A 72,089-nucleotide genomic window follows, 5' to 3' on the forward strand; every position below is an offset into this window, starting at 1 on the left:
CATTTTATATTCTTTACCACTTATGCTCACCGCTCCACCAGTGGAAAGAGCCACTGACCTCGCGAATGGAAACAGCGGTCCGTATTTTTCATTCAGGGGCTAATTACCATGTTTAAATGAATTAGCTACGCACCATCTGGCTCTATACGAGCCTCAAAATCGGGAGAGGAGTTGTAGTTGTTGTACAGGCATTTATTGAAGCCGGTAAATAAAATGAAATAAAATAAAACAAGGCAAGGCAAGACAAGACAAGACAAGACAAGGCAAGACAAGACAAGACAAGACAAGACAAGACCAATAAAATACAATAAAAAATAGAAATAAAATAGAAATATGTGAATTACATTCTGAGTCTATAAAGCCACGGGCGAACGCTGCTGCTCTGGCCCAGGAGATCAGGCGTTCCTGAGTCTCCAGCTGAGAGCCGGTCAGCCCTATCGCACTGCTCCAAGGCAGGGGACGGGAGGGAATTCAGATGGTCAGCGCACGCCCCTACGAGATGGCAGGCTGCATTGGAAGTATGACATTGATTGATTGCAGGGTTTAATGCGCCGACGCAATGCAGGCGAGGAGGCGCGCCGTAGTGGAGGGCTCCGGATTAATTTTGACCAGCTGGGGATCTTTAACGTGCGCCGAAATCTCGAACACACGGGCGTTTTTACTTTTCGTCTCCATCGGAAAAGCGGCCGCCGCGGCCGGGAATCGAACCCGCGTCCTCGTGCTCAGCCGCGCAACGCCTTAGTCGCTGAGCCACAGCGGCGGGTTGGGAGTATGGCAGGTTGGGCAGTTGTAAGGGTACAGAGTGGGAGAAATGTGGCGAAGGCTAGCGGTGTTGAGCCCGGAGTCTGCGCCATAGTCCAGCGTCGCGTACATTGCGGGAGGGGTGAAGGGCTGGGTAATGCCGCTGGCTCTGACGGTAATATCGAGTGGGAATGAGGAGGTTCCAGGCCGCTCGACGGGAATGCGCGGATTACGAATGTGGCTGGTCAGCAGAGTGACCAGCCTCATTCCATTCTTCATTTGGGGAAAGACGAGAAACATCTCGAAGTCTATACAAGAAGAAGAAGGTGAACGAAGCAGGAATTCTGGCACAATTAAAAGCCAACGCACATCAAACAGTCTATGTGAATATGAAAACGCGAGCACGGTAGAAAAAAATGACCGCATTGCTAAAGGTCGGTGCCAGGCAACAAAGGACGCGACCCACGTCGAACAGATCAAAGGGACTTATGATAGGGTGCTCAAGACCTCAAAGGAAATTCAGCACTACTGGAAAGAGTGTGCCTGCGCGGACGTTCGAATATGAAGAACAAGCGAAGCAGACTGGCGATCGATTGCAGCATGAGCGGGGAAGTCCAACAGAAGGTCACAAGAAGCAGATTTGCAGTTACAAAACGAAAAAAAAAAGTGTAACGCAGGAAATCGAATTAAGTTAAAGGCAATCCCATCTTCGAGTCGAACCCCTCAAGACGAGTAGGACCATGTAAAGAGCGAAGTGGAGGGCTCTCGTCCGAAACAGAAACTTATATAAGAAACGAGATAAATTTGCCCGGTAAAGAACAATGACTATATTCATTTTATACTGAACAACAGCATGAGTTCTAGGTAACGTGGGATCTTGGGCAAAAAAGTGTCAACGAAGCAAATAAAAATAAAAAGACAAAATGTGGCCACGTTTATAAATACGGCGCAATTTCCATTTCCACATCAAGGAAATTTTCTTGGCTCCATTGTCAATAATGGAGTTTGGGGGGGCCATGCCCCTCAAATCGGGGCGAGAAGGCGCTAGCGGCGTCCTCCTCCTTGGTGGGGCGAGGGCGATCCTCGCGCGCCTCCCTCCTCTCCCTACGAGGTGACGGGGGAGGCGCGCAGGAGACTCCCGGGGAGACCGCCCTTGGGACGCGCAGAGATCGCACGGTACGTAAATGCCCTTCGGCCACTTCTGGCCGTTTCTTGCACTGGCCGTTGTTTCCCACTTCCGTGGGTCACGGCACCCACCGTGTCGATTAGCGCATGCCTCGATTTGCGTCAGTGCGTTTATCTAGGATGCCCGGCGAGTCTCCGCGGGCATATTCCACTCATTGGTGGGTTGCCCCCGCGTCCGCGATGTGACGGCTTGCGCCGTCTGAGGTCAGCGGACGAGCGCCGATGCCGCCCGATCGAGTCCAGCGGCTTGAAATGTGTAGCGGCCACAGAGAGCCCCCTTCCCCTACGTCAGCGAGCGTTGCGGCTGGCCAACGCCGGCGGACGCTAACTGCTGCCCGACTACGGGCTGGGCACACGCTGACGGCTGTATATGCCCCAGGGGCTAGGTGCGTAGTGCAGTGTAGCGTTTGTATCGTGGTTTCCCGCGTAATAAACCCCTGTACTATGAAATGTATCGCTTCCATGTGAAGTGACTGACGACGTACACTCGCGGCGAGAGTCGTGGCTCGCTCTCGAACCCGTTGTGGGCAGAGTCTCTTGGCAGGGCAGTTCGGTGCTGCGCGAGAGCAGTGAGAATAACGACGGCGCTTTATTCTATTACTGTTATTCTATTCCTTAATGGAAAGGATTAAGGATGGGATAAGATGATGCCCACAAGTTACAAATTGAAGGAAATAATGAAATGAGTGAAGAGTGGTGAATCACGTTTGACTCGTGGGGAACCAGACATGAGGCAACTCCGCTGCTTGCACATTGTTACACTTAAAGCGAAACCCGTGGTGTTTTTCTTAGCGCTGAACATCTCAACAAACCCGCCGCGGTGGCTCAGTGACTCAGTGGCTAAGGCGTTGTGCTGGTGAGCCCAGAAACGCGGGTTCGACTCTCGGCCGCGGTGGTCGCTTTCTGATGGAGGCGAAAAGCAAAAACGCCCGTGTTTTCGAGATTTCGGCGCACGCTAAAGATCCCCAAGTGGTCAAAATTAATCCGGAGCCCTCCAATACGGTGCGCCTCATAACTTGTGTAGTTTTGGCGCGTTAAGCCCCATAATCAATCAACATCTGAACAATGGCACTTCTGTGAACCATAAATACAATAAACATAAATTCCTGCACTGTAGAAAGTAAGGAAAATCCTGGGAGACGTTCTTGATCCCTCATTCAGTGAAATTAGGGTGCCTCGATGCGCGCCCGCTCCGCTGAGCGGGCGCGCATCGAGGCACCCTAAGTGAAATGACTTCTTTACGAGTAAGATTTGGAGAAGCTGCACAACACAGAGGCAACCGACAAAGGTACTTACAGTGAGAAGAATTCGGAGAACGATGGGTTGGGTGAGAGAGCTTGCACGTATATATAATACTGTCGCTGGCTGACAATCGGAGTTAATTTCCGAGGCCTTCTATCCCGTGTACGACACCAGAAGCAGTAGAATGAAACTTGCAAGCGGTCTTGAGCAACATAACACCAGTAAAACGACCCCCCCCCCCCTTTTCTTTTTGTCGAAGAGTTGGAGCCGTGGTCACAGCGCGGGACATGGGTGGGCCTTACCTCTGCTCGGGTCCGCAACTTATGTGATGGTCTCATATCATCTATATTGGCCACCGAGACCTACCAACTAATAATCAGTACAAAATGTATCTTTCTCGCAAAGCATAATGAAAACAGCGGTAATTTTTAATTTTGATAATAACGAATAATTGCGTGAATGTAATCAGTTCCGCACCGCCGCGGGGAATAAAAAGTGTAGCTATAGTGATCCTAGTTACGTAATTACGTTTCGCACAAATAAATTTAGATACTTTACAGCTGCAAATATTTCCCCCCGCGTTGCCTTTTTTAAAAGAGTATACGGCTGGGAAAGCTGTGGGCGAAAAAAAAAAAAAAAAAGGACGATGGAGGAGGGGTCAAGTTTACCACCACCATCATTCCGTGCACACAAAGGATGTCTGTAACAAGGCTTGATGCCTCTCCCTGTGACTTAAACCGTGGCTAACGGCGATTGTAGAATCCGTTATAGAAAACTCTTCTCTAGTGGCCCGTAATGTAGCAGGTGCTGCTTGGAATCTGCCCCGGGCCCCCTGCTAAGCCCTGAAACCTCCAAAGTGCCCACAGAATTGTCTACAAGTATCGTGATAACAACATGTTACCTCTTATAGAATAGAAAACAAAAATTACTCGGTTAAAATGTCTGTTTTTGGGCATGGGAGACACTTAGGGATGACATGTTTGAGCGCAAATTGGGTGATAGTTTGTGTGTACACTTTGCAAAAATAACAGCGCACACGCACACCAACAAAATACAAAAAAATGGGGTGCACAGACACAGCGGTGCACTCATAACTAGGGGTAGAGGATTAATCGATTGATGCATTGTTCGCGATTAAACTGTTTACCAAGTTAATTGATGAAACTCACGTGGGGCCAGCAAACCATATATAAAGCACCCCAGAACTGCGTAAGCATATGTGGGGGCATCGACTTAGATAGCAACGACCCTCTATTGTAATACCATGGTTAGAAGCGCAATCTAATGTAGTGGTAACGAAGACGAGAGGCGCCGGAATCGCTCTTTCGAGAAATAGCGCCAGTTAAACATACGTTCGTACCACGTATGTACAACGAGAGGTTCTGTTTATCCAACCCGGACCGGCCACCTGTAAACACCCACACACACACTATATTTCCTTAAAATGTGAGAATGTACAATATAATTTTGACTCCTCCAAACAGAAATAAAAACAAAAAACTTGAAACTATAAATCGGGCCTTATTTTTTTATTCCTTATTCGAACACCAACCGTTTGACCGATTAATTATTCGATTAAGGCTTACTGATTAATTGCAACAAAATTTTTATTCGACGCCCAGCCCTACTCATAACTGAAGGCTTTATAAGCAAACATGAAAGTTATGCACACATAACCATGCATGCCAACTTGTCAGGGAAACAACGCTTCTGAGCCTCGTAACCAGAAAGCAAAAAAAAAAAAAAAACTGTAAGAAATTGTTCGTATCCACATTCAAGGCGCGCGCTTTTCAATAAAGCGCGGGGGTCGTTTACGCGCATGTGTTGTTCGTGCTTATGTGCAACGCCATGTCTGTCCTCCACCTTGTTAGCCGGAGCAGTTTTCCTGCTTGATACGCCACACGCAATTCACCGAGGTTCAAAGCGTAGGTCCTAAGGCGCCTCCTCGCTGCTATTGCTTTCTCTTCCAGTGAATGGCAGGGGAAAAAAGGAGGACAGGCACAGACAGGGACATGGTATTGATGATAAATATTTTGGAGGATGATAAATCAGGTGGTCTAAATGAAAAAAAAAAAAAAATCCCGGGCCATCTCCCCTAACGTGAAACCTGGAGAAGGGCGAAGCATGCAGTGGTATAAGTGTATTCTTGGCGCCTTTGCGTTTCTACTCACGGAGATGAAACCGTTGGGGGGTAGACGTATACAGCTTTGCTTGAAGCACGAAGTGTTCTAGCGCGAGGCGTTGGAAAATGAGTGTACCGGTGCGTTCCCTTAGTACGCGTTACGTTCTAGCGCGAGGCGTCCACGAGTGTTTCGGTGTTTTAGTATCGTAACTACATGAGACGACGACACGAGACGACGAGATGAGACTACGACATGAGACGCCGACAGCCCGAGCCCCTAAAGGACTTCGCCCTTAAAATATGAGCGCTAGCCAGATGTGTGCGAATTTAAAATGACAACCGGCCAAAGTAATTAAAATTGCGATAGCCTTCGCCTCCAGTGGAGCGATTCATGGAGCCTGTCTTCATGGCCCGTACCCGTCGCGGTGGCTCAGTGGCTGAGACGTTGCGCTGCTGAGCACGAGGACGCGGGTTCGAATCGATACCCGGCCGCGGTGGCCGCTTTTCTGATGGAGGCGAAAAGCAAAAATGCCCGTGTGTACGAGATTTCGGCGCACGTTAAAGATCACCAGGTGGTCAAAATAATTCCGGAAACCTCCACTACGGCGCGCCTCATCACCTGCGTCGGTGCGTTAAACCCTACAACCAATCAATCTTCATGGCCTTCATTCTCTTGCTCATCGGGAAGGGGGGGGGGGGGGGGTGTAAGTCATTCTCTCGCGAGTTACTTTCCTCCTTCAAATCAGCCAGCGCTGCGAGCCATAGATCAGCTATCGCGCTGAAAGTGAATGAAGTTAATAAGTGCATGTTCATTTAAATGACGTACCGTAGTGGGTTCGCCCAGTAGAGATGATCAACGTATGTACATTTGCCGCGGAATTGTGGGGCCTTCAGTTCTTCTAACCTCTGGCGAATCGAATCAGTTCGCAAGGTACCCCGTCGGGCTCGTCTTATTTTAACGAAGCAGCGGCGACAAATGTCATACACCCCTCCGGGGAACTCGACTCGGGGAGCGCGCGGCCAGCAGCACGGAGCCCCGCTATGCGCGTGCACGTCATTTGGCAGTCGACGCGATGCCCCTCATTGGATTGGAGGAAGAGTGCTAGGTGCACAATGGCACCATTACGGATTCTCCCGCTTTGCCGCGGGGAGAATTGTACAAATGTAGCAAGCAGTCGTCACCACTTCGTCGACGCGAGTCGGTCCTGGGCGAACACCGCAACATCTGCCGCGCTGCTTTCCACGCCCATTTCTCTGGTTTCAGATTCGTTGTTCCAGAGTCGGAATGAGGAAACCTTGCGTGCTTTTGTTTGCCGCTGCATGCCGAATCGAGTGGGGTGCAACAAATTCGATAACGCTGTCAATCTTCATCGTTGTTAACTCGAGCTGCGCGCTTTCTCCCCCACTAGGGGGTCTACTGTTGCTGCATTCGAAGAGTGCCGCTGGTTCCAGCAAACGAATGTGTCCCTCTCCCTGTCACCCCCCCCTTTCTCTCCGCGCGCCTGGCATCTCGGCAGCTAAAATCAGAGAACATTGGGTTGCTAAAAGGCAAGCTCGGAATTTCGACCAATCGCATTTCATTTCGTTTCTTCGGGTTGCTTACAGCCTGGTGTAACTGTAGTTGCCGCGTCTGGTTGTCAAGCGTGCTTCAATCCGAATTTATTTCAGGCTGCCCGTGATTACTCCCTCGTCTTTACGGACATAAAACTCCCTAAACTTCTGAAGAAAAAAAAAAAAACGTCAGTTTTTAACACGAAAGTGTTTTATTCCCGGATACCCAAATATTTGACTGACGTCATATCCGTCACGGAAGTAACGTCAGTACAACGAAGCAAGCGGCCTGTAAAGGGTGCACCCCTGCACACCGGGTCTTCTTGCGGGGAAGCAACCTTTAGTTCTAATGAGTACGTTATACATAGGGTTGTTTGTTTTCGGGTTTTATATTTTAACGCGAAATTGTTTTGTGCCGCGATACACCAAGGTTTCACTGACGTCATATCCGCCATGGAAATTACGCTAGTACACCTTTGCCGAAGCGACCCGCCAGCAGGACGTCGCCCACCAAGCACACCCACAAGACAGCCGCTGGCCCGCAAATCATGCTCAGCTGCAGGTTTCGTTGCACATTTCACTTTCGTGTTTTACCGATTCGTATATGACAGAGAAATCAACCAAAGTTTTTTTTGTTTCATTTATCTAAAGAAACTTTTGGAGAATAAATTTCCGGTGGTAGCGTTTCTCAGATATAGCCACTTTACGACAAATGTGGTTTACTGGGCACAGATGTTTACTAACGCAATTTTCGTATTCCACGTACGTTTAAAGCCCCTCATTCAGCTGTCCGGTGCCAGGGAGATATAAAAAGTATACGCATATTACAGGTGCGAAGACTGCCATAAGCACACGAGGAGTGCCACATGTACCATGCTACATTTCATACATGATACCCATGCAGCGGTGAAGATGCGAAGCCTGCGCTTAGAGACCTTCTTTCTTATTTATACAAAACGGGACGACCAAGCTTCGATAGCTGAACTTGTATCCATGCAAGCAGCTCTGGCTCTTAACAACTACATTAAATTAACCCCGTGAGCACGATTCGTATTTGGAATGTGCCTTGTCTCGGTCCGCTGCGGTATACGTTTAATCGCCAAAGTAATGCTTCGCAGCGTCAAGCTTTACAGAGCTTAAATCCCGTTCTTACCAATAAAGCCTGTATTTTTGTTATATGGTTACCACATCGGTGCTAATTTTCTTGCAGTCACTTTAAAGCATCACACATACTGAGTGAGCGAGGGCTCGTGTCACTCACGAAGTGACTGAAGTGCGTGGTATGCGTCCAGTCAAACCCTCCAAGTTTTTGGGTGGCTAAGACTTTTAATTACTTGCTAATCAGCAAGTATTTTCAAGTGTGCCTCATTTTCGGGGTGTGTAAAGAGGTCACGAGATCCATTGTAGGGGTGTAGTTAAGGTCGTCTGAAAGCGGTACGCTAAAGAAATAGAACAATTTACCTAAAACTCAAGCTTCCAAGCTTGTGAGCTCAGGAATAAGAATGCCGTGTTGATGTTTTGTTCTGGGCGTGCGGTAAAACTGGGGTGCAGCAGGGAAGCTGTCGTGAACAGAGTGTTACGTTTGTACCCGGGGTGCTTTACTTTAAGATACGAGAAAAAACTGAAAGAAAAAGGCTCTGGAATATTAAGTAAAACCAGAACACGGAAGTTTGGAACGTGTATCTGCGCACACGTATGGGTGCAGGCAGCGTGGTTCCCCCTTGTTTACTAAACTGCATTAGAAGACGCCATTAGAAAATTTTCGGTGTTGCATAATTTCTGTAGAAAGATTCGTTTATTTTCCTGGGCAACTGAAATAAACAAATGGGTGGATAGAAGCTAAGGCGAATATGATGGGGCGGAAATAGGTCACCGATATTGTGCCGTATAAATAAAGATTGAAAAATGACGAAGATTGCACATTCTGTTCCGTTTAAAATACCTTCCGTTACGAATTCTCGCGCCAGTGCTTGGAACTAGCAAATTTATTTGAGTGAGATTATCTTATTTTGATAAGATTGCCTGAAACAGATATCTGAACAGCTTCATTTCTTTTTTTGAGACAGGGACGTGGTATCAACACAGCATCAACGCTTTCTGTGATGCCAGTTTTGTTGCTTAAGTCAAAAGCGCCGGCTGTATTGTTAAGCATAATATAGACCCATACCTTCCTTCCTCCTCCTTTTCTCGCGATGACTTTTGCTTGTGATAAGTTGCTGTGTATATTGTCTTAAAGTCAACTAAAAATGTCATTCAACCCGCTTTATTGATGGTTTCCTAGCAGTATATGTGTTTATGCGGCAAAGCACCCTTTACAGGCAACCGACTGCTTTGGTAGGTGGCTGCGGGGTAGTGTAAGCCTTTGTGGCAGGGGCATGCTTTACGTACACATTTTAAAGACGATAGTCTTTCTTGGGCTACTTAAACGCAGAAATTTTGTTCTGTCTGTCTGTCTGTCTGTCTGTCTGTCTGCCTGCTTGTCTGTCCGTGACTCTATTCAACCACCTGGCCAAAGTGAAACAAAAGCTGGGCAGTAGTCTTATATACCCACAGCCAAATCTAAACGTCGAAGTCCGGTGTCGATGTTCATACTTGTTAACATTGTTGAACAAGGACAAGACATTACGCAAATATGAGGCAGAAAATAAATACATAAGTGATATTTGCAGTGTTCCTTTATTTAAAAAAATGGTGGGTGCTTGTTTTTTTAAGATGCTCGTATGAACGTCTTTTGAAAGGAGAATTCAGTGGTGACATGCGCACGTATCGACGACGCTATCACGCAGTTCGGTTGGGAGGAATTCGAAATCTTTAGGTCAACACAACAGCTCCAACGATCATCTCAATGAATGAACGCCCGCATTTGCCAATGCTTCGAAACTACGCAATGGTGATTTATTTCAGTCTTATACGGACGGCAAAGAGCCCAAAAATGGCAAGTAGAATATTTTTATACACTTCTTTCTGTGCCAGCACACTAATCAATGCCCTGCACTTATCAGCGCCCACTAATCAACGTTCTGCCGGAACCGGGTACGTGGTAGAAAAAAACAAAACAAAAACAACTTCGTTCAGTTTCTTCGTATGACGGGATAATAAAAGAACTCTTAAGCACAAGAGATGCCCCCTGGGTATACTTTCACATGTTAAATGTTCGGTTCTTTACCGGCTGAAATAAAATTTGAAATCCTCTCGTTTAACTTCTCTGGTTGTACCACCTGAGGCAGAAGAGGCATTATTGCTTTGTGACATTTTCAAGCTCAGAGGGCAAAATACCCGAAATCATACGAATAAAGAATTTCTCTTTTTTGTGTGGGTGTCAGGATTCTATTAGGTAGGTTGATAATGTAAATATATGATCTATCGAGGAACTAGTTCTTTTTGACATCCTTGTGCACACATTGTCATTTTTTAGAAGGGGAAATCGTTCCTGCTGTTTTTTTATGACATGTATATTGCTTAGCCTTAATGGTTACTCCTGCGGCACCAGTATGCCCACATGGCGTCACCACAGCGCTACACCGACGTCATTCTCGTCGTTTCGACACAGACTCCGTGCATTATTAGCGTCGCCAAGATTCAATTCCTCGCGAGGTTCAATGAATAACCAAACCGACATTTTGTTGACTAGAGCACATGGCACGCGGTTCATCAAAGCGCTGAACGCCAAACGCGTCCCCAAAGCCTCACAAGACAAAAAAAAAAATCCATGTTAACCTCAGCAGCGCAAAGCGAAACGCCGGCTTCCCGAACCCGATAGCGTATATTGTTCCTACGGGGGCCAGCTTGGAAGCTGGAGGGGAGAAAAAAGTGAGCTGACTCGCGCGTCATGCGCGGTGGCGGGAGCGACCGGTAGGCGAAAAGCGGGAGCATATTGAGCCTGCGGATACACGCTCGCTAAACCCAATAATAAAGTAATAACAGCGTCACAAATAGGCGCGATTACGGGCCCAACGCCGGGAACTCAATTTCCGACCCTATTAAGGGGGAAAGCGCTCGGGGACTCGCGCGCCGGTGCTGCCTGCGCGCAAACGCCGCAGACGAGAAGCCGCGCCCGGGGCGAGATCTCGCGAGACTCGGCCGCCGCCGGTGGACGCGAAAGAGGGGCAGGTGATTGGCCGGGAGCTACTCAAGGAACATCGAATAAAGAGGCGCTTACTTGGCCTAACCCGCTTTCGTGCTGCCTCGATATACGGCTTGGGAAAGCGCGGTGGCCGATGAGCTCGCCTGTTTACGTGCTACATGCGTGCTCCCGCTGTCCATGTTGCGGGAATTGCGGCGGGAAAATCTAATCGAGACGCGGCAGGGATGCTCGGGGCAGATTCCATGGTCGCATATCAAGGGCTGCTGCTGTTTGGCGTCCACCCCCCGTGAGCAGGAATGTGCAAGCGGAGCGGAGCGCTCAGGGCGTGACTCGGCAGATTGCAATTAAGACGCACCTAATGAGGAGCAAACGAAGTTTTAAGCGTTCTTCCACAGACACTAATGTCGCGAAAGGGTGACTCGAGGAGAATAGAGTGGAGTGCACGCTGATTCGAACATCTGGGGCGGTATTCTCGTGTTTTGTCCGTTTTGTGGCCGTTTCAAAAGTGTCCGTTTTGAACAAGCCCTCATTTGCTAAAGGCGATCACCCGGATGTGACGTCATGCAAGTACGCGGAGCTATGAGCCGCGGCTTCTCGGAGCAGACGATTTTTCGTCGCCTTGTTGTTGATTCGCTGATGGAACAATAAACACATAAAAGATAGTTTAAAATAGGTTTAGTCGTTTAAAATGTGTTTACAAGAACAGTTGCACAAAAGTAAACCCAAAGCCCGCTTACAACTGGAAGTACGTCACAATAAAACGGACGCAAAACGGACGTTTTCAAAACGGACAAACCCGAGAATACCGCCCCAGGACCACTTTATTCAAAAAAAAAAAAAAAATGGGAACGATGAGGGGAATGTGACAGTCAAACTTGGTTCAATAAGTAAAGCGCACCAAACATCCGTGACCGAATTACAATTTGAACAGAACGATAGGGAAAATAATCTCGATAAGGAACGTTGAGAGCTACGGACAGAAAGATGGGGGACGGAAATAAAATAAAAAAAGAAAACAGCATACAGGAGGCCGCCCCGGCAAACGTCCAATCTGCTAACGAACGTCGACTGCAGTAATGCTGCAAACCGGCGACAAACGGGGAGGTTACCTCTCATTTGGCGCTGCCTTCAAGAGGCGCGCCCCGAGTTCCACTTTTGTCGTTCCCGCCTCGACCACGTTGGTATTTGCTTCACCTCGCGAGGAGCTGCGCACAGCCAGATTGATAGTGCCCGACGAGAGCACAAAAGGAACCGTACAGCTAGCAGGGCGCGGTTGCTCGACTTGCACTTCTCTGGCGCAGCTATCACGAAGCAATTCGCTGGTTCCGCCTTTTCCGTACTGACATCTTCACTTGCCGTCTCAACCATAACGAACGTTTCCATTACGCGTCTTCCTTTAACAACACTGGTAGTCCCACAGCCTGTACTTAGCTTCGAGGTGACGCCCGTGCTTTGCTCTGCGCTGTTCGCGGCCTTTCTCTGAAGGGGCTCGTCGGGACGAATACAAGCGGGCATAAAGGGAGGGCCCGCTTAGTTGAAGAGCTGAACTACGGGGCTGAGACGGGAAGAACGATGACGCACGACGACAGGGCGCGGAAACGCGATAAGGGAACGAAAGGATGCGGATGAAAAGGAGGCGCATGAGAAAAATGGGAAAAAGCGGAGTAATGAACGAGACAGAAGCGTCGCGTTTCAGAGTTCTTGCTCTGATTTGAAGCTCATTCCGGCTAAAACTGCCGGTGAGAGAAAGCGTTTTTTTAGAATGACAAGAAGATACGGCCGTCCTGTCTGAATCTGAATGCGTGATTGGAGCTGTTTAGAATGGTTTGACGAAGAGAAGGGGGAGCGGAGGCCGGAGCATCGAAGAGTGGGAGGGGAGCAGGCACGGAACACTCGGACGAACAAGCTGATGAAGTTTTTGTCTGGGCGTAATGCCCGCGTTGAAAGAATTTGGTGACAAGGGGAACGACGCCGGAGCATTTTGATTCTCCCAAGTGAATGCTGCACGTCGCCTGTTCAGGCGAGCTGGGGGAGTCCTTCAAAACTTCGTGCCATGTCGAAGTTCGTTTTAATAAAAGCGCCGTTATTATAATGTTCCCTTGGTTTGAATAGCCTTTTGCAGATGGATACACAGTGAGATAACATTTTTCAGCGCTTGCTAACATAGTACTGTGTTCTCTTAATCACGTGGGAGCGCGTCTGGCTGTTTGTTCAACGTAAATAAGACAGCAAGAACGCGGAATGTGATGGACAACCCACGCCATCAGCTGGATAGAAGAAAAGAAGAAAGCGAAAGTGGGAGGGAAACGAATTGAGAGGGTCAAAGAAAGGGCAAGAAAAAAAAAAAAGGTAGTCATCCCGCCCTGCGAAAGTGGATGCCCAAAAAAGCTGTTGTTAAACACTACAATATGTTGATGGGTGAAGGTATGAAATGTTTCTCGTAGTCTCCGAAGGCTGGTCTGTTGCGTTCGGCTAGTGTCACTAGATAAGGGTACAGAGTATCGGCACTCGTTTGTCCTGTTGTTTCGTGGCGCTACCATAGCCATGATCACGGTCAGTTCGCATGACGTGACATTTGTTTACACTGCGACGGTTCATTGGCGCCGCCATTTTGTTGTTACTGCGTTTTAGTCGGTCAAGTCTGGTAGGCTTAGCCTGTTCTCCGTGCTTTGCGGCTGCGCGCGACTGACGTCGTTCCGAATGCGAATCAAAGGTAACGCGTGTAATAGCATTTCAACAGCAGAAGTGTGTCCAAAGATGCGGCAAATTCTGGGCCCTGCTTAGCCTGACGCATGCTCTCGGCGTCTGGGGCAAGAACTGCTCTATTTAGTTGTGACAGCAGCCCTGCCCAGCCTTCAAAGACAATCTGAAAACATAATCTTTACCAGGAACACATAGGCGGGCGGGAGGGGGGGGGGGGGGGCGTGGTTTCATTGTTCACAGGCGTCTTATCGTCCCTAATACGCTTTAGGTGCTTGTTGTGTGGTTTCCTTAAACGAATTTTGAGCTCTATGCTGTATGCCTGAGTAGCCTGACGCGTGCGCGAGGCGTATTAGGCCTTGGCGTTTTCGCCCACGGAGGTAGTTTTTGCCCACGGTGATGAAATCGTTGGGGGGTAGAGGTGTACAACTTTGCTGTAAAAGAAGGGGGAATACATGCGTAAACGCGTGTGAAATCACAGCCTTTTTGTGAGGAACTATAGCCATTCATGTAAACCGTTATCATTGAAGAAAAGGAAAAAAGCCTTGGTCGCCTTCTGTGAAGGCGATGGAATGAACCAATTTTCTAAGATTGTTTACAATGGGAACGGCCGATCCGACAATCCGCTTAGCTCGGTGGCAAACGCCTTTCCCTGTAGCGATAATGGGGAAAGCACAAGCTCTACTGTCTTTTCAGCACCACAGGCGCCGCAGCGGGTACTGCTGCTCATCCTTATCAAATAGGCTTTCGGGAAGGCTACTCCCAAACAAAGTGAGCAACAAAAATTACTTGGATCGAGACAGCCCAGCCGGATATTCGGTATTAGACTTAGGGTGCAGATGGGGGAAGGGGAAAGGAGCCGCACACTCAGTTGTTATTCCATTGCTTTAGGTATATAGTCGTGTGTGCGTAAGAACAAAGTTCTTTGTTCCTTGATAGCGGAACTGAGATTGTCGTGGCTTGCCCTGGCAGCTTCATCAACCAAAATGTTGCCTATCATTCCGCAGTGACTTGTCAGCCACTGGAGCACACTGTCATCGACAATCATGGAATTGTTGTCGAATCTTTGACCCCAGCTGGTTCAGAAACCCTGGCGTATCCGAAAAGAAGGACAACTTTTGGGGAGTAGCTTGAATGATGTATTCTAGAACCCCGCGAATAGTTGTAAGTTCGGTGGTCGTTGAGAAGGAAGGCGACTTACTACCACTGGCTCCTAAATGGCTAACGATGTTAACAGAGACCTGAAACGTACAGACGCAGATGGTTAAGTAACGTCGTTCAGTAAGAAAAAGCGAAACAATGCCAAGTTGCTTGGCTTGTAGTACTATTTGGCCGAAAGAACGAAAGGACATTCTATAGTTACGTGCTTGTGAACATCGGCCTGAAATGCATATAGCGCAGTAGGCTGACTTTTGTTGGCAATGCATGCGACGCATAGTGCAGCTGAAAAGAAATTAAAATTGTGAAATGGGACAATGCCATGGTTCCGGGGCAAATTCCAAAGCTGGCTGTGATGACAAATCATTTGAAAAGGGTTGAAGACAAAGGAGGCGAGGAAGAAATTTAAGTTTGCCGCCGAGAAATGGAGCAATCGGAGAAAAGCCCTGATGAAAAGGCGGAAGGTAGTGGAGAAAGGGGTGATGACCCGTGAAGTTGTAAGAGAACAGCCAATTCAAGAGCGCCTCGACCACCGGGAGAGAACATTTACGCCCGGTACAAGCGGGCTAATGGGAGGCAAGGACCCAGGAGGAGAAATCAGCAGCACGCCATCTTGGAAGAGCACCCCAGAAGGACGCGGCCAGGCCATCGACTGAACCGCACACGACTGGGCAGGAGCGGGCCGACATCCTATAAAAATCCTCCAATCTCCTGCGCTTACGGCCCCAGTGGCGACGGTCGGGCGCCTGCGTCCAGCGACTGCGCCCCGTAGACCTCCGCTTCTCCGGCCCCCACACGGCTGCGTTCCCGGAACTACCCGGCGCCTCCTGCTGCGTCGGCTACCGCAGGGGTAGCCACAATGATTACACACAGGGATAGCCACACTAATGTTGCCGTAGGAATAGCCACGGGGACAGCCGCGGCGCCGAAGCCGTCTCTGCAACGGCCTCGCGCAGCGACGCCGGCACCACGACACCAGACTAGGGCTACCGCCGCCTATACTCACGCTGCCTGCTACGACAACCGTACGGACCATGGTGGCTGTAGCAACGAATACCCTCAGAACGTGCGCGTCACTCCGGACGTCCTCCGCGAGGCAAGCAGAACTGGCCCACACGCCCTAGCCATCACCCAATGCTCTGCAAGGATGCAATCACAGACTCCAAAGCAGCTTGCCGGAGTTTTTTGTCGGGACGGGTGGCTCCTGCGGCGCTCCGGGAGCTCCAGAAACATATCACCCAAAACACCAAGTCAACATCGTGGTGACCGCTGCCCACTCCTCATTGACGGGTAGCAATTTCGCTCATCAACAGGCTCGAGAGCTGGCCCACCGAGCTTCTGAGTTTCCGGCAGCTCCCACACCTCTCCTAAGCTATCAACAAATCACCCAGTATTACAGGACCAGAAGACAGACACTCCCAAGCCCTCACACATCACTTAGCAAAAGTGAAGAAATTACGCTGAGACAAAATCAGACAGGCACTTTCATGCACCCCGTAAGAATGCACTTATTGTTGCCGAAACAGTACGCAGCCGAATGCAGATTTTGTAATCAGTTAGGTACGCTCCGCCACATCATTGTGTAACGCAAGAAAAATTCCGACCTACCACCCCTTCCAAACGCCCTTTCCGCTTAGCAGTGAGAGATACTGTTGTCTAGCGGTCGCCTGGGCGACCAAGCACTTCTTGTAACCTGCGCTACGTAACTCTTACTTTTGCAGCTCAATAAACGTTTCATCTCTCCCTCTCTCCCGGCTACGTACCGGTGAAACCATACCACCGATGGAGCCAACTTGTGACGCATTGCACACACTTGGATTACGAGACGAGCGCAGAATCTCGCGTCAGTGGCTGCCAGGTCATTCCGGCTTCCGACCAGATCATTCCGACGCAGCAGCGAAAGACGCGCGCAGGGTCTGTCTGTTGGAATTCTGTATTCCAGACAAGCCGGAAGAACGGCTGTCTGTGCACGGGTGTGGAAACTGCAGCGGTCAGCTTGGCAGGACCTTCTTAGGAGACCCTCGCCTCTGCACGCGATGGAGGCCCCCAGCGCAGTTCCCGGTTTGCCGGAGGCCTACCGAAACAAACCGAGGGTATCCTCCTTCACCGACCACGCATAAACGTTGCCTTCACTGGAAGTTTTCTTCATGACTGGAACTGCACACAAAAAACTGGACCAAGGGAAGAGAACACACACAACGCAGTTTTCCAACTAAATTCATTATCAGAAAAAAAAAAACACATATACAGGCTGTCACATGTTTTCTTAGGGGCACACATGCGCACGGGGCCTCCGAATACACGTTACACGTGCGTTGCTAACTGGTTAATCTCTTTATCTAGTAAGACCAGCGATGGGTGACTCACACAGTCATCTTTGTGAGAAGTGATGTGGAAGGCTTCTGTCAACTCTCTTGGCTCCTGTTTCTTGTGGGAAAATAAAATATCTGTGTTATCGAAACACGGTGTGCAACCACTGTCTGTTTTTAAACAGTTTTCTGTTTAAAACAGTCTGGGCAGACTTGCCATTGTGCTTGGTATGCTCTACAAAAGAGGACATACGGCATTTCTTGTGCTACTGCACGCAGCATGCGACCCAACGTGAACAGCGAAAATAACTCGTGTGTAACTGCTATACGAGGAAACTCTTTAGTACTGAATCACTTCCTTGGACTGTGGCAGAATCACGCTGACGCGCGCTAGCGACGGTCTCTCTTGACTTTTTTTATCTAACTCGGGATTGGTCGAGGTTCTATAACCTTGAGATCCTCAGGTCTCTTCTCCTGACGCTGCAAATTTTTTCTACGTTCATTATTTACTTCATATTGTTCTCCCTCTTATTCATTATTTCTACGCACCTTTGACCTCTTCCTTTTTCTTTTTTTCGCCTATGTTCACCCCCACCTGAAGTAGCAAGCCCCGCCGTTTGTGGGATAAGCTCTTCAATATTCATTAAAGATTTCTCTCTCTCTCTCTCTCTCTCTCTCTCTCTCTCTCTCTCTCTCTCTCTCTCTCTCTCTCTCTCTCTCTCTCTCTCTCTCTCTCATGAGTTCACATCGTCGTTACTAAGCGCTGTCTTCAGTCGCTGCATGCGACTGTACTAATTGCGAAACCGTATTTTACTTTGCTGGCATGCGAGACTCAAATATTCGCGCACAGAATAGCGAATCGCCGTAGAAAACGCGTTAGTGAACGCTCGTTGTAAACGCGATTCCGTATTTTGATCGTGGCTCATGGAAACTGCCTCCGCAGTGCGTGAATAAAACTAAAACGATTTCTAAATTGATTGATCCTTAAACAAGAAAACGTTGCAGATTTAATCCCTTACTGCGCGTGTATCGCGCTGTATACTACCATACCGAGGCTGAACCTCACATGGGCGGAAAGAGGGAGATACGGCGAAGCGCCCATCGCATGTAGAGAGCGCAGAGAGGTGACATGCGCTGCAGTACGTAATCCAACACCGCTGACACAATAAGGCCCGTAGGCTTACTTACCCGGCCGCTCTTTTTTTATACTGTTGCCGTTCAAAACTACAGTTGTAATTGGTTTCGTATTTCCCCTCATGTCGCGCTCTTATGAAGGTCAATCCGCGTGTTGACGCTTGCGAATGTGTCGCGTTTCGCAGGCGTTTTCACCTAGGCCGTGTTTGTCCTTACGCGCGCGCCCTCTCAATTTGTGCGGCTTACAGCGGGGGGCCAGAAGGCGAGCCGGCGGCTTCATTACCATATCATTACGAGGAGATTCACGGAGCTTAGTGCGGTTCGACGGGCTAATTGCGCGCGCTCCGGCGTCTTGCAAGACCTGCAGGCACCTGCGAGGGCGCCCCACGCCGACGTGTGCGCTTGGTGCGCGGGCGCAGTCGATGTTCTGTAACAAAGGCCGCCAGAGTCGCAGCGCTTTGCGACGAGGTGACGAACAAACGGGTGGTAATGACGCACTTGCCTGGCAATGGTTAGCGTTTCCAGCTTGTCTATTCACTAATTAAAATTTCGCGGTGCGAACCGGGCGTCTGCATGCGATATACTCGTTCAACCAGAGCCTGCGCATACTGTCTGCGTTTTTAAGCCGAGCAAAAACGGTTTTTAGGTTTAGTGGGCCTAATTACACCAAGAATTTGACGTGTGCCGTAATGGAGTGCTCCGGAATTAATGTATTTATACGATGCACTGCTGCCTTCTAGCAACAATTTGTACGTTCGGACGTACCTCACAGCATTGCCATCGTCATTGTGATCGCTGATCATCATCATGAGCCGCTCCTCTGGGGTTTCTTTGTTTCTTGTTTGGCCGCAGAGGGAGAAGGGGGGAAGCTGATATGCGACGCCTGACATTACGCCTAAAGTTACGCTTTGAGGTCCAACGACGTTTACAGGTAACCGCTGCAGCTTGACGTACTATAATGAATGGGTGGTCTGACGTTGGTTGGCATTAGTGCAACTAGATAAGGTTACAGAGTATCGGCACTCTTTCTTCTATTGTCCCATGCCGTCGCCGTGATCATTGGTCTGCTAGCATCACGTGACATCTTTTTACACTGAGACGGTCCATGAGCGCCGTCATTTTGTTGTTTATGCGTTTTAGTCGGGAAACTGCAGGCTTAGCGTGTCCTCCCTGACATGCGGCTGCGTGCGACTGACGTCGTTCCGAACGCGAATGAGAGATAATGCGCGCAGCAGCATTTCAGTAGTTTGTCCGAAGATGCCGTTATGCTGCATCTTCGGCAGTGTTGTTGACAAACGACCCAGTGGAAGTTAGCGGTGAAGCCGTACATGTGACAATCTCGCAAAACTGATAAACACTGAATGGCGGCCGTTGCTGGCTTGCGTGCCTCAGTGGCGGTGCCCTGATACCTTATCTAGTGACACAAGTTGGCATGTTGTTAGTGTCAAAGTTAGGGCTACCTAGCTCTAAGCCGAACCAGGGCGATAACACATACCCCCAGAGGTGTACCGGCCAACGCTCACACCCACAGAGGAGCACATACCTGCAGAGGTCGGCGCTTTCCCAGGAATTTTTCGTTTCGTGCGAGTGGCGATGTTCATGCATATCTTTGACTCGGTCCGTAGACATTCATAGCGTGGATTGGTTCACTATTATTTCTCTGTTCGGGACATTATTTTTCCTAAGCTATTCGCATACAGCGTCTAATATTATTGTACGGCGTTTTATTAGCGTGGTAAAGTCGCTCCATCAATTGCTTGCGCTCTATCTATTCCCCCTGAGAGGCATCCAAAATTATCCTCTATCCGGGCGTCGGGGACTCATCACTCGGCCGCCAGCGCGAACAAGAGACGTAGCACACTGACGCGTGACAGCGTGCAAAGTAAATAAATAAAAACAAAGAAACAAAGGCCGCCGCTTCGTTGCTACTAGAACATTTGAGGCTATAGCCCGGAAGCCGCGTAGCACTACCAGTGTCGAACCGAGCCAAGCCTTCGAGAAGGTGCAAAGAAAAATAGGCAAGCCGTCGGCGGCGGGCGCTTTGTTTATATTGTTTTTCTTTCTTCCCGTTAGCGCGGGTACAAAGGGAGCGCCCACTCAGAAACAAAACAGTATCGTTAGAATGTCGTGATGTCACGGTGGCTTTTGTCCGTGCGTCCATCGTAATTGGCGACCCGCGTCGTTGAAGACTCCAACGTGCTCCCGGGTTCTTGAATCGCCGTGTTCGTCATCGGACGGCGTGGCCTCCACAGGTAGCCAGTTCGCCTCCGGACAGCGGTACATCATCGGCCCGGTCTATGAATATTGTGGGACTTTCATGTCTTACATATGCATCGAACTGTTTACGTTTTAGTTGACTCCTGTGCTTTGTATCATACATTTTGTTCACTTTCCTCGTTTGTATCATTTCAGTAACGTTTAACTCTCGCATTTTCACTATTCTTTTGCTGCCTCTCGTAAATTTTTCATACTCTCGTGCCTTTACAGTACCTCGCCTGTTAAAATACACACATATCTTTGTTCGTTCTTAAATTCAGGCCTCTGTCTAGTTATTTCTGATCCTGTGGACGAAAGCCGCACATCAGACGGCCACTCCCTCGTCACTGGTGGTCTGTAGAGCCGAGAGAGTTGTTTCCTCCCAAAGTTGACTCCCCCATCCTCCCGGCAGAGCACCCCTATAAAAAGCGGTGAGATGTGGTCAAAGCGAAAGAGTGTCCAATCAATAATAGTGAACGCTGCTTGCTCTTGAGCATTTCATAACACGACGAGTAATTGCACATAAGCATTTATAAACATTTTATTCTCTTGATAAACTCAACTACACACGCACGCAGACAAACTCCAGATAATAAATAAATAAATGCGAAACAGTGTGGACAAGCGACTGACCATTTGAAAAAGCCCACTTTTTTATGTTCACGTCATTTAAATATGAGCTTGAACAGGTCTTCTTACATTTTGTATGTCCTATTCATTCCTTTTAAAATAGAACAAAAAATAAAAGCATTCGATTGCAGACCGCAGCCCATCCAGCACAAATCTCAGGTATAAGACCTCTCAAAATGTTTACGTTTATTTTACGTTCCCACATTGGCCCGCTAAATATCCTTGCGCGCATAAAGGAGATAGATGCTTGCCTTCAACAAGAGCGCTTTAAAATAAAATTTTATCTTTGAAGGTAAAAAATGTCTCATCTTTCAATTTATCGCCTGCTGGCCTCCTTGCAAATTAAAGTGGCACGTTTAAATCATCGCTCTGAAGCTGCATACCAACCGCTGAGCGCACGCAGATTTAATGTTTTACTCATCAAAATATGCACACGTCCAATTTGTCTTATAACCGGCCTTGCCCCTTCTATTGCACGCACATGCAAGCACCCACAATATCATCCCCTACAAGAAAAAAAAAAAAAAAGAAAACTGTTCGAATCGCCGTTCAAAATGTTCCGGTTCTTAAGGACGTGAGCTTGGAGGTCACACAACAAATATGAATGCGCGTCTCGGCGCAGACCCATAAATCTGTCGAAATGCAAGAATATTGCATAAAAAAGTACCAATACCAAAACTTAGCTGTGCAAATATTTACAACAGGGAGACATTTTTAGTCCCCAAAGGAGTCCAGCCGCATATGCAAACAACAGCGGAGAATGACGATTCGGCTGCCTAAACACATGAGAAAGCTTTACACGCACCCGTCAAAATGATATTTTGGAAGCAGGAAAAAAACAAAACAGAAACAGATACAGCCTCAGATCAGGTTTGCCAGTCAATGTGACCCCCGCACATTCGGCGCAGGTTGTTCACAACGTTCTCACCAAATCGGCTCGTTCATGATCATAAGCAACTTTTCCAAGCGTAGGAACAGGGTTGACCGAGCGCACTGGTTTAAAAAGATTCAAAGCGACCAAGTTGTCGAAATCTTACTTTTTGTTGTATTTGTTGCGTATCAGCATTCCTAAAGGAATCGTAATCCTATGACTGTCGATATATTCCTTAAGCCTAGCATTTTACTGTCGAGACTGCCAGCATTTCAACGTTAATGGGCCTAAAGAGAACTTACACGCACACAAGCAAGCTAGCACGCATATTTAAGCGAATTCACACTCGCACGCTTCAGTGATGATTGTAGCACAACAAACAAGGGTCTTCAATGAATGTCTGCATTCCAACCGACGCTGTCCAAGCCAACGGGGAATGCCGTACACACGATTATCATGCATGGAACCGGAAATTAAGCAAGAACGCACTTAGCTGGTCTGCATGATTCACAATACTCTACGTCTCTCCTTATAAACACTGCTGGAAAAACGAACCTACCAGCCAGAAGAAACGAGGACGTTGGAGTGTTTTCATAGGGTGATTTTTATTTTAGGGAATGAAACAATATTTCAACGCAGGATAAGGATGATTGTACGCCATGTGGCCATGTTTTTTTTTTCTTGTGGCAAAGACATTCTTACAACAAAAATATCGAGATTTGATGACACTAAACGGGCTGGGTGCTATCTTACGTGCGGATAAGATTCACGATCACGCATCATGGATTGTTTACAGACACAAAACTGTTTCCGTTGTTTCTTAAATTTCGAAAGGTACCATCGGCGCAGCTTTTCGGTCCTGGTGGCCCCGGTTTCATCAGTTAAACACCTAGAACTTATGTTAAGATGAAATATAGGTACAGGATATATAGTTTATATACATGTCTATTAGAGTGGCTCCTTGACTGAAAAAAAGAAAAAAAAAAACACTTTTTGTGGAACGAATACAGCGTACTATTAACACATATAACTAAGTAAATACCTATATGCACTCGAAACGTTTTAGCGCTTCTCTCCCAATCTGGTACACATGTCAAAGCATAACGCACCCATTTGCAGATTTCGTTTTCGAAACAAACACACGCTGGACGTGCTTATGAGTTTCTGAACGTCACATGTTCAGTTTACGCCGTCAGGAAAGCAGCGAACTTTGAGCCTCCATAAATTCGCCGAATCTCTCATTGTCAGTCGTTGCACTCAAGAGGTGTCGCTGTACCTTTCCCTTGTCCAGCAACTTGAATTGGTGGTTAGCCAAGTGTACGAAACATGATGAAGATCATCTTCGGCTTGTCCACCGGGCTGAGACGGCTGGACTCTCCGACAGGGTCTTGAACTAGGGACACCACCCACGTGACTCATTTTAGCTAATAAAGTTTACTCTCTCTCTCACTCTCTTCAGACACTGCATTTTCCAGCTGCCGTCGACGCTGTTCGCTTAAACTCACGTCGGCCACAAGCCTTTCTCCCATTTCCGTTACACTCAGGTGTCCTCTTCGTCACTTTTCCTGCCATATTAAAGACCATCATTGCGCTCTGCTGTCGAGGGGCACGGCTTTCCCAGGCAGTTCCCCACGGCGCATGCGCGCGCTTCAACGCGCACACGGCCGCTGAGTACACACAGCGGAGAAGGAGTTGAACAGGGAGGGGCGGAACAAAACAGGTGGGGCACTATCGCGCACTGTCGCCGACGACGTCCAGTTCAGGCTCGAGGTCGGAGCCGCAGGAGCCCGGGTTCGAGTCGTCTGTGAGCGCGTGCCTGGCCGACGAGGAGTCGTCGCCGACCTTGCGCATCTGCTTCTTGTGCTTCATGCGCCGGTTCTGGAACCACGTCTTAACCTGCGCCGCGCACGGAAAGGCGTCAGCGCTTGCACATCTTCCACGCCAAAGAAATGACGACGCTGGGAGAGGGATGGGAGGACAGGGCCCGCAAAGAAACTCGTGACCATTAGAACAACAAAAACAACAAAACTTCGGCGGCACTGAAGCAGAAATGAAGGCGCGAAGGACACTCATTTTCACTATTCAAGAAGCCTAACCAATTGGTCCGTCAACGTACACAAACATATTTCACCTATTTTCGCATGTAATAACGCTACTATTGGGAGAACCCTTTTCCGCGTTGTTTACTACCCTGAATAGGAAAAAAAAAATAATTTTTTCCCATGTCTTCCACCGGCGCTCGAAGAGCGTTTCGCGATCTCGTTACATCCTACGCCTTACTCCCGATCTGCACGTAACCGACGAGCCGCATGCATGTGTACTCCGTTCTCACGCACGTTCCACGTTTATTCTCTACCACTCTGCGGTATTTCTCTAGCTGTTCTTGTATAATATCAGGAGGCTATATCGCCCTCTCCGTAGTTCCCCTGTTGACCAACAAAAAGAAAACCTGTGATGCGCACTACAATTTCCGTTCCCCTGGCCGCTTCGCTGGAAACTATCCAAGAGCTACAGCACGCGTGGCATGTACTGGCTTTATTTGTATAACCCAGTATCTCCAGTCTTTTTCTAACGTTGTCGGGCTCTTAGATGGACGGATGAATTGAGGGTCGGGTGGGCAAACTGTTGTTTTCATGTTTCGGTTGATGGAAGGCCACACATGTGTTTCTTGTTTTGGGGTGACGTACTCAGGGCATCTATTAGTTTTATTTACCCCCAAAGAACACGTATTTGTTCTTCGTAACCGCTTGTAGTTCCATGTGGAAGAACGTCGAGGGAGAGCAAGGAAGGAGGACGTGGCAGCCAAGGAAAAAATGCATTATTCCCAACAAAGTGCCGGAGAGCCGATCCCAGCTATCTTTATGTGCCTCACCTACAGTCGCCTTCATCCTATTCCAGTCTGATCGCCCTAGCTGTATGCGCTTCTTCGGGTTGCCGTTACCTCTTTTCGGGGGCTTAAGTTTCATGCACAGGCAGTTATTAAACAAACAGAACAGTGCAATTATTAGCGCTATGCGTAATAATGTAACAGCTCATCGCCAGCCGCTCACCCCCGCAGTTCGCGAAGGGCAAGGCTTAACAGCGTGCGGTATGGTTGGCGGGGTCGCGCGTGCCGTGGCGGACGCTTCCCCCAGCCATCCTCTATTATTGCTTTTCGTGCCTGTTTAGCTTCGGCACTACACTCCCCGAGGGCACAATTTGCAGGGTCGGCTGGCCGGCCGCTCTCGGACGCCCTTCAACGTCCAAACAGAGACAAAAAGAAAAGGTTAAGGAAAGCAGGAAGTCGTACTAAGTTGAGAGTGCCGTAAACAGAGAAAAAAAAAAAGAAGCGAATCGCGCAGCACACCAGCGCTTTCCTGACGCCCGCAGCATCGATGAGAGGTAGAGGCAGCGAGCGCTGGCTGCTCGTCAAGGACAAAAGCGATTTCGTGATCGAGACAATGGGCAGCGACGTTACTCGTTGTATCGCTCCGGGTCGTCGCTACAGCGAACGTGATGGCAATCTTTGCTTTGTCGGGTTTGCCGGCGCCACAGCGGGCAACGTTGGGAGGCCCGCTGTCGGCTCATGCGGCCCAGCGGCACGTTCTACCGCATCGGCCTTTATCGCCGTACTCCTCTCTTTTCCGACGCGTCGTCCTGATTTTGCGCCCAGTCGCTGCCTCTTCCGTTCGTTATGTTCTACATAAAAACGGCAGCGGAGGAGTTGGAACCGCAGCGGGGCCAAAGTGCTGCCACTCATTGCATTTATCAGACAGCTCTTCTCTTTGCGCCGCTCTTGTTTTACTTTCCCGCCCGGTGAATTTTATGGTGAGCGAAATATTCATGCTGTTCCTGATAGACAGTCGATTCCAACGGACTTGCTTTTCGGCTTCTAAAACGCCCCTGTGTTTGTTGAATTCTGAGGCTTTACCAAATGACATTACGTTGGGAGGCTCCGTCCGTACTTTAATACACTGAAAGAGCTTATGTTTGTACCACACGCGGAAATATTGAGGAGCCGGCAATAGATTCACAACAGCAATCGCGTTTTCTGCGTTTGTCAGAGATTTGGCCCAGCGCGAGCTGCAACGCAATCGCTTGTGTGTCAACCAAACGTCTCTCTGAGAAACTTCATGCGATGAGCCTAAGAACACAATTATGCTGCCATGGGAACAGTAGCTATGGGAAAAGTATGCAAACAGTAGCTGCCATGGGAACAGTGGCTGTCATGGGGACAGTAGTAGTTAACAGTGGGAACAGTTGTTCAGCGGAGACAAGGTCGCGTTCACAACTAGTACATTTCAGAAAGCCTAACAGAGCTGAATAGAACGAATCACCGGATACTAGCGCTTAGAAATGAATCCACAGGAACATTAAAGCTGCGGAGGTAGCGTCTTCAAAACGTACGCTGTGCTCCCGCGTATAATTAGATAGTTTTAGCGTAGCGGCTAGCGTACGCTATGCTATGGGCGGCGGGTCCCAGGACTGGATTGGGCATGTGCGCGCTAGTTTCGGTGCTCGCCTCGCCGTGCCCGCGCGCGCACGCGCAGTCGGGTCCCGGCACCCGCCGACGGTAGCGTAGCGTACGCTAGCCGCTATGCTAAATCTTCATTTTTTTCAATCGGAAGCGGACGTTTGCGGAGCACAGGTATGCGCCCTTCCCTCTTATTCATACTAAGATTGCAGGAGACCCTGAATACACCGTTGAACACAACAGGAAACGCGGGTTACGGGTGGACAGGGAACACGTGACCAGTTGCGTTTCTTTTTCAGTTATGTCCCGTTCTTTGCACCCGTATACAGAAGAAAATAAAATCCGGGACAAAAGCGTGCGGGACGTGGATTCAGCCGCCAAATTGAACTAATTTATTTGCCCCGCCCCACTGTTCCCTGGCTGGCCAGCACACTCTTGATGGCGTCACATCTCAGGACATCGCCTCTATGCGCACACAACGGATGCCTAAGCCAGCAGGCAGCGGAAGAAGCAATCAGGACAACTGAAGTAACCTCTCACGGAATTTGTCCCCGACTGAGTACACTCCCCCATTTTCGTATGAAGAGAGAGAGAATGCATTTAATGGTAAAAGCGAGGTTAGCCGAGCCATATCGCTTAGCATGCTACGCCATATGAGGGAACGAAAACATGAGAGTCTGTGAACTGAAATAAATAAATAAATAAATAAATAAATAAATAAATAAATAAATAAATAAATAAATAAATAAATAAATAAATAAATAAATAAATAAATAAATAAATAAATAAATAAATAAATAAATAAATAAATAAATAAATAAATAAATAAATAAATAAATAAATAAATAAATAAATAAATAAATAAATAAATAAATAAATAAATAAATAAATAAATAAATAAATAAATAAATAAATAAATAACGAGGTAATGCACACAAGTGTTCAAGCACATACACAGAGTTTGGAAGTTAAGTTCATCACAGCACTTGTTCCAGGCCAGTGCTACGCAAGAACACGAGCAGAGCTTTGGTAGCCCGTACGGCCTGGCGTGGGTCCGACCAAGGGCCCATAACTGCCCTTAGTTCAAGGCCTGCGTGGTGTGGTATACACAGAGATGTTTGGAGAGTCTGCCTTGGCACTGTAAAGTTTCGACAGGTACAGATGACATGTTTGATGTCTTCTGTTACATGGCATGTTGGACAGAGTGGTGAAATGTCCTGTTGAATTTTGCTGAGGAAATGCCGTGTGTACGCCACGTTGAAGTCGATAGCTGGACGGCATGCTGTTTGCTCAGGTAGCATAAACTGAGCAGATGAGGCACTGACGAAGACACTAAAATCACGTTTCTGTAGCTCCATGAGCCCTTAGTCACAAGGTCACTGACAAAGTCACTAAATAAAAATGACGTTTCGGGTTCTCTATGTGGCCTTAGTTATAAGGTAACTGACAAAGTCAATAAATAAAAACAGCGTTTCTGGTGCGCAGTGACCCTTTGTTCACAATGTCAGTGAGCAAGTCAATAAATAAGAATGGCCGCTACGGCTCCCTTCACAAAATTGTGAACAAGAAAGTCGACGCGTCCCGGGACGTCATTTCTATTTACTGACTTCATCACTGACCTGTGCTTCGTGTACGCATTTCCCTTGTATAGGTTCCTACTTTCTACGCTGCCGATGGTACGTATACGAGCAGCGCACCTGTGTTTCGGACAGGCTGAGGGCGGTGGCCAGTTCGAGGCGCTCGGGCGTGGACAGGTAGCGCTGCAGCTCGAAGCGCTTCTCGAGCCCGTGCAGCTGCTGGTCGCTGAACACCGTTCGTGCCTTGCGCCGCCGGCAGGGCCGGGGACCGCTGTCGCAGCCGCCCGGACCACCGAACAGGCTCGGAAACGCCAGCCCTGCATGCGACCGCCGGGAAGGACCAGGGGGAGCGTGAGCCAGTATACAACGGAGCCCGCTCTCGGTGGGAGCTCACTTCACAACTGCAGTTGAAAGGACCTGTCAGTGCATTGCAAATCCACCGGACAGCTTACCTCGCAGCCATGGCCAACTCTCTGCACATCCCTGCAGTTCCCTCCCGCGAGTTCTCACAGCGGGAACCTGTAATCATACGACGGACTCCGACGAGAACACTGCTCACACCATTTTTGCTCCACTGTTTTCATCGTCGTGGGGCTACTCCCAGTGTCCCGGAGACCTCACTTGCCATGCCAGGGCAGACCTACAACATTTAGTGTGGGACTTCCCCCACTTCAGTATTCCTCGGTATCGTGCCCTCACCAACGTGCGACATGGACCGTGGCCGACGTCTATCCAGTCCTGGTCCTGTGCGGCAACCAAAGCTCCTTCTGGGTACGCTGCTAAGTTGTGGCGCGCCCTGCTGCTTTTTCTCTTGGACCCCGAAGCCCCAGTCATTGGTGACCGACTTTGCGGCGACGCGCAAAACACTACGACGGCTACGACTCCAGTTGACCACGGTGTTGCGTCCAGGCCGCTGACGCAGTAAATGGCGACATAATTATCCTTTCCCACTTTTCCCGTTCCTACCAATCCCCTACAGGCCCTTATCCATAGCAGCGTCCAAGCGCAACAAAATTAAATAAACGTGTTTTCAATCAATAAATCTCCGACGAAGATGTGGTCATGAAACAATTCAGATTGACCCGCGCGTGGGTGCGAAACAGCGTAACAAAAATTTTATTTCTTTCGATAAACCTGCTGTGAGCAGGGGCTCTGATGCAACCTTAAATGTCAAGAAAATGCGCGAAGGTAGGGGATAAGCCGTGTATTCCGTTAGTCTTTATCACTTGAGGTTCCCTAGCGCGAAGATAAATTTAACCCTTGCTGGTGCCCCTTGAAAGCTGGCTTCTGTGACGTACGGCAAAGTGCTGCGTTGGTGCAACGAGCGTAGCGGTAGCAGCGCAACGTACCGGCCGAGAAGAAGAAACACAAAATAACTGTTGTCCCTCAGTATAGGATGCTGCGGCGACACGAGCGCCATTCATTAGCAGGCGCTAGCCGGAGGCAAGGAGCAAGGCGAGAGCGGCGAGGAAAGAGGACGGTAATTAGGCGCTTCTTAGCCCGTTCCCGTTAATGACATCACGAGGGCCGCCGACGCTTCTCTCCGGTCACTGCTACTCATGCTGCCACTGCTGTCGCTCTCTCTGCGATGCCTCTAAACACGATGGTCTCGAACGCGGGGCTTGCCTGCGTTCCTGACCCGCGAGGGAGCGGACGTCCCTCAGTTTGCACGTGGTTTAAGACAGGCAGAGCGAAACGAAGCGGTCGACGTCAGCACCTGACACTAGTGGTTGCGACAATAAAAAAAGGTTGCCAGCCTGCAGAGCGGCAGTCTCAGATTACTAAAAACGACCGGAAATCCTTTGACCCGCAATCAATTATCGCTGCTCTGGGATTCATTTTTTTTATTCTTGTATTGTGTATATGTCCATCTAGTATGTCCATCTAATATGTCCATCTAACTAATTTTGAAATCGGTCGCCAAGCGTATTATTTACAGCAACTGCAGCCTTACGAGGGCTAGATGTGTGCGGTTTTTAGAAGCATCCTTTTTTGTGCGAGCAATTCGAACCAGTTTTTAACGCCATCTCAATTGCCTAGAATAAACGCTCCTGCACGTCCCACATTAAGGATCACCACGGCTGTCGACTCACGGCGAGAAGGATGCAACATGGTGCCACGCGAGGCGCTCAGCTCCATGGATGCGATGTGCCCGTCTGCAAGCACCTCCCAGGGAGAGAGAGGGGGTCGCTGGAGATGGCGGTGAGAGCTCTCCTGGTAGTGCCAGACCCCGGGTACGCGCTAATTCCCCCGGCTCCTGCTAACGAGGTTAATTATGACGGGCCACTCCTTCGCTTGGCCTTCCGGGAACGATGCGCGTCGCGGGAAGACAATGCGCGCCGCAGTTGCCTGCAGGGATGCGGAAGCGCACCATCCGCGGGCACTGATGCCGAGCAAAAGAAGATTGTGGCTGGGCTCTCGGTGGCCCTGTTTTGCCTCCGTATTTTATTTACGTGACAGGTTCCTTTCAGGGAGAGAGACTTTTACGTCCTGCTACGATAAAAAGCCGCGTCGGCGTAGTTCACTGACTAAAAGCTGGTCATAAAAATACGTTATCAAGCACGCACCATGTCTGAGGAATGAAACACAAATAAAGTGAGCCCGCCTCTTCGTTGCTAGGCAACGCCTGGGCATACGGAAAATCACGTGAAGGAGCGGATAGTGCGGCGGCGGGAGCAGCCGGCCAGGCTCTCCTGCTGAGCGAAAGAGCGTTGCTCGGCTGCCGCTGTTCCCGATAACACATCTGGTTAAACCGGTTTGATCCGGTTAGGTTGGCTTTGTAGATAGAAGTGGTTTTATCGCAGCAGCGCTCAACATGCCACTCACGTAGTGCTCGTGCTGAAAACTGCGAGGATGCATAAACACTTTTCATGAGTTGGGAATGCGTAAGCGTTACAGTCTAATTGAACGCTGCAGGGTGCTTTGTGTCGGGCAGAACGCCCTGGTTCGCTAGCGACTGCGGCGCCGCCGGAAGAGGATATCGGAGATTACGGGAGAGTGTGAAGGTCTTGCTGAGGCACGCACATGGCGCTCTTCTTCTATTTGCTTTTTATTTTCAATGCCTAGTAAAGATTTATACATACATTTTTAAATCACGCGCTATGGAACGTGTCGCAAACAAGGGAAATTTATTGGCCGCGTTTCGGGAATTCACGGCGGCTTTCTAACACGAAAGTGTTTCATTCTTGGATGCACCAAGGTTTTATTGACGACATATTCGTTACGGAAATTACGCCAGTACAACAAAGCAAGCGGCCTGTAAAGGTGCACCCCTGCACACAGGGTCTTCTTGCGGGGAAGCAACCTTTAGTACTGAAGAGTACGTTATACTTAGGGTTGTTCGTTTTCGGGTTTTATATTTTAACACGAAAGTGTTTTATGCCGGGGTACACCAGTATTTACACCAGTAGTTAACCAGTATTTTACACCAGTATTTTAATGACGCCAGTGCACCTTTGCCGAAGCGACCCGTCAGCAGGACATCGCTTGCCAAGCACACCCACAAGACAGCCGCCGACCCGCAAATCATGCTCAGTTGCACATTTCGCCGCATATTTCACTTTCGTGTTTTACCTATTCCTATGACAGAGGAAGAATCAACCACACTTTTTGCGCTCAATAAGCCACTTACAGCCTTCGCACTTAAAAACCCGCGGAATACACTCGACACCGCAGTCGCAGCTGTGGATAGCTCTTTGCGTAGGTAACGCATGTGGAAACAAGCATTTCATTGGCAGTACTATAATCCGCCACATTCCTACCGGTAAGCAATCTTAGGAGTCTCTGCCAAATGTTTTGTGTTGAGGCACTTAAAAAACTTCTTTTTTAAAACACCTGTGCGAATTCTTCCTACACTTGGGCCTTAGTTGTCTGGAATAGTTACTGCTTGAACAAAAACTGCGATTGTTGAAGGCCGCAGCTTTACCCCTGGATGTTATTGTTAGTCGAATTAGAACCTAGCCGTGGTAGTGTCAGGCTCGCTGTAATTTAAGCATAACATAGTGAATACGAAAAGCATAGGTACGAGTGAGCTAGAATTAAGTAAGCATAATAAATTGGGGCCGTGGTTATAAAACTGTTCGTTTGTATGAACTTCGCGTAGCTGGCCGAACATGCCAAATGTCTTTGTGGCATGGTCGGCCTGCTTGGATAAGGGCAAGGGGAAGCCTATTCAACCGTTTTTACATCTGGGGTGTTCACGCGACGTTGTCGCGATATCGTGGAAATATATGGCGAGCATCCCAAGACGCTTCGCCACAAAGCCAACTCAACGTCACGCTCCGCTGCAAAGCGATGTTCTGTACACCCTACCAAGTAATTGGCCGAAGAACCCAGTACGTCAAAGTCAGCTTTAGGGTGTTCCTTACTCAGCAACTCTTCTATGTGGGTACCTATCTCTTTTATCACCCCCTTTCTCCTCTCTAATCTTTCATACCCCCCCCCCCCACACACACACACTGGATTGTATGTAGGTGAGCCCCCGAGGGGCTCAAGAATACCCACAGTGCACTTCCTTTCCTTTTCACCTACCCGAATCACCATCTCTCTCTCTCTCTCTCTCTCTCTCTCTCTCTCTCTCTCTCTCTCTCTCTCTCTCTCTCTCTCTCTCTCTCTCTCTCTCTCTCTCTCTCTCTCTCTCTCTCTCTCTCTCTCTCTCTCTCTCTCTCTCTCTCTCTCTCTCTCTCTCTCCAAAGCCATGTAAAATTTTTGTTCGCGAAACACGTTAGAAACATAACTGAACCCAGTTCTACTCAGTGTGATCTCTGCGGAAACAGCAGAATTGTGCGTTGTCTTTGCGAAGATTCCGTTTTTCCTTGCGCGCAATGTTAAAATCGTCTTAGCGGCTAATTGTCATATAATTTTTTAAATGCGGAGCACTTCTTAGGCTCGCCTGGTCCTGCGTCGTTGATGGCGGCGCCGTCCACACGCTCACTGCGCATGCGCAACTCTCCTCCTTACACCCACAGCTCCGCGATACTACACTATAAAAAAACGAAATATTTAGCGTCGCCCGGTTTCGATCCCACGACTCTCTGGCCGCAACGGGAGGTACGCGGTGCTCTTCCCACTACGCTACAAATCCGGACAGGAGCAAGTGCTACGAACGCGCCTTATGTCCTTGACTCATTCAAACTACGCCAAGAAGCTACTGATACAACGAAGGCACGCGAAGCTGAACGTCAACGGAAACGACGAACTGAAAACTTTAGAGGGGGATGCTGAATTTCCCGTGGGAAAGCTGTGGCGGGAAGCGCCACGCGCCTTGCAGCTCAACCAGCCCCGTCCGCAGCGCCTCTGATGCTGATTGTGGCAGGATTCCCCTAGGGATTGGCCAACCAAAGAATCCATCACGAGATAGGTTCGCGTTCAACCACCGTCGTCATCTTCCCGTAGGGGAACCGCCGAAGAAGAAGAAGAACGAGAAGACAAAGCTGCGAAGAGGAGGGCGAGTACATTGCTCTCAGCCGGTGCACCAATGTCAACAACCTTTACCTCACCAAAGCTGACGGAGACTACCGATTCTACCACAGAGACAACATCGACAAGAACATGATGGACGAGTTTCGGCGCCTCGAGAACCACCGCCTACTCACCGTAACACGACAGCACTTGCGTGCCTTTGCCACCGGTGTGGAGCCGGAGGCGGAATTCCCTCTGGCGCTAGTAAAAACCAGATCACTCAACATAACGGCAACACAATGGAACCACACGGAACCGCCACGATGCTTCGCATCCTCGTCAGGGTTCCCCACGTGAAGATGGTGTAATTTTTTTCGGATAGTTCTGGCAAAACAGCAGTTACTGCCGTTTTCTGTAGCCATACTCCCTCCGCAGATGGCCATGTTTCGACAGCAGATAGTAATTCTGTAACGTTTACAACTTCACTGTGAACTAACTAATCATGACAAGTAATTGAAACGCGCAATATTTTTAGAGTCGTCATAGCGGCAAATTGTCATATAATTTGTTTAGGGGTGCTTTCGATAACACAAGAGTCGTTTATGTTGTCATACTCCTTCCGCAGAAGCCACGCTTCACGGCGCAACAGGCAACGTGAAAAAGCCAGCTTACAAAAGCAAGGTTAAACCGGCCTTCTCATCTATACCTCAAAACACAAGTGCATTGCTAAGAAGACATCTTCAAGAGAAATATAAACAGTCGTATCAAAATATGTATACCCTAGGACCTTTTTTTATTTTTAATGTTTTAAGTGCAGAGCCCTTTAGGGGTTCGCCTTGTCTTCGAAGCTCGCTGTAACGCTCGCTGTCAAGCGACTACCGGAATCAGGCGGCGCAGCGAGATAACGGACCCAAGTAGAGCCTGATCTACCGTCGTCAGGGGGTCACGCTGAAACTTCGAAAACCACGCGGTTTAAATAGTCATAACCGTTCGAACCTCGTGAACCACTGGCGCTTGTCATACATCTCCCCGTTGTTTAGCGCAGAGAAAGTACATTTGAGGCAAAATACACGTAAGTACCGGCAGCGCCCGCGTTCATTTAGTTAGCAACGCTCTATAGGTTGTTTTTGACGATAGTAAGCGAAAAAAAGTGCCAGTGCCACGCCCGCACGTGCGGGAGGGAAAGTAAGCACAAAAAGAACAGACCTCCCATTGGCGCTGTTTCAGGCAGGGGGCGCGGGAGCACTACGAAGGCGGGAAATTTGAATTGCATTGGGTGGCAGCAGTGAGCGGATAACGGCGCTACAGCCCATTATGGCGAATCACTGCTCTGCACTTCCGACAGCTTTCACATTGAGTGGAACGGCTTTATTTTTTTTGGGGGGAATCACTTTTGCGCGGAGAAACTTGTTCCAGAGAGAGCGTGACACGATACCAGCAGAGACTGTCGTCAAGGCCAGCGCTAGAACAGCTCCGGTGTTAAAAACTGGCGCGCCGTCACAAAAGCTATAAAGCCACCAATCTGGCGACATTGCCAAGCGAATTTCTCAGAGCCAGCCAAAAGCTCCTACATCCGCCGCTGATTATCTCAACGCAGCTCCGGTGATCGTCTTCTGTAATATTTTTTTCTGAATAGTTATGGAGTCATTCTGAAGTGAAAGATGACGCTGTTCTGCAGTAGATAACAAACAAAACGACATGTGCGCATTTTATTTGAAAGCACAGCCACCCAGCTGCTGCAGGCACAAATTGCAAAGCCAGAAGGGTGGCCTCTCTGACGGCTACCATTTTAACGGTTGCCAGAATAACCACATGAACAAAGTAAAAACGAGAGCAGGCCGTATCTGAGTTGCTCATAGGAGTCGACCTATTTTCAAAGTCAAGTTCATAATCCGACAGGCCCGAGAAGATCCGCCGCGGGGGAACGTAGGAATGTAAGTAGTGAATGGACTAGTTGGGCCGCGCAAAATAAATTTGTTAGTGCGAATTACAGACATTTTGGCACAATGTGTAATTTAGCAACAGTTCGAGTACTTTGCTCCGTAGTGTAATAGGCCTTGTCCGACCGAATACTAGACATCCTGAGGAAAACTACCATTAAACTGTTGTGTAAATTCAGTCCACGAGACTTAGGGATTTGTTATTTGTATCGCGTTGTATCAGCTTTTTTGCAGGTAATTAATTTTTTCTTACCCTTCTAGCGGCCCGTACTTCTCATTCCCAGGTCGCTCGACCGTGCAGAGACAAGCCCCTGCTGCTTTTTTTACTTAGCTGGGCGCAGCAACTTCGGGTTAACCAGTTACATAATCATTATCATCATCATAATCGTCATCATCATCATACCCCACCACCATCATCGTCGCCGTCGTCACCGTCGTTCTCGTCATCAGCACCATCATCATATTTGTCATACTACTACTACTATACTACTACTACTACTACTACTACTACTACTACTACTACTACTACTACTACTACTACTACTACTACTACTACTACTACCAACTACTATTAACAACAATAACAATAATCAATCAATCAATCAATCAATCAATCAATCATTTATTTGCGTGCCCAGGAACAGCCGGGGGGCCTTTGTGCGGTCACACGGAAACAAAAAAAAAAACACACAAAACAAGATGTACAAATCTCGCAAAGAAAAAAAATAATAACCATGCCACCACCGCCACCCTCATCATTATATCGTTTTTTTAGAGAGAGAGAAAGTAATTTATTGAATGGAAGGAAAACAGAGAGGTTTGCCTGATCGTATAATCTCTTCCTTGCTTCTGTGTGTGGGGGTGAGGGAAGGGGGAAGAGAGCATAGATAGAGTAGGTGACAGGTTTTCCGTTTAGTGAAAATTTTGAGGAGGATTGCTGGAGCTAAGTAGGGGAATCACCCGGCGTCCATGATTAAGCAGCACTCAGCTCTGATCGTTAGTCGCATTATTTACCACTTGCCTTTGATCTCCCCATCAGAATCCCAGTATGAGCGCCTCGAAGCGTTGCATAGGAAAGGGCTGAAGATAACAACTGGAGTTCCTCAGGGAGCGGCAAACGAGAAGGTCATACGGGAGAGCCAGTCTGCTACACTCCGCTTGATTGCGTCACAGAGGTTACTGACGCAGGTAATGCATCTTGGGGAAACCAGTGCTGGAAGAGCAATAATAAGGAGGCTTCGAACAAGGACGGCCTCTCATGCGCACACTGCTCTTAACACTCTGAGAATATTGTGAAATCAGTGGCCGGGGAAACTTCCCATCTCAATGCCGCCGTGGTCTTACGAGAGCCTTCAGTGTGAGCTACATGTTCCTCACATGAGAGGCAAGCGAAACACGCCAGTGGAAGCAGCCAGATTTTTGGTTCTTGAACATTTGGAGAACTCTTATCCCAATCACCTTCAAATTTTTACCTGCAGATGGCTCAGTCGATCCGCACAGAGGGGTTAGTGCAGCGGCCTATGTCATTCCTGATGCCCAGGTTTCCTGGGCAGCACGCCTGAATCATGTGGTGTCTTCTACCAAATCCGAGTGCACTGCCATCGCGGCTGCTTTGAGGAAACTTAAGCCATATAAGCCGCAGGAAGTTGTAATTCTGACTGACTCAAAAGCAACACCACAGCTTTTGCAGCGTGGGATCCCCACAAAAAACGACTGTCACCGTTCCTTACGGCTTGTGCAAGAACTCAGCAGCAAGGGTTTTAATGTGCGGTTTCAATGGATTCCATCCCATGTGGGCGTCAAAGGCAATGAGACCGCTGATCAGATAGCACGGAGTGCGCTGCAATTTGCCCCGACTGCTAAAGTTTCCCCCAATTACTGGACCGACTTCAGGCCAACAGTGGCAGAACCTTTCAAGTCCTTGGAAAATTCGTATCACCAGCCTCGTCACAAAGGGACTTACAAGATCGGAGGCAACATTGCTGTACCACATCCGAACGGGCTCAGCGAAGACCACACCATTGCTATACAAGGTGGGCCTCGTGCGATCGCCTCAGTGTTCGTCATGCACAGTGACAGGGGATGTACACCACTATGTAATGTGTTGCCCAGAGCATGACGTCGAACGGACTGCAATGCCCTCAGTGATTCGAAAGCTGGCAGCTCCACACAGCGCTCTGGACCACATCGTCGGTCATTGGATGCTGCGCAGAGACGTGTCGCGCCTTCTGCTAAACTTCCTTCAGGAGACGGAACGGGCAAACTCGTGGTGAGAGGACACTACCATTGACTAATTAGGAGGAGCTCGGGTGGAGCAATTGCTGGCATATTCAGCCAGGCTAACCCCGCCTGATCTCACACAACCACCACCACCACCATTAGTGTTTCCCGTTTCGTCTTTATAGCATTTTTTATGTGTCTGCAGTTATTGACAGTGATATATTAATGGACCAAAGCCTACCGTTAAAGGAGCTTATCTCTCCTACTTTTCTATTGAAAGAGCGCGAATCTATCCTCTGTCCTGCACAGCATATCCGACGGCCTGCCAAGGAGAAATGCGTCGGCACTTTCGGCCCATACCGTATTTACTCAATTCTAAGCACCCCCTTTTTTTTCCACGATCGCGACGCCGAAAGTGAGGGGTGGACTTCGAAAAGCCTAAATTACCCCCCCTCCCCTTTTTTTCTGCGCGCCCATATCTCAACGAGATGGGTGCATGGAATAATGTTTTATTTGGCAAACATAAAAAAAAAAAAGGTCCGGGCTGGGAATCCACCGCTTACGCCTGATAGTCTCCCTCACTACCTTTCGAGTCCATTGTGCCACTTGGGCCACCATTCCCAGCATCCCCCAGCAGGTCGTCTTTGGTTCCGTTAAAGCGGTTTGTAATCGGAAACTGCATACATGACTTGGCTGCAACGTGAACTCGTTCCCGTTTATGCGCGTGTGAAATCCACCTTGAGATAGTTGCCTAGAAAAGGGTTGCTTCAATTCGCATGCAAACTTCTTGTCCAATTTTTTCCCCCGAAAGTGGGTGTAATGATGACAGCGCCGATGAGCCCCGTCTTGACGATGACCCCCCTCCCTTCTCGTGGCCTTGTCGGGTCTCCCCATCCGGTGTCGGTATGTTGGGGCGGCCTCCGCCGACGCCAGCCAGTCGAAACCCTTTGTATGGGCCTCGCCGGCGGCTTTTTTCGCGGCGTCGGGGGAGGCTTTCCTTTCATCCTGACCTTCAGGGACGGCTAGGGGGGGAGCGGAGGTCAAAATCCTTATTGGCATGTGCGCTGCTGGGGGGAGGCGGCATTGCTCGCGCCCTGCTCGCGCATGCTTCGACGAGTTTGTCCGGAGCAGCCGCCGAGAGCGCACGCTGACAGACCTGCTCCCGTGGTAGCCTCTGGGCGCCAGAGCTCCACGCACGGTACAGCCAACCGCGCGGCGGTTCGGCACACTTTTGGCCTCCGGGCCCTCATCAGAGGATCGCGCCGCGATACCACCCTTTGTGCGCTGCGGCGCGTAATTGTAACCCAGTTTTCGTCTTGTCCTATGTTTGCTTCATCGTCGCCTCTTGTAAATACATGTAAATAGACTTCTTTTTCTTCATCACCGGCTCGCCTCGTCGTCATCGGGTCCTTCACCACCCTCCACGACGACACCAACCACGTTCACCAACGAACCAAACTTTACTGGCGCAGCCCGACAGCGTCGTGGATGTTCTCGTCTCTTCAAGTGACGAATTCGTGATCGAAGTGTGACCCAAAGGTGACCGCGAGAGCAGAAGAAGAAAGTCGACAACACGGAAAGACAAAGACGAAGCAGGGCGGCTGCGAGCCGCCTAGAAGACAACGTACGGATGGATTAGTTTTCCTGCCGGGAAGACTACACTTCAGGACCTTCCGATCCCCGCGGGAGATGAGTGTGACTGACGTGCGTGGTGCAATGGGACGGCCGAATCATCGACGGTGAGTGGTCCGTCTCTGCACCTTTTCTTTTTTTTTTGGTGGGATATCCTCATTGCCAGAGCCCAGCATGGCTAGGGACAAAGTGCTCGAAGCGGAACGCGCAAAAACGCGAGAGCTCGAGCGGCTGGTAAGGCTGGCCGAAACCGAATACCGGGCGCGTTCGGGGAATAATGACGTAGTACTGCCGTGCTGTAGTTGCGGGCAAATCACGCATTCGTCCGCCGACTGCCGCCGTTATCGTTACCTCGATCGTGAACGTGATCCATCCCCGCAGAGGGAACAGTGGGTTGAGGTGGTGGTTCCGGAGCCGGGAGAAAGACCTTGGGTGGTCACTGCGGCGGTGTCCGGCATCTCCAAAAAACGACCACGCAAGGTGGGCGGTGGGCTAGTGGGGCCGAGAGTCACCGCTATGCCGTTCAAACTGAGTCTCGACACCGTCAAGGCATTTGCGGTGTTAAAAAAGATCACCACCCCGGATCAGCTGAACAGGTCAGCTAAACCTGACTCGCTGGCAGAAGCTTCCCATGGAGGGGTGACTGCGGACCCCGCTATTCTTCCGGCACCAAAGCCTATGGCCGTTGGCACCGAGGCTATACAGCTAGGGGCAGCGGAGTCGGCCCTTCAGGCGAGAGGTACGACAGGTACACTCGTCTCGACGGCACGCACCGGCTTTCTAGGAAAAGCAGATGAGCCGGGCAAATGGAAGGCGTCTCCGCTGAGCGCTGAGGCGGGCGGTCAGATTGCCAATGTTTACTTGGTTTCAACAAAAGATCTGCCGTACCGTAACCAGGCCGGCCAAAACCTTTTGCTGGTGGAAGACGCTCCCGCGGACATTTGCGGGGGCGGAAATACGGCAGGCACAGTGGCGGGAGGCAGAGGTCTGACGCAAAGGGGTGTTGCCTTGACGGGCGACATGGACTCGTACAGAACTGAGCCGCTGTCCGCACAGGCCGATACGCGCCCACAGCAGTGTCCGCCAGTGCTCACTTGCGTTGACAATTCGCCAAAGGGCTCTGACAACGGCTCGAACGTTGCGCTCGACGGGCTGTTGGGGCCTTCCAAGTTTGGGTGCAGCTCCGAAGCGCCGAACGAGGAGAACCCGCTGCTTGCGGGCGCAGCGAATCAGCAGGGGTCACAGGGAAGAAGAGGGGCTGGCGCAAACGCGGCCGAGAACAAATTGGCTCGCGCTGGAGGGAACATGGTCAACCGCGAACAGGAAAAGGGAACCGGCTTAAAGGCTCGGATACTGGTCATGTACGTGGCTCTGGCATTGCGGACTTCCCGCACGGGTTGCAGAGGCGGATCACCTGACGCCTCGGCGACGAACGCCAAAAACCGCGGTTGGTGCAACAACCGAAATGTGGACTCTCACCTCGAGGCTGCACCCGATTAAGTCGAGTGTTGTAGGTGAAAGAGAGAATGGACTGCGGTGGACTGATTGAACGCTCCTATGTTCTTTTCGCTGCTGTTTTTTTTTCTTTCGTCCTATGCTTAAGAGTGAGAGTAACTTTTCACCTTGTGTTGTTTTGCAATTGCGTTGTTCATTTGGCGGCCGTTTTCTCTTGTTCTTTTCATTGTTCTCGCGAGGCAGCCTTAATTTTGTCTTTGTCGTGATATCCCGTACGCGGGTATTTTTCTAGTTTGCATGATGTGCCCCGGGCGTGTTATGCATCATTTGTGTTTTTTTCTCTTGGTGCTTTGCCTGCACGCGGAAATTTCACTTGCATGCATTGAGTCCGCAAGAGATATTCCTTCTGTAATTTTGTTTGTGTGTATCGGCGCAGTAATCACTTGGTTGTGAAGCCTGTAGTATTCCAAGCAGTCCTGACACAGGCTTCTGATGGGGGAGCTGTAATGATGACAGCGCCGATGAGCCCCGTCTTGACGATGACCCCCCTCCCTTCTCGTGGCCTTGTCGGGTCTCCCCATCCGGTGTCGGTATGTTGGGGCGGCCTCCGCCGACGCCAGCCAGTCGAAACCCTTTGTATGGGCCTCGCCGGCGGCTTTTTCGCGGCGTCGGGGGAGGCTTTCCTTTCATCCTGACCTTCAGGGACGGCTAGGGGGGGAGCGGAGGTCAAAATCCTTATTGGCATGTGCGCTGCTGGGGGGGAGGCGGCATTGCTCGCGCCCTGCTCGCGCATGCTTCGACGAGTTTGTCGAGAGCTGCGACTGCAAGTGGTCGCACGAAGATTCGCTCCCGTGGCGGTTTCTGGGCGCCAGACCCCACGCATCTTTCCAGCCAACCGTGCGGCGGTTTGGCACCTTTTTGGCCTCCGGGCCCCCACGAGGGATCGTGCCGCGATACTCCCTTGCGCGCTGCGGCGCCTTTTTATTTTAATCCAGTTTTCCTTGTCTTATGTTATGCTTCGTCATCTCTTGTAAATACGTGTAAATAGACTTCTTTTTCTTCATCACCTACTGGCCTCGTCTCGTCATCGGGTCCTTCACCACCCTCCACGACGACACCAACCACCTTCACCAACGAACCAAACTTTACTGTGGGGGAAGGTGCTTAGAATCACAAAAATACGGTATTTAAAGAGTAAACCACATCTGTCTATTCATGACCGAATTGAGGCCCTGGAGGCTTCGTAACACGCATTTTTTGTGTCATTATGAAGTCCAGCTAGGCGGGAGGACAATTCAGCGTGATTGCTCAATTTCCTTTGAATGGAACCAGAAACGGAAAATCACGAGCCATTCCACTCGGTGAAGGTGGATGACCTGCGAAGCTGCATGCAGTCCCTGCTACGCACGCCCTCCCCATTACGACGGCAGAAAAAGTGAAATTCGATATGAAGAATGACAACTTGTCTTGACGACTCTACCTCCACCCCGAAGAGCCGGAGAAAACTAAACACGCAAGCGCTTAGAACGACGTCAAAGAGAAAGCGGTGCGGACGTATATACAGTGATTATACATATAAGCTTCCGGTTGAAATCATGTTTTGCACGGCGCACGACTTTGATGGTGGCCACGCGCTTATAGCCGTCACACCGGAACGTCGCTTCCAACGCCTCGTGCTAAGAAACGTTTCGCACTTCAAGGATACGTGGAGCCTCGGGAGTTTTTGTTCGTGCGCATAAAGGATATACGGGACCCTAGCCATATAAAGCTTCGCTTTAAAATGACCAGGGCCGGAATTTTCGGTCAGGGACTCTGTCATGTACATATTATAGCGTTCATAGTTGAATTATCTTCGTCGCACTTTTTTGCGGGCTTTTTCTTCCTATTGTACGGCTTCAGTTGGAAGCAAGACAAGTATATTGTCTATTTTCGGTGCATCGTACTTGCAAATATAGAACAAACCACTAAAATATTGTATATCGCCGAAATCTCGACAGTCGGGCGTTTCAGTTTCTGGCCTCTATCGGACAAACAGCCGCCGCCGCCGGGATCGATCCTGCGTTCTTGGGCTCAGCAGCACAACGCCTTAGCCATTAATCAACCGTGGCGAGTACGAAAGGAGTTACTGGAGTCTGAATAGGCAACGAGCAAATATTGAAGAAAAAAATTGAGGTCTAGCCGCATCGGAGTGCTGCGAATTTCAGTATGAACTGAGCTTAACAGTTACTTGAAATATTGTCTGATTGAATGGTTAAGTGGTTGCAATGAATCGATTGCAAGTGTGTTTCATTACCCGTTTTATCGAGGCTTAGCATGCGCTAATCTGGTGGTGTGTTCGAGGGACGAGGAGGAATTTCAGCGCCCGGTTAAGTTATTAGTGATTAAAACAATTAGTTAAATAAAACTGTATGCTTATTTGTTTATCTGTTTTTTCAAGGGTTGGCCGATTCCATACGTAGGAATGAGATGCTCAGTGTATGTATGGCAGTACAATTTAGAATGCCAAATAGAACCATTCATATATATAGACTTGTGTATGGAAACGCTAAGGAAACTTGTGTACGGAAACGCTATGGAAACTTGTGTATGGAAACGCTAGTTCAAATAAAGAAAAAGAAAGGGACTTGGGCTGGCCATGTAGTGAGCCGAACCGAAAACCGGTGGACGATTCAAGTAACAGAGGGGGTACCAAGAAATGGGTCTAGAAGAAGGGGAAGGCCATTGAACCGATGGAGGGATGAAATAAAGAAAATCTGGGGTAAACTGTGGATTCGAGCCCCGCAAGACAGGAGCTGTTGTCACTCAATGGGAGAGGCCTTCACCCTGCATGCAGTGGGCCTGAGTAGGCTGTTGCTGATGATGATGATTATGGAAACGCTATCCCCCAAGAATGCACTGATCCAGGACCTTATAACTGACGCAGGCAAAAAAGAAAAGCATTTGACGTTGCTGGTGGAAACTCCACTCATCAGACGCATTCGACAAAAGATGCGATGGCAGCAGCGCCTGGCTGTATTTTATTTTATTGTCGGGGCCGACTAGATGGCCTACGCACTTATTGGTCGAAGACTACAGCCATGCGACTTCCCAGTATCAGATACTTGCATCGCTTTCTTCGGGTGTACCTCTTAACCACGCTCATACATGCAGTTAGAAATAGTTTCCGCTTTATTCCATTGAGGCAAAGACCGGGACAGGGAAGCGACTTTTAAAATCATTTCGGCCGACTAAACTGGTGCACCGGGCTCAAGTTCTTTCATTGGCTCGGTCTTGTGGGCTTTATTTACGTTTCTTTTTTTTTTTTGTTCTTTTCTCGAACAAAGTGATCCACAAGTGTCGGTTATTTTCGGGCCACGAAGGAAACATGTAAGCGCTTTCAACTCTCTCAGATAATCAAAGCCTTGCTGTGTGACGTTCTGAACTATCATGCTTCTTTTCACTTCTGTATTGTTCTGATTAGGTAAATAAAGAACCAATACTTTATAGAATACTTGTACGCTTGTCGAAAAAAAAAACTGTTGGAAGAAAAAAGTCTCGTAAAAGCTCCTGAGGAGAAATAGTCACATAGTGAGCAAGAATCTCACATAAGCTTCATATGTGGACCAAAGCGCCTCCGCGGCCGCTCGGCGCGTTCGGTGAAGGCAGTTTGGGCTGCTGCGGCCGCTTTTGCAGCGCGTTAATTGGGTCGCGATCTTGCTGTGGCGTTTGTTGTGCGATCTACCTTTATTCACTCATGGCGAAGGGCAAACCACGTAAACTACGATGCCTCAGATACGCTGTGTGCCTGGTTGCGGCTCTGGCTATTGAAGTACATAGCAAAAAATGGCCGCGTATCAGCTCCTTTCGTTGCAAATGCTGACGAAAGACGATAGTCGACTGGCGCCACTGCCAAGTAAATGCCTCCCTTCTCTTTCCCGCTCACCTCTCATGCTGTCCCTCTCCCGTCTCGTTCCTCTCAAGATAACAGGCTAGGTGTTCCCTCAAGTCAATTTAAATTTACCGCGTTCCACCGCTCCAAGTCGGGTTCCTCGATGCCAGCGCTGCCATGCGGCGGAGACGCGCGTGAATCGAGGCACCCTACTACAACGTTTATAGAACCACGTTGCCCTACTCGACGAGCGTTCCAAGCGCGGAACGTGGAACCTATCTAGTGGTACCTTTCGTCTGCTTTCTTAAATGCCGCCAGGAGCTATAGTAGTGCGGGCAACAGCAGGCGACTGCTTTCTGCCGTTGATGTAGTATTTCATATGTTATCGCAAAAACCAGGCATCCATGAATTTTTTAATGAAGGAACACCGGAAATGTCACTAATGTGTTGATTTTCTGCCTTATATTTGCGGAATGTCTTGTCCTTGTTCAACAATGCTGACAAGCATGAACATTGACACCGGACTTAGGCGTTTAGATTTGGCTGTGGGTATAGAAGACTATATTGCGCGTGCAGCTTCTCTTTCACTTTGGCCGGGTGGCTGAATCGAGTCACGGACGGACAGACAGACAGACAGACAGACAGACAGACAGACAGACAGACAGACAGACAGACAGACAGACAGACCAAAATTTCTGCGTTTAAGAATCCCAAGAAAGGCTATCGTCTCTAAAAGCTTCGCCGTTCTGCTTTCCTTGCGACGGCGAACAGCGCGACAGGTGGAAGCGAGACGGACGCTTTCAGTTTCGAGCCGAAGCACGTGACGCGTGAGAGAAACATTTCGACTCCACCAGGTCCGCGTCGGCGCCATTTCCCGGATATTCGAAAACCTGTCGTCGTATCTGACGAAGCCGAAGACGCGGTCACGGTCATAAATAGTAAGAAAAAGTAAACCCACCTGCACAACGACGTTGGTTGTCTTCGCCTAACAACGAATAAATTGGAGCTACTGTACGTATGATGTCTTCTATGATGTTTGCATGGTGTCTCTCATTTCCCTACATCGATTCCGGTATTGCCACAAACTTATGTAAGTACAAACACTTACATGTATAGCACAGCCGCGGCGAGCTTGTGTAAATAGCCTCTCCTGCACGCGCCTGGCAGCTGCCTGCTACGGCCAGCCAGCGGTGAGAGTTTCCTGTCATATGTGTTGCGCACCCAAAATCGGCGGCAGTTACATTTCGGTAACCCAATAATTTCTGGTTCTGAAAAGACGGAAATGGTTTTTGCGCCTGAATATTTTTTTAACTTGCCCTTTGGCTGGGTGGGTAGCGGGAGCTCTGCGTGTGTTTTTATCTGTTAGACCCCTTACCTATGTGCTCAGCCTGGCAGTCAGTGCCAGTCACCCAAGGACGTAATATACCCCCCCCCCCCCCCCCCTCGTCGCACGCTCATTCCGCTGCTTCGATTTCTTTGGTTTTTTTTTTTTTTTTTGCTGTTCATGCTCACTTTCAACTGTACATCTTTATTGTTATGATATTGCCGCTCGCTATAGCTCACGCAGGTGCTGAGAGGCCGGGTTTGTGCTCAGCGCAGCAGGTCACCCAGGGCTGTATACCGCTTTAATTCAGGCGCCAGTTATCTCGTATCATCTAGGCGACAAATAAAAGGCTAGTCAGAAGCCGAAAACACCAAACGTCCGTCTTCCAAAAGCGAAAACTTAGCCATGCCTGTCGCAACTAACGAACACCGCTACATGCCTTCGTAACGCGTGATCTTGCCTCTACTCGCAACTAAGTTATACGCGACAATAACTGACACAAAAATATGCATAGTTCTCTCGCGTTTTTACCGTTGAAAATGAAGAGCAGGAGAATGTAGGCGTGTTGCCGACGGAGAAACAGCGGGCCAGCAAGCGTCGCGGGAGGCCGGAACAGCCTTATCATTGACAGGGGCGATCCTAGCGGCAGCTTTTGTCCCTGAATGAAATTCGGCCGGGGTTTCGTGACGAGAAAAGCATTGAAGGACTCTAAAGGCATGAAGGACTCTGCTAATACCTGCAGCGTCGCTGCTCCTCCATGAATCGCTCTCTCCCAGGAGTAGTCGTACAACCGGACATCTGCCGAAGACATTGCATCACATCGACCCACAAACTGCCTCGCCGTTACGTCACCTGACGTGCTGTGGCCTTGTGCTACGTGCACAACGCCCTCTCCCGTGGCGCATAAGGTTTATGTGCGCATCCTCGCAAGTACTACGGCCATATTTCTGGGGGAATCTGTCCGACCAGCTTAGGGGAAATCCCCAACTGAGTAAGTTTCTGTGGAGGAGAGAAATGAAGGAAGCTCACACTAACGCGTAAGACTTAAAGGTAGCGAAGCTATACGCAACCTTCACGGCCATCACGACGGTTTAAGTCCACGATTGCAGCCGATTTGCTTCTCTTTCACTGCCGCAATGACCTTTACCCATCTTTTTTGCTATAACGGCGAAGAAGAAGCAAGTCGAAGAAGCAGAATGAGCCAATGGAACGCGCACACTTAAACTAGGCGCCTGCAGGTGCAACGTGTACCCTGTGGCACGTGTTCTGTGTCTAGCAGGTGGCGTGATTGCCCTACCCACAGTCGCGGCCGAGTGGGTAAGCCGTTTGACTCTCGGGTACTAACTCGCGGTCGTAGCCGAGTGAGTAAGACGAATAAATCTCACTGCGTTGATCTACCAGACACAGGCCCGAATCCTGCCGGTGGCGGTGATTTCTTTATACTTTTTTTTCCTTTATACTGAGTTTTGTGAAACGCCGGAACCAACGAATTGCTAAACAGCTTCTCTGTTAAAATTTGACATGCACCTGAAATGCAGCGAAAGGGCTACGGAGCGAAGGCTCAGAAACTTCGCAGTCGAAGAAAAATTCGTCCCGGTCAATGAATCGAACCTGAGACCACCGCCTGTCTATAGAGCAGTCACCCTACCAGCTGAGCTACCTGTGTAGCGCGATAGCGAAGTTATGAACAACTCGAAGAAAAGGACAAGTGTGACTAGACCGGTTTAAGGGAAATCCATAAGGTGAAGTAAGTTTCTGCAAAGGGAAAGTTTGACATTCACCTAAAATTAGAAAGCCATGCAGATTTCTAAGGGACTTCGCAGCTGAAAAAAAAACTCGTACGTCCTGGTCCAGAATTCCGAATCTGGCACCACCGCTTTACTTACGGTTGATCAATTCGCTCTCGAAACTAAAGGTCCGGAGGGGCCAAAGGGTTGAGTTTACAGAGCCCTTCCCCTTCTGTACGGCTCCTGCCGAAGACGCCGATACCAACCACCTGCTATGGACGTGCCCTTCCCTGAGTGCAGCGAGATCCGAACATCTTCGCGGCACAGGCCTGCATCCTGAGAGACCCCCCGATCTCCAACGATGGCTGTGTGGGCCTCACCACCGCTGTCTTCTGGACTTCCTCCGGGAAACGGGTGCCAACTTGTCAAAGGGATACTATCGCAATTATAAAAAAAGCGTTTTCGCGCTACAAACGGCTAGCTCCGGGATTAGCTCGTTTGGTAGTGCGACTGTCTTAGATAGGCAGTGGTCCCGGGTTTGAATCCTTGATCAGGACAAATCTTTCTTCAACTGCGAAGCTTCTGAGAAAGCTGTGTAGCGTTCCTCTGTAGCCATACGGCCAAACTGTGTGTGGATGTAGTTTTCCTTCGCAGGTTTCTGAGGAGAGTGCCTAGGAGTGCTTGCTCATCGTGGCACGCATTATTGAAGGACGGAAAGAGGAAAAATTTCTGGTTCAGGGGGCATTGTATTGTGTCACGCGTTATCGCATGCTACACGTTTATCGCGCCACAGAGAGACAGACATACGAACGGACGGACAGATTCTTGGGGGAGGCACATAAGAATGATCGGCTTAAAATCGATTCAAGATGATCGTATTCGCATGTTTGTTCTTTCTTCTTAAGTCACCTGTGCATTTATGGTAACGCTGATTCATCCACGTGTAAAGTAGTGGGTCAGTTGTAAAGGCTTCAAGAAATATATACCGGAGCCCTTTTTGTTCTCTGTTCATTACCTATGGGTTCATTATGGGTTCTCCGTTCATTACCTATGGGTTCTGTGTTCATTACCTTTTGCATAGTTGTTACCGCGTGGCTAAGAAAAAAAAATCCCCGCCCTGTATACCACATTCAATATTAATTTGTCACTTTCAGCTAAGTTTTTGCGTCACTTAATAAGGCGCCTGTTGTGAAGGGTGTTTCTTTCACTTCTTTCTGTTGTGCGACACCTTAAATATACTATTAACGTTCAAAAACTACTAGGTGACTTCTGGCTTTTTGTTCGACGCCATGAGTACACAATAATTTAAATGCGAGAGCATTAAATGGCTCATTGAGCGAAAAATTTGCCTTGCCAGAAACGTGGTAATAGGTTACCTTTCGCTGGGACGCGTTCCATACGGCGTGCCTTCGAAATAAAATACAAAGAAAGCAAGCGCTCCTCCGGCCGATTTTGCTTCTCTCGCGCGGCGGCGCAGCACTCACCAGCAATCCAGAGGGAAACGAATGAATTTTTCCTCAACAGGTCACGGACATCACCGGCGTCGGAGACCTAAAGGAAAACCCATTTATGTGGTTCGAATGTCTCAGATTTGCGGCCGCTGTGCAAGCGTAAGGACTGGCTTTAATCGCAGCGAAGCGTCCAGGAGCCACTCAACGAGACTCAAATGCTTTCGCATTCACTATAGGTCATAAGAAATGCTTAGGTGTCGCTGCAGCTTTCTTGAACTGGTCCCCCACTGGAAAGCCTCTTGATGGCAGAGGCCTATATAAGGCACGATTTACCCGTAGTACATTAAAAATAATTGTATCGCGAGCGCACATGTTTGGGACCAGATCCATCTGCTTTTATATTGCTCACATTCTTTTTCACTTGAACGTTTCCGCCTAATTGATTTTCCCCCTCGGTGATGAAATATTTTCAAATCATTATATTTCTTTGCAGCAAAGCTAAGGTGTTTTGGGGTATATTCGACGGCTGTCCATCTCGTACCTGGCGAGAGCAGAAATGACCCCTGCTCGATGGACTTGCCGATGAAGTGGGCCGCCGGCAGGAAAGCGGCCACAGCCGACGCCTGGGAGTAGATGGGGCCGAGCGAAGGGGACTGCAGACAACCCGCTCCGGCCATGGCTCCCACGCCCTGAGACGTCGCCGGTCCTCGGACGTGCACCGTGGCCCCTAAACACAGCGGGGAGGCGGACAGCGGCGTACCCGGTCCGGTCAGAATGTCCTCGATCATGAACGAGCGCCGCGGTGACATCTTCTGCCGGTAGCTCGCTTCGCCGTCGTCCTCGCTCGTCTTGCGGTAAAACGCGCTCATCGTATCCCTCCGACGGTCCACGGGGCGGAGAGACGCATCACACGCACGCTGCATGCGCCGCGGCGCGCCAACCTAGCGCTCGCATGACGGTGGTGTTCGCTCGACTCGCGCCCTTCTGTTTTCAACACGTTTTCGCGGAAAAGTCGCAAGCGCTAGAGCGTGTTCTTCCCCATTTTTGCCCCTTTCTTTCCCCTTTCGCGCGGAGGGGAAAGCGCTGTCGGCTCCCTAATGGGGATAGAGGCAACGCGGTAGCGAGGAGCCGCTCTCCACTCCGGGCCAATGGGGCTTAGCAGCGGAGGCGGTGCCTCGGCGCCGAGGCCCCGCCTCTCCGAGCGATCTGACGGCGGCATCGTCTTTTCCGCGCGCCTACGGGGGAGAGGGGGCCACGCTAGCGAACCGGCAAAACGCAAAGGCCCCTCGACGACGACCGACCCGGTCCTTTTATTTTCTTTTCGCGGCGAGATGATAAAAAGGGAGGGGAAAAGCGCGGGTTAATCTGATTTTCTGGCGTTTCGATTCGGGTTTTAGCGAGCGGATGGGCCGTTTCTGCTTGTTGCCGATGCGCTTTTCTCTGTCCCTTTTGGGCTCCGCCACTCAATTTTGTCAGAAAAACGTGAGCATTGTGTCGGAATCCTTTGAGTGGAAACGGCCCTCCTTTCATGTCTGATTTCGGCTGCGTCGGCGGAAAGTATTGTTCTCGTGTATTTTGCTCCTCGCCCTCCAAGTTAAGCGAGGTTGTTAAGCCTTCGCGTCGATCCACTCGTTGCGATAGCGACGCTGAATTATAATTACTGAGAGTTACCATGTTTGAACCGCACGGCTGGCTGCGGACATAGGCTTGCGAATGTTGCCAAATGCGCTTTCTTATCGACGAACGTGTTAGAGTCGGTACTTTTATTCGCCACATGTGAAATTAAAAATGCGGCCACACGAGATCTCCTCGCATGAGCGCAGAGAGCGGTAATGTCTTAGGGGTCCGGGCTGTTGGCGTCTCATGTCGTCGTCGTAATCATCGTCCCATGTAGTCACGGTACAAATACGCCGAGGCACTCGTTTACGCCTCGCGCTGCAACGTAACGCGTACTAAAAGAATACCGGGACACTCGTTTACGCCTCGCGTTAGAACGCTTCGTAACGCGTACTAAAAAAAAAAAAAAAAACCGGGACACTCGTTTACGCCTCACGCTGGAGAGCTTCGTGCTTCAGAGAGACAAGAATCTTCTCCAGCAAAGCTGTATAGCTCTACCCCACCGGTTTCATCTCCGTTGGCAAAAGCGCCAAGGCGCGCCAAGAATACGCTTATACACTGCATGCTACGCCCCTCCCCAGGTTTCACATTTGAAGATTGCCCGAATTTTTTTTTTCTTCAGTCTTGGACTCGCTCCGTGTTTCTCGTTGCACTGTTCCTCGCGTACAAAATTATCCCGGATGTTGTCGCTAATATGCCATCATACCGAAGGGAAGGGGATGGCAAAGCGGCAAAACACTTTTCTCGGGGAAAAAAAAAGCGCGTAAACGAGTAAAAAAAAAAAAACCCGGGAAAATCTCTAAAGGATCGAAATTTTTGCCTGACAAAGCAACAAAATATGTTAATAACTCCCTTAAGCTTCCCTTTAAATTTGGCCTGTTCCATCCTTCCTCCAAAATGCTCACAACTATAGTTTGTATACTTTTGCTTTGAGCGTTTGCTTTAGACAGTGCCTGGTGTTTTCAAAAGCTATATTTTCGCTCTAGCCAAGCCTCTTCCCTTGTAATGAAGTTTCATCGCAAATTGCCCAACACTCTAAAACGATTTCACGCATTATCCTACACCTCCATGCCCTGTTTCGAACATTTTTTACGTGGTCTTGTGCACGCACATATAGCACACGCTGGTGCGTAGCTAAATTGCGACTGGCGAGCCATATTTCGCTTTCAAACATAACAAGTTGTGACAAGGAATGTATATATTGTAGAAGTCTTCCAGGAGTGCCCGAATTTAGTTTCGGCCCTCGATCGAATGTGCGCAAGTGGGACTTCAACCTCATTGACCACGTATAAGTGAGTGAGGTAAAAATAAAATAGTTATGTTTTCGCAAGGGGACATGTCTTTTAAAACAAAGTCCATGCGATCGTATTTATTTATTTATTTATTTATTTATTTATTTATTTATTTATTTATTTATTTATTTATTTATTTATTTATTTATTTATTTATTTATTTATTTATTTATTTATTTATTTATTTATTTATTTATTTATTTATTTATTTATTTATTTCACAAACAAAGTCCACACGGTCTTTGCCCTGTGATGTACCTCGGCGGGAACAACATGTTGAACAGAGCCTCCCGGGTGGAGAACGTTATTTTTTTTCTGTGAAGAGAATACTGCGCATATAGCTTTCACGGGAACACCGATTCATGCATTACGAGGTATTACACTGTAATCAAAAAGGCGTTCGGGACGAGTGAGTTCTGCATCAGTATTTTGTGCGCACTTCCACGCCGTGCCCATTGTCCATGCAATCAGCGTAGAAGGAAAGACGACAGCATTTGCCGAGATCAGCGGCCTGCATCGTCATGACATGTTGTAACAGCGTTACGATGCTTTCATCGATTTGATATAGCTCCGCAAGGACGCTTTATTAGATTTTTGGGCGCAGAACAGCACAGCGTCCAGCCGAAAGCTTTCCAGCTTGTTTTGGGCGGCATATCTTGAAGGCACCCGTTTGAGATGTCCTTAGAAACACTCCAATGGCACTTTTGTTGTTGTTGTTATTATTATTTCTCTGCCCTCGCCACGGAGATTCCTGAGCGGAGAAAAGATGCTCAAGATGGAGGATTGGCAAGCAGCTTTGCGAGCCATGGAGACGTTGCAACTGCCTGAAGCACTTCCGACTTCTTGTGTTGTGAAAGCCTGTACATATATGTACACAGTTTCAGGCTCCCGGCGGGGAAATCGATACAAATGTCCGCACAAGACCGATGCACACTCCTGCGCTGCCCACTGCTGTTTTTTTCTTGTCAATATTTTTTGTTTTGTCTTAGTGACCTCATCATTTCGCAGTTCTCTCAATACATACGTACTGGCATACTTCGGTCGCTTTTAGCAGCGGGGGACTGATTTCGAAGCGTAATTTTATTTCACAACACAATCTAGCTTGTGCTGACTCCCTCGTAGAACTGAGAACGCATAGGCATTAAAAAATAAAGAAAACTAAGATACCATGTGCTTTTGTCTTCGTCGTGTTTTAAAACACATTTATTTATTTATTTATTTATTTATTTATTTATTTATTTATTTATTTATTTATTTATTTATTTATTTATTTATTTATTTATTTATTTATTTATTTATTTATTTATTTATTTATTTATTTATTTATTTATTTATTTATTTATTTATTTGCTGTGGCATAGTAAACTAATATTCGCGCGGAGTACACGCACACCTCGCTTCAACAGCTAGGGTGTAACAAATGGGCGAGGGGAAAGGGATTATCCAGGAAAGAGGAAAGATTACAAATAACTGTAGCTTAGTTAAGTAAAACAGATTGTGTGGTTGGGAGAGAAGCTTCAGTTGGATCGGAATTGCGGGACCAGACACTTTGAGATCGCTTTTAGTTTTAATACACCCCGGAACGTTTATTCCTTTTAACCCATTTATTGGGCCCCGCAGTGAGCATGAATCTCCTAAAGAGAATTAGGTCTGCCCGGCTCAGGTGGGCAAGCATTATGGGAAATGTTTTCGAAGCAGCCATGCGTTTCTTGAACTAACGCAATCGATTAATCGATTAATTAACCGATTAAAGCTTACCGATTAATCGGATTAAAATTTTTAATCGATGCCCAGCCCTACTGATTAGCTAATTTAACAGCCCGCCTGATTTTTTCGCACGTTGGAGCAATAGCTCCGCTAGGAAACCCCACCTATTTTAGCGTCTTAACCTGCGAATCAAAACTGCCGCCCATGCAGTGAACGCACAAGTTTTCAAGCGTTGAACGCAAACAGGCCCAAGCTATATGCCATTCTTAACCAGCCGGGAGTGCCCTGAGTGACAATCCAGTAGCGGCTTAGTGGTCCTTGGGGAGTACATCCAACCCACGTGGTTGTGCTTGAAATATAACTGCACATTGAGAAACTGCAGCTGCCTTTCTTGTGGCACTTCACATGTGAAGCACAGCCCGAACCTGTTTTTTGAAAATGCCTTGAGCACATCCTTACGCGTCTGACCAAAGGTGGCCGACGAAATCAAAACCAAACAGTCATCAACACACCTGTACACTTTGTGCACAATACCTTTGATTTCAACATCTAACGTCCTGTCCACCTTTGCCGGAAAAATGCTACCTAACATGGGTGCCACCTTTGAGCCAATGCAGACCCCTGATTTTTGAACGTATACGTCTTGCCCTCCCAACCTAGGTATGTGTGTTTCAGGAAAAACAAAAGAACCTCCAAAAAACTTTCTATTGGAATCCCACACTTTGCAACAAACGTGTACTCATCATTGCCACATATGCACCCTTTTACTGAACTCATCACCTCAGAATGTGGCAATGAGCAATACAGATCATCGATGTCAATGCTAAAACCGCAAGAGCTGGCTTCAAAGGAGCTCTCTTAAAAAACTGATTGCAACCGTGGAGGAGTTTGGAATGACGAACAGGTATTCTATGGTTAAGGTGCCCAAGTTCTCCTTCAAGTACGTGAACACGGCCCTGTACCATGTACCTCTTTCAGAGATTATGCATAATCTCCGAAAGAGGTACATGGTACAAGCCAGAGGTACAAGCCAGCGGCTCCTTTTCGCCCCACCTCTTTCGGAGATTATGCATAATCTCCGAAAGAGGTACATGGTACAAGCCAGAGGTACAAGCCAGCGGCTCCTTTTCGCACCACCTCTTTCTAGAATCTCCGAAAGAGGTACATGGTACAAGCCAGAGGTACAAGCCAGCGGCTCCTTTTCGCACCACCTCTTTCGGAGATTATGCATGCCGTACTTACCCGATTCTAACGCGCACCTTTTTTCCGCAAAAATAGGTCGAAAAATCACATGCGCGTTAGAATCGGATACGAAACCAAAACTGCCGAAACAGCTGAAATTTCGTTCCACCCATCGCCATCGCGATCTCAAGATGGCGCCAAAGCTTTTAGCAACAATTTTTTGGATCTAGGCGCCTAGGCTTTTCTTTCGGCGTTCACACAAATCGTCAAATTATTCCACTTGCGTTCTTGATAACAGCGATGGCAGCAGCGGCAACGAAGGTGCGCCGCTTCCGCGGCTTACGAGCGGCTCCCACGCGTTCACAACGAGCGGTTGGCTGAAGCGTATGCCTCTGGAGAAGCTCGCGGGATGGGCATGCGAGGCGTGGGCCACGATCCCATCGAACATGGTTGAACGTTCGTTCAGAAGTGTGGCATCGCGAACGCGCTTGACGGCACCAACGACGAGATGTTACGGTCAGCGGAAGGCGACAAGGAGCTCTCGGAGAGCGACGAGGAGTGAGATGAGTGAGATTACTTCGGGGAATAAATCGCCCGTTCCTCACGCATTCGTTTTTCTTCCTCACAAAGTTCCTTGCGCGTTACAAACGGAGGTGCAAGTTTTTTCGGTTTTTTGCCTGGAAAATCGGGTGCGCGTTAGAATCGGGGGCGCATTAGAATCGGGTAATTACGGTAATCTCCGAAAGAGGTACATGGTAGAAGCCAGAGGTACAATCCAGCGGCTCCTTTTCGCCCCACCTCTTTCGGAGATTATGCATAATCTCCGAAAGAGGCACATGGTACAAGCCAGAGGTACAAGCCAGCGGCTCCTTTCCGCACCATGGTGCGAAAAGGAGCCGCTGGCTTGTGGGTTTTTGCTGTGAAAAAGGCTCCCAGCGTAACGCCTTTCAGCTGTTTGACTTCACTGCACAACTTGCCTAAATTCACCTGGTTAAGAAGCTCCCGCGCCTGCTTCTTTGCTCAAGGAGGCTTGTCTGACACCTCCCTGAAGTTTTTTGAACGGCAGTGAAGGCATTTTCCATGAACATTTGCGTGAGCATTACCCCGAAAGACCTTTTCTTATCCGACAACAGTATACCTTAAGGCCATTGGCGGCGAAACACTCAATAGCCGGACCTAGCCTAGCATCACATCTCTGCCTACCTTCGGACCGTGGCAAGAGTTCGACACATTCCGCGACGCACCGTTGCTTCTCCTCCTTCTGGACATGACAGGAGACAGAGCTTGCAAGGGCGATCTTGTCCATTGCAGGCTGGAGGGAAGACTCGAGGCAAAACTTTGGGCCTAGCTGCAAGGTGCACTTGTGTTTCTCCAGTACCTCCCCGTTGCCGCGAGTATGACGACTGGGCGATCTGGTGCACGCTTCTTAGTCCGGGTCGGGAGCGTTGGGCGAACTTGTGTCCAGTGGAATTCCGTAACTTGGCGAGCAATTTTCGACCGTTCTCGGAACTTTTTTTTTTTCACACTTTAAATGTCTGTTCTTTCCTAATAAAATACCAGTTGCTAGTAGCGCGCCGTCCTGTGTTCCTTTCTACGTGTCGTCATTTTAGCGCTTATTCCCGGAGTGAAATAAGCGCTCTTCAAGGCAGACGTTAGAGTAGTCGTTGTTGCCCGCGCTCCCCTTGGCGCAAACATGTACAAGGGCAGAGCGACGCATGCTTTACGGATTATCAAAAGCTGCCCGAGGAGAAGAGAAAAGCACAATGGCGGATCGTTCAGCTCACCACTCGCAGTAAGTTAATTTCACGGGCAATTATGCTCGAACAAGGCGCGCTTTACCGATGGTAACATTTTGAATAAAGTGTTGCTCCTCCTTCCCCTCCTCTTTCGCGCGGAAAGAGGGAGATTAGATGGTCAGGCGGGTCGCGTAACCACCTGCAGTGCATATTGTTCCTTTTTCCGCTTCTAATGAAGGGACTTTAGCTGCTTCCTTCAGGGTATATTGCTTGCAGTAGCTCGGACGCTCACCGTCGTATAGGTTATCGACTTCCTGAGCACGAGGACGCGGGTTCAATTCCCGGCCGCGGCGGCCGCTTTTCTGATGGAGGTAAAAACCGAAAGACATTTATAGATGCTTCTCCAATGAGCTCCCACCGTTCACCACATTTGTGACGTCACAAACCGTAGTACCCAATAAAAGCGTACGGCGCGTCGTCTCCTGTTCTCACGTTTCTTGCGTTTTCTGCCTTACTAAACAACTGGTAGTTGCCAGAATGGTGTATTTAGATTCTCGGCCCCGTGATCCTTCGATACAGGCCAACCTGTTTCCACCATTTCGTGTCCCTTTAACAATTACCCTTTCATATACCCCGCAACCTATGCATATCCCACCCGCAATAATCGAATTTGCTACAACAGGATGCTGTCAAGTTATATTATATTTAAGGCTGAAAGTTGGGCTGATTGGTGTTGACTTAGATCCATTTTACCAGCTAAAAGAAGGACAGGGACCTAGAAAAAGTAGACGGGACAATCGCTAGCAATTGTCCCGCCTACTTTTTTCTAGGTCCCTGTCATTTTTTTTTTTTTTTTTTTTGCTGGTAAAATGGTTATATCGTATTGTATATGTATATAATCTGGGGACGATAATACAATTTTTCGCATAACAGTTCTCCTTCACTCTCGCAGTACGTACCAAAATAAGTCGAAATACAAATTAGCACAAAAAATTCGTTCTGTAAAGAAATAAATGTCATGACGGGTGATTGGAAGAATAGTGCGGGAGTTCCAGCAAACTCCAGGCCTCACTCCAATCCCCGGGTTTTCAATGGAACAGTGGAGAGCTATTGGCCTCGAGGACATACCGTGGCGCCACCTACGAGTGACGTCACTTGTAGGACGCCGAATCGTGCTGTCGTCTGCTACAACACATTTTCCGTGCGTATGCGGAAGCGTGTTTTCTTGTTGTGGTTACCGTCTCGCCCGCTCCTTGTGGATTTGATGCAAATTACCAAAAAAGTTGTCTGTAAACCAAATAATTCGGGCAAGCAATGAGCGACTCGCTTGTTCCCGGCGACACCGCCGCGTTTAGGTAGTTGGTACCATCGCGACCCACAGCTTTTACATACGCAGCCAGCTAGCTAACGTCAAGGACGATGCAACTGATGCCGAGAAAAGTACGCTGTAAATTCATTATTTGTGACGGGACATGTGTGTGCAAGCAAACACCTTGTAACAGAGACGGGAACGCGTCGCTCACTTATGATCTCTGAGATCATAAGTGAGATCATAAGTCGCGCGGTGCACCGCGCGAACTGCTCGTATTGCCTGGTAAATGAATGACGCGAGAACACTGATCAGATTGCTTCACCGCACATGCTTAAAAGTATTGTTATGGTCTGCAATTTGGCTTAATCAGTGCCTATTTACCCTACGATGTTTTTATAGTCATGCCCGGATTTGATTAACGATCGCTCCCGTAGCCTGTACTCTGCACGGCTGATGTTTACTTTTCGCGACTTGTCCGCAATGCATGAACGGTGTGAACGCGAGTTTTTAACGTCTTCGAGCGGGTTCGGACAAGGCTATATTTAGTTTTCATTAGGTGCTCGGCGTGGTAATTTGTAATTGCAGCGTGTTTTGTATGTTTACAGTAAGCCGGCATTTCTCAAGCATCAATTTCGAAACTCACGGCTTTTCACAGAAGGTGAAACATGTCGTTAATGATTTCGGGTAATGGGGATATTTAGAATTGGGGGCTCCCAAGAAGTTAGAGGAACCCAAACGTAACACGCGCGTGCGCGACGGGAGGGCCTTCGCCAACAGCTCGCAGCCGGCTTCGGATGCACGTAATCGGATCTTGGGAACTTTAGGCTTGGCGTCGCAGCAGATATTTCATCGCCGTTAGAGTTGCGAGTGACAGTCCCTAACAGAACGTTTCACCGCGCTGGGAACTCTGTAAGCGCGGTGATTTCCGTTGAAGCGATCGGCGATCAAGATACCTGCACGGCCTCGGTCGATTCTTGCGCGCAAGCATAGCCATCCTTCGGTCGCTCGCCGCACCGTGCGTGAACAGGCCGGCGCTGCCGGGACCGACCTCCGCGGCCGGTCGGCGTAAATCGCGGCAGATATTCGAGCATCGCTTTGAAAACCACAGCAGATGACACTACCTATCAGAATTTTTCATCACGCAAACATCCACTTTCACCAATCTGGAACTTCTTTTCCACGACTTGTGTGACTTTAAAAATCGGCGACAAGTTGTTGCTGCCGCAACCTGCGTCGGCTCGAGCCGCACCGTCGGCCGTGCGGGCAGGCACGGCGGGTGCGTGTGTGCTTTTGAAAGCAGTTAACGCTTCACGATTTCCTGCTTTATACATTTCTTGAAAACAAGGGAAATCTAGAAACTTCACTCGGCGATCGTCGTAGTCCACATTGTTGATCGGGGAAACAAGCCGCTGCTTACGCTTCGGTCGCATGCGTAATACACCACCACGCTCATGGTGTTCGCGGATAATCTACCACAGTTGATACGGTTGTACAGTCACCATTAGGCCGAACTGCGCTTGACGCACTGAGAATTAACTTCAAACGAAGGAAATTAACACGAAAATACTCCTAGAACGCGCTTCCTAAGCTAAGCGTCCCGCGCTGCAAGCCAACCACGCAGCAAGATAGGAACGGTGATCCTACAAGTGACGTCAAAACGATCGCAGCGCCGGCCTCTCCAGTGGTGGGCCTCGCGGCCAATACCCTGGTCAGTCCGGATCACGACATCCATGCAGCACATGATGGTGGCGGGGGTGACTATAGACAGAAGAAGCCAAGGTGCTCCGAACCGAATTAGGATGCCTTCTATCTGGCGGAGCCCGTAATGCACGTTTGAATAAAGATTCAATCAATCAATCAATCAATCAATCAATCAATCAATCAATCAATCAATCAATCAATCAATCAATCAATCAATCAATCAATCAATCAATCAATCGATCGATCGATCAATCGATCGATCAATCAATCAATCAATCAATCAATCAATCAATCAATCAATCAATCAATCAATCAATCAATCAATCAATCAATCAATCAATCAATCAATCAATCAATCAATCAATCAATCAATCAATCAATCTTATGAGTTTTCAAAGGCTCACAATGACAAAGGCATCCCCTATAAAAAATAACAGTGGTAAGATACAACTATACCAGCAAGTGATTTGTTAACACGAAAGTTTGGGCTGTTTACGTTGTTAAAATGCTATGTGTCAAGGAATGAAGCGCGTAGAATGGGGATGGATTCGGCGTCTGCAGGAAAAAAAAAACGATTTTACTATCGTACCTCGCTCCTATTTCATAGCACCCAGCCTACTTGATTAATGGACTTTGTACGCACGTATACATATATGTATAGCCAAGGGAGGCCTTTACGGCAGCCTGAGCGGGTCATTTGTTATGCATTCTGCAGCAGGCCGCACAGCAACATTCGCGGTGCGGCCCCCGCGCGAGCGTGCGATAACCGACCGACAGAATCTCCAATGCGCGGTTCTTAAGCGCTCGAAACCGGGCTGTGGATCCGCGTAATCAGCTTAATGAACTCTCTCTACAGCGCTTGACAAACTGCGCCTCGTAGGAATCAAGCGGCGTTTAAAAAAAGTTTAAAAAGTTGGCGGCGATTTGAAGTGAGAGTCGCGCTCGCGTGCACAATCCCCCTTTAACGAAGGATAGAGTACAAATGCGTCCCTCTGTCGGTTGGGGGAATTAAATACGTCATTGCGCGCAGAAAACTTGAGATCAGTATAACCTTGATTTGTTTCAAACACGCAATCAAACAACAACGTTTGCTATTATTCTTCAACCTGCGTATGCATTTTACGTCAACAGCCTCTTAAAATTCTTTTTATTAGTTTTACAAACGCGTAGATATTTTTTGTAAAAATGGTTAAAACGCGAAGCTTTCTCCAATGCAACCCTGAATCAACGTTACAGCCTAACTGCTTCGACCGTGTCGCAATGGCGCAATCGGATAGACGTCGGCTTCATAACGCGAGGGGCAAAGGTTCGAGACCGGTCACGGGAAGCCGTTTTTTAACGCGAAAGTGTTTTATTCGTGGATATACCAAGATTTCGCTGACGTCATATCCATCACGGAAATGACGCCATTACAACGAAGCATGATGATGATGATGATTGCTATTGGTTTCCCCTTTGAAGCGGGGTGATGACATGTCATCTTACCAAAAATGACTAATATAACCATGTTTTACACTCTTGGTTTAATACTAGCGCTGCTTAGGGCAGGCACTAAAGTTTATTAGGCCCGAATACTTTCTTTTCCCTGTTACAGGTGGTAACTGTCCTAGGCAATATTCCCCTCTCTGCTTTTCGTCCACCAGCATTCTAATCTTCTTTTCGTCCCCTCGACAGCCTTGAGGTTAACTTCCTCTCTGATACCCTTAAATCTTAGGGCTTCTGGAAGCCCAATATTCCCTTCATGTATATTTCTCTTTATGTTCCCTTCATATAGCAACCTTCATATAGCAATATTCCCTTCATGTAGCAAGCGGCCTTTAAAGGTTGCATCCCTGCACATAGGGTCTCCTTGCGGGGAAGCAACCTTTAGTACTAAAGAGTACTAAAAGTGTACTAAAGAGGGTAAAACATGGTTATATTTGTCCTTTTTGGTAAGATGACATGTCATCACCCCGCTTCAAAGGGGAAACCAATAGCAATCATCATCATCAGTACGTTATACTACTTAGGGTTGCTCGTTTTCGGGTTTTATATTCTAACACGAAGTGTTTTATGCCCGAATACACCAAGATTTCACTGACGTCATATCCGTCACGGAAATTACGCGAGTACACCTTTGCCGAAGGGACCCGCCAGCAGGACGTCGCTCGCCAAGCACACCCAAAAGACAGCCGCCGACCCGCAAATCATGCTCAGCTGCAGATTTCGGTGCACATTTCACTTTCGTGTTTTACCGATTCCTATGAGAGAGGAATCAACCGCAGTGTTTTTCTTTCGAAATGCTTGATGTGGCTTTGCTTATCATTATCATCGTTTTGTGAAACCCACTGTGTAAAGTTTTTTTTTTTTTTTGCAGAGCGTTTTGGCGAGACACCGCACGTGATGAGCGAGGCGTAGAAGGCTTCGCTTAAAAAAAAAAGAAAACGTCATTTCATAACGCGTAGCGTCCCCAGAGTGATGGCCATCGTCATCATGGTATACTGTCTCTTCGCTAACCAGGGGATTACTTGCTCTTCGCTAAAGTGAAGAGGGGAGTATCGGGGTTGATCGTGATCTTTCGGTTCGTAAAAGGTGCAATGATATGGCATCCACAGGGATGAACTCCATCATAACCCACACTCCGACAACGCCCCTCGTTACCGTGAGCGAAAGATTGACGGAACGTGTGTTTTCTCGTGAGTATAAAAATCACGAGCCTTTCCACTCCGTGAAGGTAAATGACCACCGAAGCTGAAGTGACACAAAATTTTGAACAAAGATACAAAATAATTCATTGTTTTGATCGGTGGCCATCGTGGCAGAAGGTACGCCCCCACATTTATTGTCTTGTTAATTATAATTATGGGGTTTTACGTGCCGAAGAGAGAGAGAGCGAGAGAGAGAGAGAACCTCCTTTAATGAAAGCTGAAGAGGTCAGCCCCACTAACGGTATACGGCTTGCTACTCTAGATGGGGGTCAATACAGGGAGATGAAAGGGGGAAATACAGAGAGAGAGAGAGAGACAAAGAAAAAAACTGGGGGGAGGGGAGATGTACACATATATAAAATGTGTATGTTCAGAGGGTTCACAGGACCTCTTCCAGCCCTGTTTCCGCAAGGAAAGTCAACAGAGCTTTTGTCCCCGGCACTGCCTCGCCATGATTTCGCCAGGGTCCAAGGAAGTGCGGAAGTTCCACGGCGGAATCGCACAAGTGCCTTCGACGCTGTTGCCCGTGGACCAATATACCGCTGGCAGCGACATGGAATGAGCCTAAAGTTTTTCAGTTGTAGAGCACACTGGGCGCAATGGCGCCTCTACCCAGCCCAGCTTGAGACACACGGGCTGTGAGGCGCGCCGTAGTGGAGGGCTCGGGATTTATTTTGACCACTTTGGGATCTTTAACGTGCGCCGGAATCTCGGCACACGGGCGTTTTCGTTTTTCGCCTCCATCAGAAAAGCAGCCACCGCGCCCGATAATAGAACCCACGCCATTGGGCTCAGCGGCACAACGCCTTCACCACTGAGCCATCACGGCGGGTGTTTCTTGCCTTGTCTTTTTGGTGTTAATACATTCCCATGGGCGACCACCACCGATCCCGAGGAGGCGGACGAAAATAGACACGTGTGGTGTTTCGATGTCCCTGACACGCAGCGATGTACCCGCCATCACGGGAGAGCGGAAGGGCAGGAAACTCGGCACGCAAGCGCTTGGAACGATCGACGACCAAGAGAGGGTGATGACATGGCCGACGCCGGTCGCACAGCCGCAAATCTTTGCCATACCTCTCGAGTTTAAGCAAGGGTGGACCAAAGTAAAACGAAACAAACGAACAAGCAAACAAAGAAACAAACGCACACACATGAACGCCTCGCGCAATGGCTCGCCTCCAGATCGCGGACAAAGAGGGGCGCACTGAGTCCTTGTCGGCGGTGAGGACAAATATACTGAACTATGAAGCCGTATACAGCTTCGCTGTAATATACAGCATGAATTGGGGGCAGAGCGATGTATATTAGTCGAGAAAAATAAGATTGAGACGAGCTGGTTAGGGGTACGCGTTGGTCTTCTGAGCGTGAATTCCTCTGTCGTGAGGCGCTAATGCGGGCGTGGCAACTTTAAACCGGTTATGTGTCAGGATGTCAATGCATCCTCTAAGCATCTGCAGCGAATTTTGAGTATTGTGCTGGTTTGTCGACACGTTCGGCAGTGGCTCGGTGAACCATTTCGATAGCCGCGGCATGACTCACTTCATTGCCATTGACGGCTGCGTGGCCTCGTGCCAGGATTGCCCAGCTATTGCGAAGTGTCTTGCGTTGGGTGAGGGTATGCAAAGCAGGTGCATCTATTCTTCCCAATTTGTAACTTCGGCATGCGGACATCGAGTCCGTTAAAATGGTGACAGTTTCGTTGTTTAGTGTGGCTGCTATGGGTATGGCAATATATTCACCGTGATTCGGTGGACGTCATGGTCCTGTGTTGGCAATGAGTCGTTCGCCGGTTCCATTGACTACGCTGGCTACGCGGGTTGGACGATGCCGCGGGCAGGGTGTTGCGTCTGTGCATAGGATATATACTGCCATGGGGTCTGGTCAGAGCCCTTGCCCTGACTGATCTTTTTTCTGCGTTGTGTGTGTAGTGTGTAAATTGCAAAGTATGGGTGCTACGTGGATGATCTTTCGGGTGGTGAGCGTGGTATGTTTGTTGTGGCCTTATGCCATGTTCAGACTGCCGATGTAACAACCATATATCGTGCGCTAAGGACGTTAAAAAACGGCGTTTCATGCAGTTCGGTTGGCTGAGACGTCTAATTACGTCATTTTTACGGCAGTTGCGATATTACGGCAGTTGCGACAGCAGTCTGAACCCGGCCTTACAGCGCTATTAGCTGACAACCGAAAGCGTGTAGCGCATGTCGACTTGGCGGTGTCAATTGTATATAGGCGAAGTTAAAAGACAGAAAAAGAAAGAGCTTGGGCTAAAAATAAGTTACGGGAAATTTTACAACTATACTGTCGACTTCGATACATCATTCGAAGGAGTTCATTCGAAGTGTAACATATAATTCGCCAAGCTTATGGCGGATATTCCTTTTTCGAACAATTCGACAACGGGTTTAATCCCAATAACTTTCCTGGTGTGGCAGGTTCCTCCCTCGTTAAAGTAACTTCCTCCCTCAAGATGGCTGATATCTATACGAGAATTTTCAGAAGCCATACTCTTCAAACTATTATGCGATTTGCGTTAATTTTCTCCGCATGATAAATGAGACGAATTGTTAGGAACAAATTTTCGCTAGGTAGTCTAGTTGTTTTAATAGATGAAACATCTTGGCCTTATTGGTTATAAACAAGAGAGGTTCGTTTTCTTTCAGGTACATATTGGAATCAGTTGTTGGAAAATTGAGTACCCAATTAGAGAATCTGACCGCTTCCCTTTATTGATTTGATTGATTGTAGGGTTTAACGCGCCGATGCAACGCAGGCAATGAGGCGCGCCGTAGTGGAGGGCTCCGGATTAATTTTGACCACCTGGGGATCTTTACGTGCGCCGAAATGTCGTACACACGGGCGTTTTTGCTTTTCGCCTCCATCAGAAAAGCGGCTGCCGCGTCCGTGAATCAAATCCGCGACCTCGTGCTCAGCAGCACAACGCCTTAGCCACTGAGCCACCGCGGCGGTAGACCACTGCTCTTCCTCGTGCCTAAAATAACACACAATTTACGTAAACCGAATAAAAATATGCGCAACAGTATACAAGCTAAAAGCCTACTGAAAATTTGCACGTTCTTTAATGAAACAACAGCAGGAACCTAAAAGTTGAAATTGACCTCTTGCATGGAATTACAACCGGCAAGCTTATCAAGAAGGCGGCCATAACATCGCACACAGCAAAGCAAATGTCAGGCTGAGACTGCCGGTTATATATTGCATCACGAATTGGGGAAAGCTTCACACTCGAGCAGGGTGCATAATAATAAAATATGCAAATACTCTCGTTAGCTGTTATTGTCCTCCTGTCAGGGACTAAGGAGTCGTGGTGCTGAACCCAAGAACGCGGGTTCATTTCCCGGCCGCGGCGGCCGCTTTTCTGATTAAGGCGAAAAGCAAAAAAAAAAAAAAAAATGCTCGTGTCTTTGAGATTTAGGCGCACTTTAAAGAGCCCCAGGTGGTGAAAATTAATCCGGAGACCTCCACTACGGCGCGCCTCATCGCCTGTGTAGCGTCGGTGCGTTGAATCTCACAATAAATCAATCAATCTGTTATAGACCTCCTATATGCCCACGCTACGTTTATCCTGGCATAGCCGAACTAAGCCACTGCTATTTTTTTCTTTTTTCTTCTTCCTATTTTGCAACTTCTTTCTTTTTTTAGCTGCTGTCAAGGAAAAGCGGAGTATAGTCACAACGCGCGAAAAGCACTGTTGAACACGTCGCCTTCATTGTCTCACATGGTGTAACGAAAAAAGCGCGCCGCACCGTTTATTTTATGACCGCGAAGCGAGAAGCACCAAACCGTGTATTTAGATAAGCGTGCGCGCGGCGCGCGCGCCTACCATTTGAAACTAAACTAGACCGGACCGAACAGAGCCGGCTTTGCTCTAATGAGGCGCGCCCGTTGCGCCAGGAGGCGGGCGTGTATACATATATACATGGGCTCGCAGCGGCCGCGGAGCAGCGGAGGATGGGACGCCTCTTTGTCTCGTAATCAATTCAAAGCCGTTGATCTGCGCCTTTCGTTAGCGTCCCCGCGCGAACGTGGAATCCGAGAGGATTTCGGGCCGGCGTCGCGCTTGCGAGTGCACGCGCTCGCATCGGTTGGTCGGTCGGTGGCGGCGGCAGCGCGATTATTCTGATCCCCGCGTCGTGCGCAGCCGACGGGTGCCGCTTTGTGCATCGCGCCGGCCGCCACTGTGTCCGTAATTAGCTCCTTAAAATGGACGCTAATTAGGAACCAAACCACCGGCTGCGCGCGCACGCGTGCGCTAAAGTCCGCCATGCACCCCCCTCTCTTACTTTTTCTCTCTACTTGGCGCAATGCTCATTGCATGCATACGTGACGATGTCTATCGCGGGATAAGCATATACATTCGCTGCGGTATTTTACGGGAGGTTGAGTATTCGTCGGTTTTTGGGCACAAGGGCGCCTTTCTGAGCGCGTAGTGATATCGCCATGCGATTGGCTGGATACGGCGAGCACCCACCGGGACGGGGAGCTAAAGTGTGGGCCGAAATTTTTAACGAGATGTTATCAGTTACGCGCTAGGAGGATGCTATAGAGAGCATATACGCTTGCACACCCGCCTCATTAGGTGCTATCTCATGCATGCGGGCTTTAGTGAACGAGAGCTCGCTGCTGAGATAAGAATGCGGTTTATATAGGGAGCTGTTATTTAGTGGCCACGCGAAGGCTTGAGGTTTTACATGCATGCCCAAGCGAAAAGAAGAAAACTTCCGCGACTGATGGGGGTGCTTCAAGAGAGTATGCCTCGAATAACGACAGTTTAGGTAATGACGTCACTGATTACGGAGCTTGCGATGATGACGTCATGACTCCCGCATCAACTTTTTGCTGTGCGAGCTACAGTTCACGCAGATTGCGAGAGACTGCGAGCGATGCACAGGCGCCGATGAGGAAGATAGAGAGAAAAGACTTTGTTGAGCTAGGTGTGGGTGGTGTGGTTCGTTATTTTAGGTATCCATACGCCGTCACGACTCGACCGGCCATCTCGGCCAGCAAAAGTTGATTTTGAGGTAGGGAGCTGGACAGTAGTACCTCTAACTGCTCAGGAGGTCAGGAGGAAGGGAAGGGAGGGGTGGCAGGTCTGAATTTTTGTCGCATTCCTATATTATATGCCTGATAGTGCTCGGTTGAGTACCGTTGCGTATAAAATTGTGTGGGGAATAACAGATGCATCCTGACTGGTTGGGGAACGGGCACATAAGTTCCCCTGCCCCCTTTTCGTACAGACGGATGTATAGACACTTTGTTTTGACCAGCGGCGGTACGGGCTACACTGTGATCGCGTGGCCGGCACTCGACGCCAGTGAAGGCCTCGAACGAGTGCGGCAGTTCAGAAACTTAGGCACGTTTAGCCGGCGACCCGCCGCTCCTTATGCAAGTTCTACGTCGTCCATTCGTCGCTGGCTACTAAGTTCACACTTCGCGCCAATACAAGGACAGCTCAGAAGTGCTTTCAGCAAAGTCCACGACGACGCTCCGCGCTTATAGCAGCACACTGTCTTTCGCTGCAAGCACAGGAGGCGAGCGCGGCTGCAGGGCCAGCTCAGCGCCACGCGAATGCGAGCCCGCCGTGCTCCCATTGGCATGGTGCGGCGGGAGCCAAAGCCCAATCGATCGCACGTCTGCCCGACGGAGCACCACTTTGGCGGCGTATCGGATGTCGGCACCCGGCTCAGGCACGCGCTCTCAAAACGTCCCGCTATTAGGCTGTTATTCGGCGCGCGATGACGATCGACGTCGTCGTGAGCTCTCTTTTGCAGCCGCCACCGAGCTCCCGGCGGGCACGATGCAGGGATAGAGCATGCGTCTGTTCCCACCCCTAAAGGCGCGTTCTTGTTATTTGTTATTTCTATCTTTTGTTTTTGTGGTTGTACAGACACCACTGTGTTGAGGACTCAGACCTCAAGCGGCCTTTTATATTCATACGGATGGTTTCGCAAGTAACAACTGTCTTTTTTCGGAGTGCATTGTTGTAGTGCGGAAAGGAAGTTTCCGTTTGTGTTTACCTCTTATCGGCGCCAATATAAGTGCAGGCGAAGGGCCCCAGGCGGCGGCCAAAGCAGCTTATCCGCTTCGTAGCCAGTCACTATAAAGTGTGACCTACTTGATGCAACCACATTTTCAGCAATAGCGTCGTCAAACGAGACGGCATGAAACAGGATGGCTAAAGAAAACAGATTTTTCCCACTTCTGTGCAGCAAATGCGTCTCAATATGTTCTGCATTCCATTTTTGCCTCCTACTTTTATTTCTGTGTTTTTTTATTATTTTCGTCTATAAGGTCAACTTCAGGAAGTACCCGTAAACCGGCTTTCCAAGCTTTGTGTACGTATAGTGGCTGAGAGAAAGCAGGATGTGCAGACTCAGTAAAGCTACCGTATGCATTTGTCTTTGACTCAATAGCTAAGGCGTTTTTCTGCTCAGCCCAAGGACATGAGGTGGCCTGCAGAAAGCTAAGGCACTAGTACTAAATACTCATTTAGTACAGAGCCAATGCAATTATTAAGTCGAAAGCGCCACTTGGGTAAGCTGGCTTAAAAGTGTGGTAAGCTGTCGTCTGCAAACGGCGTCTATAAAAGCCATACATGTCCGAAAGCACATGACGTCTCGCACCGGAAATGACGCCGGTGTCAACACCTTCCGCGCCAAAATTACGTCATCTAAGTTAAAAATTCAAGCTGTGGCAGGGACTGGTTTGTAATCCAGGAACGCGCGGTGACTGGCAAGCGACTTAATCACTGCTCTACGTCGACACCACGAAGATCAGTGCGTTTGAGATACTCCAAACATGAGCGAAAGGGTGCCAAGAGGAGAAAAAAACTGGTTGATTCCTCTGTCATAGGAATCGGTAAAACACGAAGTGAAATGTACAGCGAAATCTGTAGCTGAGCATGATTTGCGGGTCGGCGGCTGTCTTGTGGGTGTGCTTGGCGAGCGACGTCCTGCTGGCGGGTCACTTCGGCAAAGGTGCACTCGCGTAATTTCCGTGACGGATATGACGCCAGTGAAATCTTGGTGTATTCCGGCATAAAGAACTTTCGGGTTAAAATATAAAACCAGAAAACGAACAACCCTAAGTATAACGTACTCTTCAGTACTAAGGGTTGCTTCTCCGCAAGAAGATCCTGTGTGCAGGGGCGCACCCTTCACAGGCCGCTTGCTTCGTTGTAATGGCGTCATTTCCGTGACGGATATGACGTTAGCGAAATCTTGGTGTATCCCGGAATAAAACACTTTCGTGTTAAAAACCGCAAACAGAATGCGTGCGCCTCTAGCTTCAACCGGAACTTTAAAACGTGACGCTGTGCACGTGTTTGGACGCCGCCTCACGAATGATTCTCTAGATGGCGCAAGCTGGACTAAGACGCGTAGTTTGAATATGGGTTATAGAAACGCATTGTGTGATAGGAATGGCGCCACTGTCGGCGCTATGAAGTCTTCATCATCTAGCAAAGTGGAGAGAGAAAACTCTACTGAACCGGCGAGGTCAGCCAGACTAGCCGCCGGACTCGATATACGCCAGACTGGGTGAAAGTGATGTGAAAGCTCTCTCTCTCTCTCTCTCTCTCTCTCTCTCTACACACACACACACACACACACACACACACACACACACACACACACACACACACACACACACACACACACACACACACACACACACACACACACACACACACACACACGCACTTCCATGAAGCGCACAGATATAATTAGGCGAAACAACAATTTGACCGGGTATTTTAAGTGAGCTGTTATTTCCGGTGCTCTGAAAAAAGCGTTACCGACGTATTTGTTGCGGGACATACCGTTCATGAACTGAGCCACTGCCCAAGAAGTTCTCGGAAAGAGATTTGACCCAGAGGAACAGCGCTTTCGAGTTCGTAACGAAGACGCTCGCAGAGAAGCTGTTTAATGGGCTCGCGGAATGCATGCACAGCTTTCGCATTCTCATCTCGTGTAGGATAACGCTTTTGAATCCCCTGCAACGCTCGTCTTATTTTTCATTTTGAGGATCGCACTGATCGCCTTACGTGAAGACATTTCGGTATTACGTCTGAGACATTATAGTTAATAAAGCAGTTCGGATAATGAATCCCATGTTTATCTAAAATAGTTAATTGCTCCTTGCTAAATCTGCGTGTGCAAACCAATCAAAATAAATGGAAAAGAATCTAAATATCGAGGACGAAAAAGAACGTACAGGGAAGGGCAATCGTTGTCTCGCTCTGATTCTTCATATCGCCATCCAAGTCGTGTTTTTCTCGTTTTTGACGAGTGCCCGCACTGACTTCCTCAACACAGTCATTCATTACAGTTGCAGCCATACAAAAACTTAACTTTTTTTCTCATATTAATCATGTGTTAGCGGTAAGTAATGACAACGAATGGATATTTAACGAAGCCGGCAAAACGCTTCTCAACGTAGCAAATTTAAGCACACTACGCATATTACTTACCTCTTACTTATAGATGTAGATTTGTGAGCGCGATAATGCTTTAGATCTCCTTTCACAAGTACCGAAGAACCATTTGGCAGAACTTTCATAGACTGCAAGATATTTATTTGCTTGTTAAATTGGTGCACGCCTCTCTTGTCGCACGGAATCAAACGTATTATAAACAAAGCAGGGGTCTTAAAGGGGCTCTGCAACACTTACGACAAACCCTTTCACTCTTTCCTTTGCGTCTGAATCACTGCGAAAGCTACAGTTATCGCCAGACCGGACCGGCACTGCGTGATTTGCTCGTCGCCGCAGATGCGCCGTCCGTTTCTGTTTTGCTTTTGTGGCATTTTTTTAAAAGTGGCTGTCGAATGCGTTTATTGCTGTAACTGAAAGAATGCCGGCCAATAGCTGCTCTAATGGCGCAATTCGAGCGCTCGAAGAAATCCAAAGCCGGGAAAGAAAGGAAGTTTCTAGATTATCTGATGGGCATAGAGCAGTATTTTTTGGCGGGGGTACTTTGTAATTCTATGTAATGAGTGTGTTTGTTGACTACGTTTTGAAAGCATTCAGGATATAAAAGAAGTCGAAAAAAGTGTTGCAGGGTCAATTTAAAATGTGCATCTTGTTGCGGGGAATACTCTGGGGCTAGATCTCGGCCTGAGTAAACAGTTTTGTTTTAGAAAATAGCATGTTATTTCATAAGTAAAAGCATTAAATGACCCATCCAGCGAGAAAGTCAGTGTCGGAAACAGCGCAACAGCTCCTGAACCCACTGTGGCTACGAGGCGTTTCTTAGCGCGTTCATCGCATTTATGACTCGCAAAAATAGGACCACGTTGTTAGCCAACGCTTGGGCATGCAAGCGCAGAGTCACTTGAAAAGCGGAGAGCATGTCAAGCACCCATCGCGCTGGCGTCACCCATCGGCGCAATGGCCACCAACGGGCCAAGCCCTTCTGCGCGGAACTATATATTTCTCAGCAACATGGCTCAAATCACCTGAGAGGCACAGGCCTCCATCCTGGAAGACGCCCCGACCTCCAGCGGTGGTTCTGGGGGCCCCACCACCGCTCCCTTCTTGACTTCCTTCGAGAGACGGGTGCCCATCTATACTTGTAAATAAGTTATTTGTATGCCAACGGGCATTCTACCGCAAATAATAATAAAAAAACGTGGCTCAATTAATTCCGGTCTACAGCAAACATCCCAACTAAGAAAATAAAATATAACCTTCCTCAATTTAATTGCAAAACTCGAAAACATAACTCGCAGAGCAAAACTGGAAGGATCACTCGAAGGGTTCAATTGCTCTGCGCAAAACCCGCCGAGAACAAAACCCGCCGA

The 72,089-nt window shown here is 48.7% G+C and overlaps 1 protein-coding gene across 1 annotated transcript; it reads right to left on the reverse strand.

Annotated features, from left to right (window-relative positions):
• Window positions 1–23,637: 23,637 nt before the first annotated feature.
• On the reverse strand, window positions 23,638–51,400 carry LOC144180359 (homeobox protein BarH-like 1). Its single transcript, XM_077708721.1, has 3 exons — window positions 49,572–51,400; window positions 28,134–28,330; window positions 23,638–23,879 (listed from the first exon to the last, which is right to left on the reverse strand). Exons 1-3 carry the CDS (start codon window positions 49,951–49,953, stop codon window positions 23,712–23,714), a joined length of 747 nt encoding a protein of 248 aa, XP_077564847.1. The 5' UTR covers window positions 49,954–51,400; the 3' UTR covers window positions 23,638–23,711.
• Window positions 51,401–72,089: the final 20,689 nt, after the last annotated feature.

The sequence above is a fragment of the Haemaphysalis longicornis genome, unplaced genomic scaffold (assembly GCF_048455015.1).
Source record: "Haemaphysalis longicornis isolate Haplotype H1 unplaced genomic scaffold, Haemaphysalis longicornis Haplotype H1 scaffold_4, whole genome shotgun sequence".
NCBI lineage: Eukaryota > Metazoa > Arthropoda > Arachnida > Ixodida > Ixodidae > Haemaphysalis > Haemaphysalis longicornis.

Excerpts from the sequence above, each read along its gene's own strand:
- LOC144180359 (XM_077708721.1), bottom strand. The coding sequence starts at position 49,953 with ATGCAGCGTGCGTGTGATGCGTCTCTCCGCCCCGTGGACCGTCGGAGG. Across the intron at positions 28,331-49,571 it reads GTCATTTCTGCTCTCGCCAG|GGCTGGCGTTTCCGAGCCTG; the intron begins GTACGAGATGGA and ends GGTCGCATGCAG. Across the intron at positions 23,880-28,133 it reads TCAGCCTGTCCGAAACACAG|GTTAAGACGTGGTTCCAGAA; the intron begins GTGCGCTGCTCG and ends TGCGCGGCGCAG.